The sequence below is a fragment of the Mesocricetus auratus genome, unplaced genomic scaffold (assembly GCF_017639785.1).
Source record: "Mesocricetus auratus isolate SY011 unplaced genomic scaffold, BCM_Maur_2.0 Super-Scaffold_100007, whole genome shotgun sequence".
Lineage (NCBI taxonomy): Eukaryota > Metazoa > Chordata > Mammalia > Rodentia > Cricetidae > Mesocricetus > Mesocricetus auratus.
In genome coordinates, this window is record NW_024429191.1 from 26,466,544 (window position 1) to 26,538,632 (window position 72,089).

At 40.7% G+C, this 72,089-nt stretch overlaps 3 protein-coding genes across 3 annotated transcripts in view; all 3 read right to left on the minus strand.

Moving 5' to 3' along the window:
- Window positions 1–623: 623 nt before the first annotated feature.
- On the minus strand, window positions 624–13,245 carry LOC106021283 (T-cell immunoglobulin and mucin domain-containing protein 2-like). The gene is made up of 6 exons (XM_040747973.1): window positions 13,190–13,245; window positions 10,114–10,171; window positions 5,405–5,647; window positions 3,453–3,502; window positions 2,405–2,516; window positions 624–856 (listed from the first exon to the last, which is right to left on the minus strand). The coding sequence occupies exons 2-6, from the start codon at window positions 10,160–10,162 to the stop codon at window positions 849–851; spliced, it is 462 nt and encodes a 153-aa protein (XP_040603907.1). The 5' UTR covers window positions 10,163–10,171; window positions 13,190–13,245; the 3' UTR covers window positions 624–848.
- Window positions 13,246–27,919: 14,674 nt separating this feature from the next.
- Window positions 27,920–39,190, minus strand: LOC110341206 (hepatitis A virus cellular receptor 1 homolog). The gene is made up of 5 exons (XM_040747974.1): window positions 39,098–39,190; window positions 33,788–34,048; window positions 32,684–32,733; window positions 31,621–31,732; window positions 27,920–28,271 (listed from the first exon to the last, which is right to left on the minus strand). The coding sequence occupies exons 2-5, from the start codon at window positions 33,870–33,872 to the stop codon at window positions 28,267–28,269; spliced, it is 252 nt and encodes an 83-aa protein (XP_040603908.1). The 5' UTR covers window positions 33,873–34,048; window positions 39,098–39,190; the 3' UTR covers window positions 27,920–28,266.
- Window positions 39,191–59,318: 20,128 nt separating this feature from the next.
- Window positions 59,319–72,089, minus strand: part of LOC106021282 (T-cell immunoglobulin and mucin domain-containing protein 2) — a 14,310-nt gene continuing 1,539 nt past the window's right edge. The window contains exons 3-6 of the mRNA XM_040747975.1: window positions 66,110–66,370; window positions 65,011–65,060; window positions 63,958–64,069; window positions 59,319–59,636 (exon numbers count right to left, since the gene is read on the minus strand). Coding sequence (XP_040603909.1) covers window positions 59,632–59,636; window positions 63,958–64,069; window positions 65,011–65,060; window positions 66,110–66,370 — 428 coding nt within the window. The 3' untranslated portion in view covers window positions 59,319–59,631. The remainder of the gene's footprint in view (window positions 59,637–63,957; window positions 64,070–65,010; window positions 65,061–66,109; window positions 66,371–72,089) is intronic.

The following is a 72,089-nucleotide window of genomic DNA, read 5'->3' on the forward strand; positions in this document are numbered from 1 at the left end:
TCCGTGTTGTAAAGAGACATTATTGGTTCTGAGGACAACCTTGCAACCATAGGAGTGAAGAGAATCACCACACAGAGTCCTTTCGAAGTTTGTTTTAGTTTCCCTTTTGCTACTTGCTTGACCTCGACACTATTTTCTTCCCCGAATGTAGGACTGTGCCATATTCACCATGGAAACCACTATTGATTGAAACGCCCATCCTTATTCTAAGATTAACCACATAATAGTGTGTCATATTTCCAGAGATCTGAGAAAGCATGGCCAATTCTTATAAGGACATTAGATGCCCTTCTATTTATCTATGAGGGAAATTTACACCTGCTTGTTTCCATGGTTGTACCACTTGTGGAGGGAAGGGATAGTGACATTTCAAATTACACAAAAATAGATAAACATGAAAAGTTTGAGAAATATTTCTAAATTCTGGTGCCCATCCCACCCACCCTCAGTCTTTTTTTTTAAATTTTTAGTCGTATTCTTCTCTTAATGGTTTCAATAACAAAGGCAGGAGTGTATTTACTGTATCAAAAATGTCTTTATTTACATAAAGGACACACAGAATTCTAAAACATTCATTTTGAGGGAATGCGCTGCAGTGAATGGAGAGAATGAGTCAGTGGTAATGCAAGAAATAGGATGATACTGGAGGTCACCCTTTCCACTAATGCTGGATGAGTAGACACAGAAAATAATTCTGGACTTGTAATGGTTGTTTGTGGTGTCCAATGCTGATGGTGTCTTTTCAGTCTCAGGCGGAATTTCCCTCAGAGGGCCACTGGTACTCATGATGCAGAGAAAGGACTACATTCAATTATGTAGACATTGTCTTCACCAAGGTTCTCCAACTGCTAACAACCTGCAGAAAGACAGGTGGGGGGAGATGTTGAATGAACAAATGGTCACCTTTATAGTAATTCACCCTTTTAGACACCATCTATATGTATTGAAACTAGCCACAGACTTGGAATGTTGTGACAATAGGCACGTGAAACTAGAGACAGCTTACATAATCTTTTCAGATACACAAGTTCTAAGTAGCCAGTAAGAAACATCCTGAAGTTACACAGGAATATTCTTGATTTTTTAAGTGTTTCAAGACAGGATTTCTTTGGTTAGCTTTGGCTAGCATAGAATTTCCAATGTAGGAAAGATTGACCTCAAACTCAGAGATCCTCCTGTTTCTGCTAGGACTAATGTCTTGTGTAATCAGAGACAAGAGACAGGCATATCATTATTCCCCAATTTATGCCCAGTCAAATGAAACAGGTCAGTAAAGGGCTCATGCCTAATGTTTTGTATGTCCATGACTGAAGTTCTTACTCAGGGAATGCACTACACACAGAAAAACCCTGTGTACAGTTGTACAATTCATGGGAAGGACCATGTAGGACTGCGCATCACCCACAAATAGTCTGTTCCAGCATTTTTCAGGTGGTTTCCCTCAAATGTCTTTTTGCATCTTCTACTAAATTCATCCCAGAATATTCCACAGTGTGATATTGGGGAACAAGTGAGACCCCAAGTGTAGGAGAGAACACATCAGAAATCTAAAGTGACCTAAAAATGTAAAGCCTATTCAAAAATCTCTTGTGTCATAGTATTTAATTTTTTATGGAAAATGGAATGTTTCCCCTTTAATGGAAAGAGCTAGAAGACAAAGGACAGGGTTAGGAAACCAGTATTGCCAAACACAGCAGCCTATTCATGTGAGCCCATCACTTGGATGCTGGAGGCAGGAGGATCCTGAGGAAGGTCATCCTCAGCTACCTAGTAATTGCAATGCCAGCCCAGACTACATGATCTCACAGCAAAAAAACTGAAACTCAAACTAAAAACGAAACAAAATTAAGGCACAAAAAATAAAACAGAAGACGGTAATAACCCACTGCATGTTATGCTGTCGTTAGTTGATATCCATAGGAAATCTGGCCTTCTGAACAGAAACAGAGGAAGTATATATTGGACTGAAAGGGAGATTGTAAGATGGGCAGCAGGGAGAGTGAATGGGCTAGATAAGGGAAGGGAAACTAGAGTCAGGGTCCGGATGTAAAATGAGTAAATAAATAAATTCATAAATATAAAAATAAATAAATAAATGGTTTCAGCTGAAAACTCCAGTAGTATTTAAGCTCCTTGAGTTTTACAGATTAGGAAGATTTGCAGACATAGTGGCAATGGTGTAAGATCACTGAGCACAACACTCATCAAATACTAGAAACCAGCCACAGAGTTGTGTGGGTGCTATCACATCCGGTGGGGAGCAGATGGCTTACCATGCATGTCTTGGATCTAGAGAAAGGGAAGGCATGTGAACTCAAAGCCCCCGTGGCATGTGCACTTGCTTAAAGTCAGTCAGAGAACACTGGGTCTCATTTTTGGGGGACAGTTATGAGAAATTACTTACCCATGACAGCCCGTGCACCAACAACCAGCACCAGAATCATGGCAGCAATGGGGATTCCAAGAGCCAAGTCCTTAGTCATTTTCTCTGATGGATTTAGTGAAGGGATCGATTCCTAGGGAAACAGTAAAACAGGAGAGGGAATAAACAAACAGCAGTAAACATAAGAGTCACCGAGTGAGAGAAACAGAGAGCACATGCTTGACATTAACCTAGACTCCAGGTCCTAGAGCTTCATCTTTACAGCCCTGTGCTAGTCTGAAATGTGCAGTAAGATGCAAGGATCTGAGGTGATAAAGGCAGTGTAACTCCAAGTCAATGTGAAACCAGTGTGTTTGACCATGGTGGAAACCTGTTCTGTGTTATTTGAGATGACTGCATGGGCAGCTACCTCCGTCAAAAATGTAACCACATTCTTAATATGGGCTCATACATCATGTATGTAATCTTTGTCTGCTTTAATCACCTTCTGTGGTGGTTTGTGTGTGTGAAAGAAAATATCACCAGTGTGCTCTACAGAGAATGGTCAGTGGGAAAGTTAATGAATATCTTAAATTCAAATACCTTTTGTAAACATCAAACACCTTTTTTTAAAAAAAGATTTAATTCATTCAGTACATATAGTGTTCTAACTGCATGTTTATCTGCATACCAGAAGAGTGTACCAGATCTTATTTTAGATGGTTGTGAACCACCAAGTGGTTTTTGGGGATCTAAGTCATGACCTCTGGAGGAGAATCCAGTGCTCTTAAACTCTGAGCCATCTCTCCAGCCCCAAACTCAAATTCTTAAATATTTACTAATTTACCTATCTACATTTTTTGAGACAGCGTGTAACTGTATAGTCCACATTGCCTAATGGTCCAGGCTGGCCTCACACTTCTGATATTTTGTATTAACTTCCTGAGTCCGGAGAATAAGGAAGATACTACTATATCTGACTTTTTTTAAGCAAATGCTTGTGAACTAATTTTACAGACATCTTTATGTACACATTGCTTCCTAGAAGATATACAAGTGAGCATGGATGATTGGGGAGGAATATACTTACAGTGTAATTATTCCAAGAGTCGTTCCAGGAAGTCACAGTGTTATTCCAATCTGCTCAACAAGAGGAAAAATTATAAACATACAAATTTAGATTCTTTTTCCACATCTATATTAGTCATCCACAGAGATGATGTGTCATACCATGTAAGGGTGGGATTTAATAAGGCAGGAGATTCACTAAACAGCAAGTTTTGAACATTTAGATATTCAAAGTATATTTGAAATGCCTATTATATATCAAGGAGTCTATTGTTTTCACTTTCTGTTGTCTATGTGTGAAAAAAGAATCCCCTTTCTGCTGATCAGACATATATAAGGGTTGTGACATCCTGACAAGGAGCCGTTCACTGCATTTTACAGGTGAAGCAGCAGACATCACATGACTCCATGTTTCCAAGTTTAGCAAATGAAAGACATTGCAGCTGGCAAAGTACACGAAGTGTCCATGCAATGAGGGCAAATACTACAGGTCCTCAGCCCATGAGCCCATTCCCTGAAGCATGCTGAAACTAAGGATTGAAAAATTCTGTTAATCCTGAGAGATCCTTGCATTTCTTCAGTATGTGCGGCTACCTGAAACAAAGCGTTTTTTTCTCCCAAATCCTATGCTTGACAACCCTAGTTATAACCTAGAGGCCTCTGCATACTTGGCGTGCAGCCCACTCCTTCAGAGCAGCCCAGTCCTCCTGCTTGAAATTACCAAAAGGCCATGGTGAGGCAAAAGAAATAAATATCACCCATCAGATTACCCTAACAACAACAATAAAAGTTATGAGTCTTCTGTCATCAGAATCAAGCCCTAACCAAGGGATACAAGTTTTAGGAAGCTTTGAGACACACTGTAATAGCTATCTTTTCATTCCTAGTTGTGAAAGGTTTGAATCTAAACTTGCCTTCGTGGTGACATGCTTCTCTTATCTGTAAGTCAAGGTACTACCCATTAATATTAACTTTACCTGTATACAATTTGATGTATGAACTACAAGGCATCACTCAAAAGCATGAACATGTTATATCACTTCCTAAAGCCTCTGTATTTCATGTGTGTGTGTGTGTGTGTGTGTGTGTGTGTATTTTATCCCTACAAAGTATATATATATATATATATATATATATATATATATATATATATATATTGCACTTTGCAGACTACCTGAATAAGGTAAAAGATCCTTAAAGTAAACCTTTATAAGCAGTCACTGTCTTTTTAAAGGGTGGTTTCATGATGCCTTTCCAGTGAGGATGTGGGAACAGTAGAAACCCTCTCCACATCATGCTCAGGGCAGATGTTCTGACCCTGAAGTCAGAAGAATCAGGTTCCTACTCAAGGTAATATGTGGCGTCTGCTTCTCGGCCTGTGTCTGAGAACGTGCGGAGGGTGTCGGGTATTGACAACACAGAGACTCGTTCAACGATGTAAAGAAAACTTTAAGCAGGCCCCAAGAAGTTTCAAGAAAACTTCCTAAGAAAGGCTCCCTCCAGAGAAGCTTCTGCTCTCTCCTCTACCCTGGCTGGTTCTGCCCTGACACCAAAAACTGATCTGGGCGTGTCAGAAGAGGCGGTTAGTCTTTGGACAAGGTCGAGGTCAGGGCGGTTTCTGTGGGCAGGCCTTTTCCAGGAACTTATTGCCCCCGGGCATTGTATTGTTTTTAGTAAACATGTTTTTAGTAAACATTGTCTTACAGCTGCCTACTCCCAGGCAGAAGGGGAAGTGGGTCTCTGCTCAAGGTCTGGTGTTCCCACAGTAATAGGGACAGAGACTTTGCCATTTTCTGTCTTCATAACTATACCGTGAACTTTCTGATTCTGTCAGTTCCTGTCCCTATAAAATAGGGACAGATCACAGCTATATAGGACATAATTGTCTGAGAATTGAACTCTGTATCATAAAGCATGAAGCATGCTGCCTAGTGATAAGAGGGACACCGGGTCCTGAAGTGAATTGGGATTTACCTGGTGTATAAGTTTTCATATGTACTGGTGTTGTAGGAGTCAAGGTGGAGACTCTGGGTGATGCTGGTTCATGAGTGGGTCTCATTGACACACTTGTGGAATTCACTGTAGTTGTGGACCTTTTTGTAGCTGTGAGTATTCTTGTTTTGAGTATTCTTGTTGTGTGTTTTCCTGTTGCTGGACTTCCTGTTGTTGTGGGTCTTCTTGTAGTTGTGGGACTTGTTGAAGGACTTGTTGGAATTTCTGTATGTGGTAATCAAGATAAAACAAGGATGAGTCTATAAGAAGGGAAAAGAACTTCAGTTGTAGCATCAGTGAGAATCTGTCCTCGGAGTGCTCCTCTCCTGAACTTCTCTCCTTTGTTACTGAGCAACTACTACGGGGCAGGGCAGGGCCGGGTCGTGGGGACAGCTCACCAATAGGAGGCAGCTGCACTGATGACGTGGAGAAGAGAACAGAGCCCATGTTCCTAAGGACAGTATAAATGACAGCTGTCAGGTCCTCAAATGTCTAAGCATCTGTGACACTGGGAGTGTGTGGGAACCTGTGAATGCTCTCACTGGCTACTGACTTAACCCACAGTTGTCAGTCCCTGCATTTGCACTACAGTCAGTCCGAAGTGAACACACCATATAGCCCTGCATCTTAGCATGCAGATCCCACACCAGTCCCTACATAAATCGGATTTGAACATTTGGTTAGAGAGTGGACATTGCATTTCTCTAAAAGACAAAGAAGGTGAATACCCCATATACAAAAATGTTTGGTATTAGAATTTAAATTCTTTTAACAATTCAAAATATTTACACATAGATTTTGTCTTATAAAAGATCCTCAACTACAAACATGGTTGATGTAGCATTCATATGCCTGCAATTTAAGTACATATGTTAATGGAAACATTATAAAGCTTTGATAATCCTGCACATGAAAATTTCATGGTGTTGAATTTTTCCAGGTGTTTTACCAAGTCCATGCTTAAAGGTTCTAGATTTTTATTCTCTGAAGAGTTAGGATTTTTGGTTCAGGCAGGTTCAATGTACAGTTCACAAATCAACAGCATCCAAAGGACTGTAATCATCCAAGCAGGTACCGATGGACTTAGTATGCTATGTTTCTAGACAGGTCTTAAGGCAAATTAGTGCCAGGATGCATACTCGCAGTGTCAGCAGACATTACCCATGTAAGTTATCTCACTCAATTTTACTTCTGCTAACTACAAAATAATAGCTCAACAATAAGGAAAAATTGCTTTGAAACCCCTTCTTTATGTGGGATACAGGGTAATCCCTTCATGCAGTGTGTGTTTACTTTGTTGTTAAGGAGGAATCAGAGTTGCTGGATCACATATCACTCTGTAAGCATTGACCTGTTAATGAATTTTTAGCCTCATAAAACCTTCAATTAATGAATTGAAATTGGTTATTTTATGCTATGATGCCATGCCTATCCCCATGCTGGTGATGGAAATCTAATCCCAGTGTTTTAGGAAGGAATGTGTGATAGACAAGTGCCTTCCCAAGCTACACCACAGGCTTTACTTGATTAGTGTGTTTGCAGTTCTAGGGACAGAAGCCAAGGCTTCAGGCATGCTAGAAAAATCACAACCCCTAAGAAGTATTTTTAGTGACCTCTCTCTCTTTCTCTCTAGTGAGTACCCTTGGAGTCCAGAGTTATTTAACTTCAGCCAGGTAAAAAAGGTGTGGTTGCATATTCCTGCAATCCCAAGATTAGGGGGTTAAGGCATGGGCAAGAAGTTCCAGGTCAGCCTGGCTTACAAAAGAAGGCCAAGTCTCAAAATCAATAAATCAGTCAATAAACTGGGAGACAGAATAATGGTTCAATAGGTAGAGCCACTTGACTTGGAAGACTGGACAGTTGACTAACATTCCTAGATCTCACTATATATATATATATATATATATATATATATATATATATATATATAAAGAGAGTACCAACCCCACAAGTTTGCCCTCTGAAGAATTTATCCTGGTATACATACCCACCACATACATACCATTCACACATAGCCACAGAATATTAATTTAGGTTTTAAAACCAATTTAAACATAAAAGTGAATGAATGAATAACCACGTCTAGAGGCTGAGAGATTACAAAAAAATGTTCTTAATTTAAAACTATACACAGATTAATTCCATTATTGATATCTGTTGTCCGTGTGTACCCTTTAGTAAAAGGATTAGAAGAAGCAGCAGAAGTCAGGAAATTTTCATGAGTCTACTTTTTTAGTCAATGCAAAGATAACCTTTTATCAATAAGGACAATGTAAAGCCTAGTGTTGGTGGAAAACTCCTTCAATCCCAGCACTCTGGAGACAGAGGTTGGTGGTTCTTTGTAAATTCAAGGCCAACCTTTTCTGTAGAGCAAGTTCCAGGACAGCCAAAGATACACAGAGAAACCCTGTGTAGAAAGAAAAAACAAAAGAGGAAAGAAGGAAGTAAGGAAGCAAGGAAGGAAGTAAAAAATGAAGAAAATGTAATATGTTGACATTTGATGTTTTCATTTTTCTCAGTGTCCACTGATTTTCCCTATTAATTTTTAAGTTCTAATGAGCTCTCAGGTCATTGTATCTCCTAGATTAAGAAAGTAGCAAGTCTCAAATATTTTGGATTGTTATGAAATATTGTATGACATTAAAATACATTGTTAGATTCTTACAACATACTATATATGTCATGCAGCTCTGCTTTAAAATATATTCTATAGCCTGGAGTTGGTGGCACATGTCTTTAACCCAAGCACTCAGGAGCCAGAGGCAGGCAGATATCAATGAGATTGAGAGCACTCTGGTCTACAAGAGCTATTCTCAGGACAACTTCCAAAGCCAAAGAAAAACTGTATGCCAATAAAATAAAATAAAATAAAATGTACTCCATATTGGTGCTAAAATTTTCAGGTTATAAAGATCTATTCAGGCCAGGTGGTGGTGGCACATGCCTTTAATCCCAGCACCTGGGAGGCACTTGCAGGTGGATCTCTGAGTTCGAGGCCTTCCTGGTGAGCTGAGTGACTCCCAGGATAGTCACTACTAGACAGAGAAACCCTGTCTCAAAAACAAAAAAAAAAAACACTATTCAGATTAACAAAGGCAACTTAGAGATTTATATCTAAGTATGTCTTAACCAAATGTTCAACAACAAGAATTTAAATAAGTGGCAACATATGTTTGTTAAATATGATATACTGAGTTGGGTATTGGGACAGAGGCCCACATGACCTGTCAAGGGCAGTGCTAGCCTCTGTGCTCCCTTAATCCCTGCTCATGGGACACAGCCCAACTCACAAGCCCCCTTTCTCCTGTTCCCATTTGTCACTGGTATCTTTCCCTTGTCACTTTTTCTTGCATTATCAGGTGACAGTCTCAGATTGTACAAGCTTGTGCTGGTACTTTCCCACAAATGGCTTAAATGCTGATGAAACATGTTCCCAGATATTTCTCTCTCATTATGCTATTGTTATATTAAGATTCTGAAATTCCATATCTTAATAGTCATGGAGGCATTAGAATAACTATTGACCCAGCTCTGGCAGAGTACTAAACACCATATTATCACTATATGATCATGGCTACAAGACCAGGATTTTAAATTCACTCTACCTATAGACTGGTGATCATGAGATCACACTGCAGAGTGACTATGGACAAACCACTGCTCATGTAACCACACTTCAGAGTGACGATGGACTAGCTGCTCATGTGACCACACTGCATAGTGACTGTGGACTCACTGCTCATGTCATTAAACAGCAGACTGACTATGGACTAACCACTGCTCATGTGATCATGATGCAGAGTGACAAGTGAACAGTAGTGGAGGGAAGTCAATTGTATCACGACATTTCCATTGTTCAAGCAACAAACTGTGTGACATGATGTGAGACCCATTCCAAAAGCACATGTCAGGGAAGACAAGGAGTGGAACTCTCCACCTATACTCAAACATATTTATAACAACCTTCAGTTTCCTTCTTAGAGGAATTCAGAAAATATTAGCAAACAGAGGACTCCGTTCACTTGCAAGAAATAACAAAGGAAAGAAAGAACGCTTACCTGGTTTAACTTCCAGCAAATAGGTCACATAACTGAAAGATCCAGGAATTTGAACTATACAACAATAGTGACCACTGTCACTCCGAACAACATTTTGTATTGTCAAGGACACATTTCCTTCTGAAATAGTCCCCTGTAGCTGGTATCTGCTCCTCCTCTGATAGGTGACTTGATATCTATTGGTTCTGATGAGTGTTCTTGCACAATAAAAAGATTGACATTTGCCAAGGCCCCAGAAAGTGTTACTGATTCCAAGATTTGTTGAGTAATTACATGGCAGTGTGAGAGGGTATCCCACCGCTGCCTTCACAACTACAGCAGACTCCACAACATCTGTTATATAAAAAGGGGGGTGGGAGAAGTGAGGAATTATGACTCAATATTTTCTAAAATATTGTTTTTATATCTTTTAAAAAATCTTGGGCGGTTTCTCTTCCCTGGCATGTTCTAGGAATCATGTTTATTTATCCATACATATTGAAATTCATATAGGAGCAAGAAAATTCTTTGGAGCTTCAATTTATTCTGATTCTTTGCTCAGTACATAATGTGTAACCAAAAAGTCTTATGGATTGTCATCAATTCTCCCTACTTTAGACTCTTGAGCATTCCCCAGTTCATTGAATCACTTACCGAGGAGTAGTAATATGAAGCCTGAAATGAATACTTGATCATGCACCATGGTGTTGACCTGAAGGACAATGAGAAGATACTCTGTTTGGCTGTGACTCTCATAACACTGTATGGGGAAAGTCTTCATTCTGACTAGGAATCACACAGGCCTCTCTGCCAGGGACTCATGTCCTCCCAAACACTGTCTTCTTTCCCGTTCCCTTATCTACATACAGTCATCAGTCTCACTTCTAGTCATGACATACATAAGGCAGCAAACAGAGAAAACTGAAGGCAGAGACATGAGCATATTCTCTTGGTAGACCTCTAAGCAAAGACCAGCCTCCTTCTAGTGGCAAAGACACACTTGTCTCCCAGGGGACACCGAGCTGTTTCTGCTCAGATCCACACTGGTTAGGTACTGAAAACAACCAAAACAAGAACACTAACAAGATGGAATCAGAGAGAATACAAAGAATCTCTCATACTTCCACACACAGTGACTGAGATCACATCTTCCTGGGAGTTATCTAGAGACAAATAGAAATGCACGGGTACAAATCAAAATCTTCCATTCCCGGAGCCCCTCCATGCATAGATTTCCTCCTAGGTAATATTGCATTAATGTTAGTTCAGATGTTGAAGAATCTCCTGTGAAGGAGGCAATCAATTGGTTAATTACTCACAGGCACCTAATCCTTTTAGAATCCCTAGCACCTATTCTTTTCAGTCATTTATGCCTGATGTTACCTGTCTTCAGATTCCAATATCTGGATTTTGACATTTGTTTCTTAATTGGTAAACCATAAAACATGAGTAAGTCTGCTTAGTAAGTCATTATTTTCACTTCTGGTCAGAGGAATCCATGATTTCCTCTCAGAGAGGAGAGTCAGACCAGTTACCAGTCTTAAAGATAGTAATGGCTTTCATGAAGCCCCCATGAGCTCCGCATCTTCAGGCCTGGGATTCTGCACTATTAAACTAACAGTCCCTGTACTTAGAGATCAACAAACTAATGCCGCAAAATAGTGCCTAGAAAGTGATTTGAATGAACAGCTTAAACATCGTATTTATTAAACTTGACAATGGTGGCACAAATCTTTAATCCCAGCACTTGGGAAGCAAAGGCAAGTTGATCACTGTGACATCAAGGTAAGCCTGGTCTGCAGAGTGAATTCCAGGACAGCCAAGCTTGTTTCATTGAGAAACCCCGTCTCGAAAACCAAAACCAAACAAACCAAAACAAACAAACAAAAAACCACATCTCATTTGAAAACAACTTCAAAGCATATAAAACCAAATAAGACACAACTATTACTTTTTTAACATGATACCAAACATTCAGACCCTTTAGAGATCTAATGAGGAAGCACAAATTCTAATTGGTTTTAATAATAAAAACCCGAAGTTGGATATAGGAGTTAATACTGAAAAATCAGAGAAACAGAGCAGCCAACCATTAGTTCTTACCTCTACTGAATCCTCAGACAAAAGGTGTGATCCTGTCCCTACAAATCCTCAGACTGAATGCCATGAGCTCTTGTCTCCTCCTTATATTTCTCTCTCCATCCACCCAAATCCCCTGTCTCCACTCCCTAGTGCTGGGATTAAAGGCGTGTGACTCCCAAATACTAGGATTTAAGGTGTGAGCAACTGACACTTGGCTGTTTCTCCTTTAGACCGAATCAATCAAGTATATTTCTGGGTGATCTTGGACTCAGAGAGATCTTTCTATCTCTTAATCCTGAGCCTTAGGATTAAAGGTGTGTGCCACCACTGCCTCACCTCTATGGCTCAGCACTTGTACTTCAGGCAAGCTGTAATTGTTAAGGCACAAGAAACAGGGACCCAATTCCTTACCTACAGTTTTTTAGATGCCCAAGTTATCTGGACCCTGCCTAGGCTCAGATTTGCTTTGGAGACCTCTTGTATCTGCTTTGGCAGTAGTGGTACACATCTTTAATTCCAGTACTTGGAAGGTAGAGGCAGGCAGATCTCTGAGTTCAAGGTCTATATCCAGCAAAGCTTCCAATTACTATAGATGGAGAAAACAAAATATTCCATGACAAAGCCAGATTTAAGCAATACATATCCATGAATCCAGCTCTACAGAAAGTGCTGGAAGAAAAACTAGACCCAACGAAGATAACTACACTCAAAAAGACACAGGCAATAGATCATCCCACTTTACCAAACACCAAAAGAGAAAGGGAGGAGAACCTACACACAATAACTCCACTACCAATAAATCAAGCACAAACAAGAATCATCAATCAATGGTCATTGATATCCTCAGTGTCAACAGTATCAACTTGCCTATAAAGACACAGACTAGCAGAATGGAAATGAAGACAGAACCCATCCTTCTGCTGCATACAAGAAACACATCTCAATGTCAAAGACAGATGTTACCTCAGAGTGAAGAGTTGGGAAAAGATTTTCCAATCAAACCGACCCAAGAAACAAGCAGGTGTAGCAATCCTAATATCTAACAAACTAGACTTCATATTAAAATCAATCAAAAGAGATGAAGAAGGACATTTCATATTCATCAGAGGAAAAGTCCATCAAGATGAAGTCTCAATTTTGAACTTCTATGCCCCAAATACAAAGGCATCCACATTCATGAAAGAAACATTACTAAAGCTCAAATTGCATATAAAATCTCACACTAGAAGTAGGAGACTTCACCACTCTGCTCTCACCTCTAGACAGGACCTCCGTACTGAAACTTAACAAAGAAACAAAAGAACTAATAGAAGTTATGACCCAACTGGGTTTAACAGACATCTATAGAACATTCCACCCAAACACAAAGGGATATACCATTGGCACCACATGGAACCTTCTTTAAAATTGACCACATAATAGGAAACATAGCAAACCTCCACAGATATAAAAATTTGGAATAACCCTCTGTGTCTTATCAGACCACCATGCATTAAAATTAGAATTCAACAATAACACAAATTGCAGAAACCCTACAAACTCATGGAAATTGAACAACGCACAATTGCACCATCCCTGGGTAAAGGAAGAAATAAAAAAACAAATTAAAGACTTCCTGGAATTCAATGAGAATGAAGACACAACATACCCAAACTTATGCGACACTCTGAAAGCAGTACTGAGAGGAAAGTTCATAGCACTAAGTGCCCATATGAAGAAAGTAGAGAACATTAGAGAATTAATATCACAGCTGAATACTCTAGAACAAAAAGAAGCATACACACCCAGGAGGATCAGACACCAGGAAATAATCAAATTGAGGGCTGAAATCAATCAAGTAGAAACCAGGAAAACACTGAGAAGAATCAATGAAACAAAGAGTTGGTTCTTTGAGAAAATCAACAAAATAGACAAACCTCTTTCCAAAATAACAAAAAAAACAGAGAGAGCATGCTAATTAACAAAATCAGAAATGAAAAGGGCGACATAACAATGGACACTGAGGAAATGCAGAGAATTATCAGGGCATACTTGGAAAAATGTACTCCATAAAATTTGAAAATTAAAAGTAAATGGACAATTTCCTGGATAAATATCACTTGCCAAAACTAAATAAAGAACAGATATAAACAATCTAAACAGACCTATAACCCTTAATGAAATAGAAGCCGTCATCAAAAGTCTCCCAACCAAAAAAAGCCCAGGCCCAGATGGCTTCGGTGCAGAATTCTACCAGAAATTCAAAGAAGAGCTAATTCCAATACTCCTCAAAGTAGTCCACACAATAGAAGCAGGAGGTTCACGACCAAACTCTTTTTGTGAGGCTAAAATTACCTTGGTACCCAAGCCACACAAAGACACAACTAAGAAAGAGAACTATAGACCAATTTCCCTCATGATCATCGATGCAAAATACTCAATAAAATACTAGCAAATCAGATTCAAGAACACATCAGAAAAATTATCCACCATTATCAAGTAGGTTTCACCCCAGGAATGCTGGGATGTTTCAATATTAGAAAATCTCTCAATGTAAACAGATTCAATGCAAACCCTATCAAAATTCCGGCACAATTCTTCACACACATTGAAAGAACGATAATCAACTTTATATGGAAAAACAAAAGGCCTAGGACAGCCAAAACAACCGTATACAATAAAGGAACTTCAGGAGACATCACCATACCTGACTTCAAGCTCTATTATAGGCCTATAGTCCTGAAAACAGCTTGATATTGGCATAAAAATAGACAGGTAGACCAATGGAACCGGATTGAAAACCCTGATTTTAACCCACACACCTATGGACACTTGATTTTATACAATGGATAAAAGAAAGCATCTTCAACAAATGGTGCTGGCATTACTGGGTACTGGCATGCAGAAACCTGCTGATAGATCCATGCCTATCACCTTGCACAAAACGTAAGTCCAAATGGATCAAAGACCTCAACATAAATCCAACCACACTGAAACTCTTAGAATAGAAAGTGGGAGATACTCTTCAAAGAGTTGGTATAGGAGACCGCTTCCTGAACATAACACCAGTATCACAGACACTGATATCGACAATTAACAAATGGGACCTCCAGAAACTAAGAAGCTTCTGTAAGGCAAAAGACACAGTCAACAAGACAAAAAGGTAGTCCACAGAATGGGAAAAGATATTTACTAACACCACTTCTGACAGTGGACTGATCTCCAAAATTTACAAAGAACTCAAGAAGCAAGACTCCAAAACTCCAAAGGATTCAATTAAAAGGTGGGGTACAGAACTAAATAGAGAATTCTCAATAGAGGAGGCTAAAATGGCCAAGAGACACTTACGAAAGTTCTCAACATCCTTAGCGATCACGGAAATGCAAATCAAAACAACTTTGTGATACCTCTCAGAATGGCTAAAATCAAAATCATCGAAGACAATTTATGCTGGAGAGGATGTGGAGAGAGGGGAACACTCCTCCACTGCTGGTGGGAGTGCCAACTCCTACACCCACATTGGAAATCAGTATGGAGATTCCTCAGGAAAATGGGAATCAATCTACCACAAGACCCAGCAATTCCACACTTAGGCATATATCCAAAAATTCAAATTCATACAACAAGGACTTCTGCTCCACTATGTTCATAGCAGCATTATTTGTAATAGCCAGAACCTGGAAGTCACCTAGATACCCCTCAACTGAAGAGTGGATAGAGAAAATGTGGTACATTTACACAATGGAGTACTACTCAGCAGAAAAAAAAAACAATGGAATCTTGAAATTCGCAGGTAAATGGATGGCACTAGAAGAAACCATCGTGAGTGAAGTAACCCAGTTACAAAAAGACAAACATGGTATGTACTCACTCATATATGGATTTTAGACACGGATCAGGATAGTGCAAGTCTGCACTTCCACTGACAGAGGGTATGGGAAACAGGAAAGAACCTAAGAGAGATATGCATGGTACACCAGAGAAGAGGAATGAGGCAAGATCTTCTGAACAGATTGGGAACATGTTGAGGGGTGGGGGGGGGGAGTGGGAGCTGGGAAGAAGAGAGGGGAAGAAGAGGAAGAGAGAGTAGGTTATGGGGGAACAGGAAGGTTGAGTGGGGGGTAGGATAGCGTGAAGAGGGAGTAATAGGTTAGAAGACAGATCTGGCACCAGTGAGACCTCTAGTGATCTAAAGGGATGACACCAACTGGCAAGCTAAGCAATAGTGGAGAGACCAGCTTAGATGCCCATTCCTGATAATGAACTTGATGTCTATAGCCATCCTAGAACCTTCATCCAGTGACTGATGTAAGCAGAGGCAAACACCCACAGTTAAACTCTAACCTGAACCCATGGAACCCCGTGTCAGAGACAGAGGAGCGATGAGCAGATTGGCAAAGAATGGACTGGAAAAAACAGCTGATAGCTGATCTGAACAGGGGGGAAGCTCTTGGACCCCAGACCGACAGCTGGGAGGCCAGCATGGGACTGATCCAGACCCCCTGAGTGTGAGAGTCAGTGAGGAGGCCTGGGCAACCTATGGGGCCCTGGGCAGTAGTTCAATGTTTATCCCTGGCATACAAAAGGACTTCGTGTGTCCATAAGACAAAGAGGGATGCTCTCTCAACCTGGACTCTTAGGGGAGTGCCTGGACCCTGCCCTGAGTGAAAGGACAGACTCTAGATATCCCCTATGTAGAAGGAAGTGGGGATAGGATGTGAGTCTGGGGGCACTTATGGGGGCGGTGCGGGGAGGGGGGGAGGGAGAGGGAACTGGGATTGACATGTGAAGCAAGCTGTTTAAAATTAAACTAATAAAAAATAAAATAAATGATCTTTGCTATTAAAAAAAAAGAATTGTACTTAAGGCTGGGCCAGGATGGCATATGCATGTAAGCCCATAACTTGAGAGGCAGATGTAGGAGGATCTCAGTGACTTTGAGGCCAGCCTGGTCACAAAGCAAGTTCCTAGATGACCTGGACTGTTGTAGAGAAACCCTATCTTGAAAAACAAAAAGAAATAAAGGAAGAAAGAAAGAAAGATTGTATTCTAATACATCCTTTGCAAGGCAGTGGAAAAACATGCCAAGGGACCCACATGGTCATAAGACAATCCTGGGTAGTTGTTTCTGTCCTATAATGCCAGTTCTGAGGGTTGAACTCAGGATTGATGGCTAGCGCCTCTATCTGCCAAAGCATCCACTGGTCTTGTTCAGGTCTGCAATATGTCCTGTCAAAACCTTGGAGAAAAAAATGCTAAAGTGGCTCACACAGAATTAAAACTTTCTTCCCTCATTTGAAAAGCAAAATATTTTAATACTATTTTCATGTGACCTCCAACCAGGCCAAATCTCAATGAACATAGGAAGGATTTTGAAAAGATGTTTATTTCAATGTGGTTATCATTAATAAACTAAGGATGGGGGAGTATGATTCAGTATAATAGGGATGTAAAAAACCCAGAGTTGTGCCAGCTATGTAAAAGGGAAAGTGATCAACCAATAAATAAACTCAGACAATGAGACAGATGGTAAATGTGTAATTTACCGAGTTATTTCTCCCTGATAACCCTAAATTGAAGCTCAAATTCTAATTGGTTTTAATAATAAATACCCAAAGTCGAATATAGGAGTTAATACTGAAAGATCAGAAAAACAGAGCAGCCAACCATTAGTTCTTACCTCTACTGAATCCTCAGACCAAAGGTGCAATTCTGTCCCTAGGAATGGTCAGACTGAATGCCATGAGCTCTTGTCTACTCCTTATATTCCCCTCTCTACCCACCCAAATCCCCCGTCTCCACCTCCCTAGTGCTGGGATGAAAAGCGTGTGACTCCCAAATACTGGGACTTAAGGAGTGAGCAACTGCCACCTGGATGCTTCTCTTTTAGAGTGAATCAATCTTGTGTATCCCTGGCTAAACTTGGACTCACAGAGATCTGTCTATCTCTTAATCCTGAGTGCTAGGATTAAAGGTGTGTGCCACTAATGCTTGGCTTCTATGGCTAACTAGTGGCTAGCTCAGCACTTGAACATTAGGCAAGCTTCATTTGTTAAAGCACAAGAGACAGGAACCCGGATTCTGTAACTAGAGTTTTTTTCAGATGCCAAGTTATCTGGACCCTGTCTAGGCCCTTTGGAGACCTCCTGTTCCTGCTTGGGTAGTGGTGGTGAGCACCTTAAATTCCAGCACTTGGGAGGTAGAGGCAGGCCAGTCTCTAAGTTCAAGGTCTATAGTGCAAGGTCAGACAAGGCTGTCTCAAAAACAAAACAAAACAAAACAAAACAAAACAGAAAAAGACCACCTGTCCCACAGACACTTGGCTTTCTTCCCAATTGATCTCCTAAGTCCCTTGTCCAGATGGTCTTCTGCCTTTGTTCTTCTTCCTTAACCTCACAGTTTTCACTTTTTCTCCGTTCTTGCAGATATGCTTCAGAGTCTGGGACATTTTTCCCATGGATCACCTATAGCCTTTAGCACCCATCCTGCTCCTGCCCCAGATCTCATTTCTCATGACTATCATGCCCTTGTTTCCCTGAACATCCACCAGTGTGGTATGATGGCCTGGTCCCTGCATCTCTTCTCATGACCATTGTTATCCATCAAAGCTAACATGAGTTTTAAAAAGAAAAGTGAAAAACAGCTCCTAAGAGTGGAGGCGCCCCGACTGAAGGCACCTGGAATATTCTAGAAACGTTTGATTCCTCTTTCTGTCTCTCTTTCTTTCTTCCTGTGTACATGGATGGGAACACCCACCTCTTTCTCTCTTTATCCTCCTCCCTCTCTCTTTCTCTCTCTCGCAAACACACACACACACACACACACAGACACACACGTGCACACACCACACTATCTATCTATCTATCTATCTATCTATCTATCTATCTATCTATCTATCTAACTGTCTGTCTATATGTAAGTACACCTCTGGAGTGCTTACATTACATTCTTGGCCCCCATGTTCAGTCATCAATAGAACTATCTCTGATGAAGGTGTCATTATGGATGATCTCTGTGTAGTACTGTAATCACCAGCGACTGAATTAGCCCTTGAAATTTGACTGTACAAGTGAGCAAAACATAAACAAAACAAAAGACCTCTTTTTGAGACAGGGTACATATGTAGCCCTGACTGTCCTGGAACTTACTCTGTTGACCAAGTTGGCTGGCCTAAAACTCACAGAGATGTGTTTCTTCTGTCTCCCAAGTACTGGGTTAAAGGTATGCACACCACACCCAGGTATATTGAGTAAATTTTTAAACATTTGCTTTTATCATTTCTTAAATTATATATTTCTATGTGTGGCTATGTGTGCAGGTACCTGCTCAGCCCATGGATATCAGAACTGGCTTTACAGGAAGTTCTGAGATACCTGCGGTGGATGCTGGGATCTGAACACACACATATCCTCTTAACTGCTGAGTCATCACTCCAGCCTTTTTTGTTTTTCCAAATAACTTGATATTATTTAACATGTTACACAAGACTACAGAGATGGATGGCTCCAACTATAGCTTATATATTCCTTTGAGGCAATTTAAGTGTAGATTTAGACATGACCAAATAGAAATTTAAGGATATGAGGAGAGATGACTCCCTCATTCAGGGTTAGCAAGGTCGGAAGATATAATGCAATCTCTTTTAAAAATTGATATATGAGCGTCAGGAGTGATGGCTCTTATCTGTGATCCCATTACTCATTAGGCTGAGGTAGGAGGATTGCAATGAGTTTAGGGCAGCCTACTCTACAAAAAGTGGCTCACACCTTTAATCCCAGCACTTGGTAGGCAGAGGCAGGCAGATCTCTGTGATTCCAAGCCAGCCTGGTCTCCAGATTGAGTTACAGGAAAAGCAGGGCAATTACACACAGAAGCCCTGACACAGAAAACACACAAGGAAAAAAAACCAAAACCAAACAAAAAGTGAAAAAAATTTATTTATCTAGACAAAGCTATAGATTAAGACCCAATCAATAAAAGAAAAAGCAACACATAAGCCAAGTCTGGTGTCATAGTTCTGTAATCTCGGCTTGGAGAGGCAGAGACAGGAGGTCTGGTGATGATGGCCTAGCCTGGGCTACAAAAGAGGAAAAATATAAAGAAGCAAAACCAAAACAAGTGAGAGGAGAGGCTAAGATCTTAAGGAAGACAAGTGAAGGGCAGAGGGTGCCAGAATTAAGGAAATGATGAAGATGGGAGCTGAGGAACTGAGGCATTAAATAACCACAAATCCTTTGGGTTCAATTTCTCCATCCTATCCGACAGGCTTCAAAAGACATGCACTGTACCCTAACATTTGAAGAGAAAGTAACCCAGTAGAGTTTATTACTATTTTATATCTCTCTTGTATTAAAGTAACTACTGCTGTCTGTGAATGTGGGCATTTTCATGGAACTCATGGGGAGGGGATCTAACTATCAGAAGTTGTTTCTCTCCTTCCATCAGTCCTATGATTCCAGGATCAAACTCAGGTGTCAGGTTGGCCAAGCACTTTGAACACCTGAGCCTTCTCAGGGATGATGGCATTTTGCTTTGACAACTTGAGCTTTGCAGTATTCCTGAGTCACTGCATTTTAGGGTCAACTTTGGCATCCTATGAAGGTTACTCATCTCTTGTAGGGGGTTCTGTGTGATGCCAGGAATCAGGTGTGAGACCTGAATTCCCAGTTCCTTACTAAAGAGTTCATTTGTGGAAAAATGGGGATAACACACTGCCCAAAGCCACCTCAGCTGAGCCTCTGTTCTTTCTTGCTTCCGCCTTCTCTGAGATAGTTCAACTGCTTCAATTCAAGTTATTTCCATCAAAGCCAGATCCCACTCCTACTACTGGGTACTTGCTTAATCTCTCCATTACTCCCCAACACCATCACTTTATTTTAGGATTCTATCCATAACCAGAATCCTGAAATCCCCTCCAAATGGCCCGCTTGTGTGTAAGACCCCTGTGTCAACCCTGCTTTCTCTGTAAACCATGCGTTTCCCTTCACTTACATCTCACACTAAAATGCTAATCCTGGGACTGGGGAGATGGCCCACAGTAAAGAGGGCCTTCTTCTCCTGCAGAGGACCTGAGTATGGCCACAGTACCCAGCTCATGTGGCTCACAACCACCCTTAACTCCTGCTTTAGAGAATCTGACAGTTGAAAAGGTTTCTATATCCACACACACCTAACCATACTGTCACAGCATATACACATACTTTGAAGCAGTAATTGTGAAATCACAAATGTAGATTCATAAAACTACAAAACATTCATGTTTATTATAGAAAACACTAACACAATATTAAATTTTAACTGATTTCTCATTTATTACATAGCTATGATATATTTTACATGATTCTTGAATTTTTTAATATGTGAGTAAATCAAAGATCCCTGGTTTCATACAGGGCAATGGCACTGTCAATGATCCCAAATCAGAGCTGCAGACATCGGGACTGGGGCTAAGGTTGGTCCAGAGAACCTTGCAACTGCAGGGCCAGTGACTTCCCATGTTGGAGACATCAGCGAACATGGGTATAAGAAAGAAGAAAACAAAACGATATCAGGAAACCCAGAACTAAGGTTTTGTGAACTGAAGCTCTCTGTGCAGCTGGTGTCTAATTGGCTGGATATTGGCTCATGATCCCTAAGACTGTTTGACTTTGACAGAGTAGAAGTGCATCCTGATGGTAGAGGGATAGAAAGCTGATGGGCAGAGTCAAAGTTTTCTCAAGGTATCTTACATCTTGGAACAGCCATTAGCTACTAATCCCAGCTTTTAACAATCTACTATTAGGTAAAAGTTGAAGTGCAGGCTGGGGTGGCTTCAGTTAGCTTCACCTACTCTGAGGCTGGGAAGGCAATAAATGCAACATCTTATAGCCACAAATCTGTTTGCCTTGCTGTAGCCCCTGCCTCCTGAACCTCCAGTGTGGTTTTTTGTTTGTTATTTTTTTCCTTTATTTAGTTATTTTAGGGGGTCTTATTTCCACAAATGTCTGGGATCCAGAGGCAGAAATACTTTGCTACTCCTAGAAACTCTTGTATCTGTCTCCTAGTGTTTGGAGTGAGGATCTGAAGGATGCCAGCAGTCCTATTCTGAGACAAGCTCCTTTTGCCTCCCTTCAGCTGGTAGCCAAGGGAGATAAGTAGCTTTCTGCATAGGTGAACTTTCTTAGTGCACATTTTTATAGCTCCAGGTGTGTAACTCATGCAGCAGCCTCCCTGTGGCTCTTTTATAATCTGTTTTCCCAGAAACACCAAAGGAAGGGCAGGAAGTCTGCATTTCGTGTCTTTAAATCCTGGAGTAACCTGTTTCATTGGTCCAAGGTGTGTTGCCCATTGTAACCCTCTGGGTCTGTTCATTTAAAAGCAAAGATGGATTAACTCACCTCTGACAATGGGAGACTGAAGAACACATCTTACAGTTCCAAGATAGTGTACACTTGTTTCTCTAGAAGAATGAGACACGACAGAATCAGAGGTCCCAGGTTTCTTCACAGGCAGGAGAGGTGTATTCTAGGGTGACTGGCATGGCAACAGGATGCCTGTGTCTTCAAGCCAGACAAAATGGACTGCAATTTCCCACTTTTGTTTCCATTGGGTACTGTTTAATCTAGACAGAGGTAGCTAAACTGGCTAGTTGAACAATTATAAGTGTTTGGCATTGGTCCAGTCCTAGTAGTTTGGTTTCTTCTGATGGGGTGAGACACCAAAATGTTCCAGTCCTAGTAGTTTGGTTTCTTCTGATGGGGTGAGACACCAAAATGTATCTATAAGTATCTAAGTCTATAAATCTAACTGTCTCATCATCAGAGAAGGTGGCAATGGCTTTTAGTTTATAGAAAAAAGTCTCCAATCAGTTTTCCGTTGATAAGCAACTGGGACCTACTTATATCTTTGTTTTAACCTTTGAAACTGTTTTGTTTTAATATCTGGGACTGACTGGGTAACAAAGGAAATCTTCTTAGCAGCTGTCCTTACTCCTTTAAACAGGACCCAGCAAAGGTTGTTTAAAGCCTCCTTGGTCAGTGTGAGAGAGAAGGGAAAAACTGTTCTGCCCAGGCTGCAGTGTCTGGCGTCTGTCCCTTGTCTATCGAGCAGTGGTTTTGTTTGTTTACTTTTTTTTCAGAGAATGGCATGTGTTATGGATCACTGATTGAAACAGAGACATAAACAAAAAGAGAAGGGAATGGAACTTTCTCTTTTCCTTTGGACTCAGTCAAGGAGAACTTTCTCCCTTTCCTGAGGCTGTTTAGAGCAAGCCCAGGGCAGAGGAGATGGAATGCTCTTCTGGGAAAACTATTTCCCATTCTGTGGGCTTCCTTTTTGTCTTGTTGACTTTGTCCTTTGCCTTACAGAAGCTTCTCAGTTTCAGGAGGTCCCATGCATTAATTGTTGACCTCCCTATCTGTGCTACTGGTGTTATATTCAGGAAACTGTCTCCTATACCAATTCGTTCAAGGGTACCACTCAATTTTCTTCTAAAAGGTTCAGTGTGGCTGGGTTTTTGTTGAGGTCTTTGACCCATTTGGACTTAAGTTTTGCACATGGCAATAGACATGGATCTATCCACATTCTTTTACTTGCCAGCATCCAGTTATGCCAGCACCATTTGTTGAAGATGCTTTGTTTTTTCCACTGTATATTTTTAGCTTCTTTGTTGAAGATCAGATGTTCATACAAGTATGGGTTAATATCAGGTTGTTCAATTCAATTCCATTGGGCTAACTGTCTATTTTTGTGCCAATTCCAAGCTGTTTTCAGGACTATAGCTCTATTATAGAGCTGGAAGTCAGGGATGGTGATGCCTCCAGATGTTGCTTTGTTGAGTAAGGTTGTTTTGGGTATGCTGGGTCTTTTGTTTTTACATATAAAATTGAGTATTGTTCTTCCAAGATCTGTGAAGAATTGTACTGGTATTTTAATGGGGATTGCATTGAATCTGTAGATTGCTTTTGGCATGTTTGTCATTTTTACTACATTGATGCTTCCTATCCAAGAGCATGGGAGATCTTTCCATTTTCTGATGTCTTCTTTAATTTCTTTCTTTAAAGATTCAAAGTTCTTGAGAAGTTGTAGGTCTTTCACTCATTTAGTTAGTGTTACCCTAAGGTATTTTATGTTGTTTGTGGCAATTGTAAAGGGTAATGTTTCTCTGATTTCTTTCTCAGCCCTTTTTTCGTCTGTATATAATAGGGCTAATGATTTTATGACTTAATCTTGTATCCTGCCACTTTGCTAAAAGTATTTATCGGCTGTAGGAGTTCCCTGGTAGAGTTCTTTGGGTCACTTATGTAAACTATCATATCATCTGTAAATATTGATAGATTGACCTCTTCCTTTCCAATTTGTATCTCCTTGATCTCCTTTTGTTGTTGTATGGCTTTAACTAGAACTTCAAGTACAATATTGAAAAGGTATGGACAGTGTGGACATCCTTGCCTTGTTCCTGATTTTAGTGGAATCGGGTTGAGTTTCTGTCCATTTAGTTTGATGTTGGCTGTTGTTTTGCTGTATATACCTTTTATTATATTTAGGTATGTCCCTGATATCCCAGATCTCTCCAAGACCTTTATCATGAATGGGTGTTGGATTTTGTCAAGGGCTTTTTCTGCATCTAGTGAGATGATCATGTGATTTTTGTTTTTCAGCTTGTTTATATGGTGGATTACACTGATGGATTTTCATATGTTGAACCATCCCTGCATCCCTTGATCGTGGTGAATGATTGATTTGATTTGTTCTTGTATCTGATTTACCAGTATTTTATTGAGTAGTTTTGCATCAATGTTCATGAGGGATAGTGGTCTGAAGTTCTCTTTCTTAGTTGTGTCTTTGTGTGGCTTGGGGATCAAGGTTATTGGAGCCTCAAAGAAAGAGTTTGGCAAAGCCCCTCTGCTTCTGTTGCATGGAATATTTTGAGAAGAATTGGTATAAGCTGCTCTTTGGATTTCTGGTAGAATTGTGCACTGAGGCCATCTGGACCTGGGATTTTTTTTTTGCTTAGGAGACTTTTGATGACTGTTTTATTTCTATAGGAGTTATAGGTCTATTTAAATTGCTTATCTGTTCTTGATTTAATTTTGGCAAGTGATAGCTATCCAAAAGAGCGTCCATTTCCTTTAAATTTTTGAATTTTGTTGAGTACAGATTTTCAAAGTATGACCCGATGATTCTCTGAATTTCCTCAGTGTCTGTTGTTATTTCCCTCTATTTGTTTTGGATTTTGTTAATTTGCGTGTTCACTCTCTGCTGTTTTGTAAGTTTGGACAAAGGTTTGCCTATCTTGTTGATTTTCTTAAAGAACCAACTCTTTGTTGCATTGATAATTTGTATTGTTTTCCTAGTGTCTACTTTATTGATTTCAGGCGTCAGTTTGATTTTTTTCCTGGCGTCTACTCCTCCTGGGTGTTTTTGCTTTTTTGTGTTCTAGGGCTTTCAACTGTGCTGTTAATTCTCTAATGTAACTATTGTCCAGTTTAGTTTAGAATCAATTTTTAATCCTGAGAGTGAATGGTCCAGACCCTCACCTAAACCCTGCTTTGGCAGCTATGACGGGCTGCAGAAAAGACCCAGCAAGATATAGGCCCCTGACACAGTAGCATGACCTTGTCTGAGCTTGCCCTAATCAGTAGGAACGAACCTGCAGATAACCTCCATGTGGTAAGGAACTAATAAGAAATTAGTTGGAGAACTGGCATTGGTGGTACACGCCTTTAATCCCAGTACTCTGGAGGCAGAGGCAGGTGGATCTCGGTGAGTTTGAGGCCAGTCTGGTCTATAGAACAGTTTCCAGGATAGGCTCCAAAGCAATACAGAGAAACCCTGTCTCGAAAAACCAAAAAGTAATAAAAGAAGATAGCAGGCGGGCTCTGGATGTGCTTTACTGATAATAGTGGAATGCGGGGCATAGAAACTGCCCTGGGATTGCCTCTAGGCATATCAATGTTTCTGCAGCTGCAGCAGACCAATCAATTTAGGACAGGTTTCCCAAGACCTGAGGTGCACCAAGCATGAGACATTTGTAATGTAAATAATGGACCCTAAGACATTCCCCTTGCTCTATCCCAAATTATAGCTGCCCCACTGCTACTCAGGCTTCTACTCATCCTGTTACTCCATAAGCTGTCCAAAGACTCAATAATTTAAAATTGCCAAAATCGGCATGTTGCCGCATAATTTTAATGCCAGGACTCAGAATTTGAAGTTAAAAGAATCTTTGAGACATTGAGACCAGCTTGGCCTACATTGGGAGTTCTAGCTAAGCTTAGGCATTACATTGAGACTCTATCTCAAAAAGAAAAGAATAATCGCTAAGTATTGTAATGAAGCAGTCCACAGTAGGTTATATGTAACAGAATCAATGGTGTCTGAAAGCTTAAGACTGAAAGTAAATGTAATAAAATCCACAAGACTGATACATTGATGGCATTATTAACAATATCCATCTTGTATTTTTCTATCAGTTTTTTCAATTGAATATCCATCTTGTATTTTTCTATCAGTTTTTTCAATTGATTTTTCTATAATATAGGAAAAACACAGATAGTAACTATGTCACAGAGAAACATGATTATTTTAAAGATTTGGCAGACAACATACAAAATAGATTCCTGGTTGTACTAATATGGAAATCATTGACTTGGCTGTAACTCAACATCTGCTATTACTGCAATATCTGCTAGGGTGGGGACAAGCACTCTGGAATGCTTTCACTGCTCCAAGTTTCTCACTGGTCACCACTCATTGTAAGGGCTACTGTCCACCAAGGTAAGTGTGGACATGATAACAGCAAACAGATGGGGTAAACAGAGAGGTTACCTTATTGTTATTATTGACACTTAGTATTGGAGTCACAAGTATGACCTGTTTTGCACTGAGTTCTACATACTTTCACAGAATGTCACTAGTAACCGTGTTCTTGAATTCTAACATGATGTTGAAATGCAGACACACAGGTTTCCAGACCCCTTCTGGTCTTCCGTGCCTCTCTAGGAAGACTGAATAACAGAGCAGGCATCACAATCTCTGAATCTTGCAGCCACCAGACAGGAATCAGGAAGGAGGTAAGACAGGGCACACATGGATGGCCCATTCTAGTGGCCTTATCACACTAGAACACATGCTGATCTTCACAAATCTTTCTAGCAAAGCTACAATCACTGTAATCATTGGTAAACCCAAGCTTTGATGTGCAATAGCTGCTAATGTAAGAAACAGAAAGCACTGTAGCTTAGATACAATCATTTTTAGAGCATAAAAGGGAAGCCCCATTTGGCAAACCCCCAATGAGACACATACTTATATCCTTGAACTCTGTCAAACAGTAATGGAATGTAGACTAGGATCCAGCATTCCATTCGGCTATGGGGCGCTAACTGTAGTCAGGGTATACTCAAACTGAAATAGAAATTATTACCCTCTTGCAACTCTGCTCTCCTCAACAACTGGGCTGACAATGAAGATACCAGCAGAACAGTGAAGCAGAAGACCAATGCAATATGGGATATAATATATTTATTTACATATAAGCTGCGGGACAGAAAACGTGGCAGGCTAACATAGGTAAAGAGAGCTTCCTTTTTTTCACTTCCTTTTATCCCCACCTGTACTAAATTTCCTTATGTCCGCCCTTATGGGTGTAAAGAGTTTTGTGGGCTCACCCCTACAGAACAGACTTTCATAAATCTTAGCGAAACCAATATTTCATTGATTGGGACACACTCATCCACTATGAAAAAAATGCTTTGTCTTCTGAAATAAATTTAAATATAAATATGATATGAAGACAATACATTTAAAAACTGAATGAACCAGTGATATTTCCAAACTCTGTCACACCTGGACTAGGGCTTCTCTCAGGCAGAGCCTGTGTCCTGCTCCCTCCTTTCCCCTTCATTTCTGCATTGTCTCCTTCTAGCACCTAGTTCAGAGCCCAGCAGGTGAGTCCAGGAACACAGAGCCTCAAGTCAGACTGCAGGGAAATAGCAGGCACTAAGGACCTCAATCCCTTGGTTTACTATTTTCTTCCCCTAATGTAGGCCTGTGTTATACTCAACATGGAAACAACTCCTGATTGAAACACCCATCCTTATTCTGAGATTAACCACATAATAATGTATTATATTTCCAGAGCTATGAGAAAGCATGACCAATTCTGTTAGTAACATTAGAATCCTTTCTATTTATCTATGAGGGAAATTAATACCTGCTTGTTTCCATGATTGTACCCCTTGGGGAGGGGAGGGATAGTGACATTTCATATTACACTAAAACAGATAAAACATGAAATGATTGAGAAATATTTCTAAATTCAGGATGCCTCTCACACCACTCTCACTCTTTTTTTTTTAACCTTTCAATCCTGTTCTTCGCTTAATGGTTTGAATAACCAAGGCAGGAGTATATTTCCTGTATTAACAATGACTTTATTGACATAAAGGACACACAGCATTCTAAACAGCATTCTAAAATGTTCATGTTTGAGCAAATGTGCTGCAGTGAGTGGAGAGCCTGAGTCAATGCTGAGGTAAGAAATAGGATGATACTGGATGTCACCCTCTCCACCACTGCTGGAGAAATAGACACAGAAAATAATCCTGGAGCTATAAAGGTTGATTGTGCTGTCAAAACTTGTTGTCTTTCCAATCTCAGGCAGAAGTTCCCTCAGAGGACCACTGGTACTCATGGTGTAGGGAAAGGACGGTATTGAATTGTCTTCACCAAGACATTGTCTTCACCAAGGTTCCACAGGTGCTACTAACCTGCAGAGAGAGAGAGAGAGAGAGAGAGAGAGAGAGAGAGAGAGAGAGAGAGAGAGAGAGAGAGAGAGAGAGAGAGAGAGAGAGAGAGAGAGGAAATGTTGAATGAACAAGAGATCACCTTTCAGATCTGGGCAGAACACTGACTCATGATTTGTGCCTGGGACTCCTGGAGCTTGATTCAGCACAACACAGACTCCGAGCATTTCACAAAGCATCTTGGTTAAGTCATGGAAAAGCTATTTTATCGCTGTTTTTGCTATTATAAAAAGCATCAGACTAAATGAGGATTATTATTTTTTTAAAAAAAGCAGTTCATATTGGAGTCCTTCGAGATACTAATATAAAACCCAGAAGAAGGAGATCTAGAGACAGAAATCTGAGATAACTTATCAGGGAGTGCATTTTGGACTAGGCAAGGAACTGGATGATTCATGTATATATTTTTCACTGTGCCACTTTAGAAAGACTTAGGATTGCCTGGTGACCTGCGTGAGACCCCTATTATTACATAGGGAAGTCTAGAGATGGCAGCCTGAAGGACGTTGATTTTGATAGAAAATATTGGCTCAGTGTGCAGCCAATCTTTAGACAAATTAAGGAGACTAGATAGTTGTAAAAGCTTGGCACAGAGCAGGTATAGGTGATTTGCATGGGGGAGACTAACAGAGCTCCCCAAGTACAGTAAACTGAGGAGCCTGCAGTGGAGACACCAGTGTAGTGAGGGAAGTGGCCTGGTGTGGAGTGTGGAGACACTGGTTATACCACAGTTCTGTGACAGTCCTGGCACCTTAGAAGTCATCTTCCTCTAAGTCTTCTGCTCCCTTGAGGCTCCCTGAAACAGCCCACCACCTAACCGTGTCATCTCCAGCATACTTCCCTAAAAGTTCCTCAAAGGAACTTTCTTCTTGCTTATATGCTTCATAAGTACTTCAGTTTTTAATTGAATGAGTACTCAGTGAAAAAAAATGCTGGATGAAACAATAGGGGGTCAGGGAAAATCCTTCAATAAATACCAGCTCCAGGAAGCAAACTTACTACTCAGTGTCTATCTGAAAGAGATTAGCATAAAGGAGCTTCTGTTCCTGTCCAACCCTGAATGCAGAGAAATGCAGAATGCGAATGTATCTCTGAGAAATGAGGGTAACAAGAAATGAACACATTAAACTTTATGTTGTACAGAACGGGGCCAAGCATTGTGGAACATAGCTGTTATCCCAGAGTGAAAGAGTCTGATGCAGGAGGATTGTGAGTTCAGCCTGGCAAAAGCTGCAAAAGCTCAGGTTCCAGGCCAGTCTGTACCACACAAAGAACCCTGTTTCAAATCAACCAACCAATCAATGAATCAATTAATAAAGAATGGTTTATAAGACCCTGTTTCAAATCAACCAACCAACTGATGAATAAATTAGTAAAAAATGATTTATAAGAAAAAGAGCATAGAGAGATACTCTCAAAACAGTTAGTTTGAAAAGAATCAACAAAATCCATGCCAGTTTACCTCAGAAACGCCTACTTCTTTTAGATAAGGATGCACCCTAAAGGGGGGTGGGAAAAGGTGGAAGAAATTGAAGGGAAATATGAACATGTCATCACAATCACTCATGTTCTCCTAATCAAGGATAGAGTTTCTGTTTATGATGGAAGCATCACCTGTAACTTTGGGTAATCCCTTCCTGTACCTTGCAGGAAGGTTCTTCTTTCCACACATTATCAGCTATATCCATCCATATGGCCTAATTTGCTAGAGTGGCATTGGTTAATTATTGTTCACTGAGACAAACAAAAGACTAGAACTTATTAATGGACTGCCAGAGAACAAGTCCTTGAGAATGAACAACTTTAGACTAAAGAACAGAACACAATAGTCGTATTTAGTAATTCTACCTTATAGACACCATCTGATATGTACCAAAGTTAACCACACACTTGGAATGCTGGGATAATAGGCACATGAACCTAGAGGCAGCTTAAATAATCTTTTCAGATACTCAAGTTCTAAATAGCCAGAAAGAAACATCCTGAAGTTTCATAGGGATATTCTTTATTTTTTTAAGCTTCAAGATAGGAATTCTTTGGTTAGCATTTGGTAGCCTAGAATTTCCAATGTAGGAAGATTGTCCTGTTGTTTCTGTCTCCCAAGTGCTGGGACTAAAGCCTTGTGTAATTAGAGACAAGAGACAGGCATATCATTATTCCCCATTTTCTGCCCAGTCAAATGAAACAGGTCTGTAAGGGGCTCATGCCTAATGTTTTGTAAAGTCCATGATTGAAGTTCCTACACAGGGAATGAATTAGATACAGAAAAACCCCTGTGTACAGTTGTACAAATCATGGGAAGGACCATGTAGGATTGGGCATCACCCACAAATAGTCTGTTCTAGCATCTGTAAGGTGGTTTTCCCATCAATGTCTAGTTTGCATCTTCTACTAAATACATCCCAGAATATTCCACATTCTGATTGTGGGGAACAAGTGAGACCCAAGTTTAGGAGAGAACTCATCAGAGGTCTTAAAGTGACCTAAAAGTGTCAAGCCTATTCAAAAATCTCTTGTGTCATAGTATTTAATTTTTTAAGGAAAATGGAATGTTTCCCCTTTAATGGAAACAGCTGAAAGACAAAGTACAGGGTTAGGAAACCAATGTTGCCAAGCACTGCAGCTTATTCCTGTGAGTCCAGAACTTGGATGTTGGAGGCAGGAGGATGCTGAAGAAGGTCAACCTAAGCTACCTAGTAAGTGCAATGCCAGCCCAGACTACATGATCACACAGCAAAAAACAAAAACCCAAAGTTAAAAAATGAAGGCACCAAAATTAAAACAGAAAATGGTATTAACCCACTGCATGGTATGCATTGCTTTGTTGATATCCATAGGAAAGCTGGCCTTCTGAACAGAAACAGAGGAAGCATAGATAGGATTGAAAGGGGAGTTGGAAGATGGGCAGCATGGAAAGGGAATGGAGGAGATGAGGGAAGGGAAACTAGAGTCACGTTGAGGATGCAAAATGAATAAATGAATACATAAATACATAAATAAATGAATGGTTTCAGCTGAAAACTTCAGTAGTATTTATGTTCCTTGAGTTTTACAGATGAAGAATATTTGCAGACTTAGTAGCAATGGTGTAAGATCACTGAGCAGAACACTCATCAAATACTAGAAACCAGCCACAGAGTGGTGTGGGTCCTAACACATCCTGTGGGGAGTAGGTGGCTTACCATGTGTGTCTTGAATCTGGAGATAGGGAAGGCATGGGAACTAAAAGCCCATGTGGCATGTGCACTTGCTTAAAGGCAGTCATAGAACCCTGGGTCTCATTTTTTGGGGAAATTCATAAGAAATTACTTACGCATGAGAGCCAGGGCACCCACATACAGCATCACCATGAAGGCAGCAATGACGTAGCCAAGAGGCATGTCCTTAGTCATTTTCACTGGTGGATTCAGTGAAGGGATTGATTCCTAAGGAAACAATAAAACAGGAGTGGCAATAAATAAACAGCAGTAAACACAATAGTCATGGAGTGAGAGAAAGAGAAAGCACATGCTTGACATTAACCTAGACTCTAGGACTAGAGCTTCATCGTTACCAGCCTGTGGCTAGTCTGGAATATTCAGGAAGATTAAAGGATCTGAGGTGGTAAAGGCAGTGGAACTCCAAGACAATGTGAAATCAGTGTCTTTGACCATGTTGGAAACCTGTTCTGTGTTAGTTGAGGTGACTGCATGGGCGTTACTTCAGTCAAAAATGTAACCACATACTTAATATGGGCTCATACATTATGAATGTGATTTTTGTCTGCTTAATCACCTTCTGTGGTGATTTGTTTGTGTGAAACAAAATATCACCAGTGTGCTCTACAGAGAATAGTCAGTGGGAATGTTAATGAATATCTTGAATTTAAATATATTTTGTAAACATCAAACACCTTTTTTAAAAAAATATTTAATTTATTCAGTATATATAGTATTCTACCTGCATGTTTACCTGCACACCAGAAGAGGGTACATGATTTTACTTTAGATGGTTGTGAACACCATGTGGTTGTTGTTGATCGAACTCATGACCTCTGGAGGAGCCTCCAGTGCTGTTACTCTGAGCCATCTCTACAGTCCCAAACTCAATTTTGTAACTCTTTATTTTTATTATTATATATTTAATAATTTACTCATCTACATTTTTTGAGACAGGGTGTTACTGTATAGTCCACTTTGCCTAATGGTCCATGCTGGCCTCAAACTTCTGAAATTTTCTATTAAATTCCTGAGCCCTGAGAATAAGGAAGATAGCACTATATCTGACTCTTTTTTAAGCAAATACCTATGAACTAATTTTATAGACATCTTTATCTACAAATTGTTTCCTAGACAATATACAAGAGAGCATGGCTGGTTGGGGAGGAATATACTTACAGTGTAATTATTCCAAGAGTCATTCGAGGATATCACAGAGTTATTCCAATCTGCTCAACAAGAGGAGAAATTGTAACCATACAAATTTAGATATTTTTCTACATCTGTAATAGTCACCCACAGAGTTGATGTGTCATAACATGTTAGGGTGGGTTAGGAGATTCACTAAACTGCAACTTTTGAACATTTAGATGTATGAACTACAAGGCATCACTCAAAAGTATGAACATGATATATGAGTTCCTAAAGCCTTTGAATTGGATGTGTGTGCGTGTGCGTGTGTGTGTGTGTGTGTTTTATCCTAACAAAGTATACATATTCCACTTTTCAGACTACCGGAATAAGCTAAAAGGTCCTTAAAGTAAATCTTTATAAGCATTCACTGTCTTTTTATAGGGTGGTGTCATGATGCCTTTCCAGTTAAGGTGTGGGAACAGTAGAAACCCTCTCCACATCATGCTCAGGGCAGGTGTTCTGACCCTGGAGATAGAATAACCAGCTGCCAACTGAAGGGAACAGGGACAGAGACTAAGCCACATTCTGTCTTAATAACCCTACCATGAACTTTCTGAGTCTGTCAGTTCCTGTCCCTATAAAATAGGGACAGATCACAGCTATATAGGACATAATTGTCTGAGAATTGAACTCTGTATCACAAAGCATGAAACATGCAGCCTAGTGTTCAGGAAATGCTAAGTGTTAGCTTCACTGAACTATGGCCTCAGCTGCATGGACCAATTTCACAATAATGCAAAGGTACAAGGGTCTCAGTCAATCCTTAATTTCTCACCAAAATCTCATACCAACCTAAATCAGATGCCCACCCTCCATGCTCAAGTATCTTAGTCAATGATCCACCTAAATCTGGTCAGTAGTGAATCCCCTGGTAGTCTGATATAGAGAGATGGTGTCTCTATCTCTACAAGTTCTTGCACAGCAGAAGGTGAATGTATTTCCAGAGTAGAAAATTATAGTCTCTGTGAAGCTGTTGTTGGGAACCAGCTATGAACACTTCACCCATGTATACTCTGACTTGACTTGGTGACTGTGTACTATAGCCACTAGTAAGAGAGCCTCTTGGGCCTGAGCTACACTGGGAATTACCTGGTTTGTAAGTTTCCATATGTACTGGTGTTGTAGGAGTCAAGGTGGAGACTCTGGGTGATGCTGGTTCATGAGTGGGTCTCATTGACACATTTGTGGAATTCACTGTAGTTGTGGACCTTTTTGTAGCTGTGAGTATACTTGTTGTGAGTATTCCTGTTGTGGGTTTTCCTGTTGCTGCTCTTCCTGTAGTTGTGGGTCTTCCTGTTGTTATGGGTCTTGTTGTAGTTGTGGGACTTGTTGAATGACTTGTTGTACTTTCTGGATTTGGAAATAAAAATGAAACAAGGATGAGTCAGCAAGAAGGGGCAAGAGCTTCTGTTGTAGCACCAGTGAGAGGCTGTCCCCAGAGAGGTACCTCGCTTGAACTTCTCTCCTTGTCACTGAACAACTACTACAGGGCAGGGCAGGGCTGTGGGGACAGCTCACCAATAGGAGGCAGCTGCACTGATGACATGGAGATGAGAACAGAGCCCATGTTTCTAAGGACAGTTTAAATGACAACTGTCAGGTACTCAGATGTCTAAGCATCTGTGACGGGGGAGCATGTGGGAATCTGTAACTGTTCGCACTGGCTTCTGTCTTAATCCAGTTTCCAAGCCCTGCATCTTTACTACAGTCAGTCCCAAGAGGATACAACATATAACCCAACATCTTAGACAGCAGATTCCAAACCAGCCCAAACACAAATGGGATTTATACATTTGGGTAGAGAGTAGACATTGTCTTTCTCTCTAAGACAGACAGGGTGAATACCCTGTATCCAAAAATGTTTGATATCAGAATTTAAATCTTTTTAACAATTCTGAATATTTGTATATAGATATTGTCTTATAAATGATCCTAAAGTATAAACATGGTTGATGTAGCATTCATTTGCATGCAATTTATATGTGTATATTAATGGAAAGTTTTAAACTTTTGATAATCCTGCACATGATCATTTTATGGTGTTGAATTTTAGGAGTTTTACCAAGTCCATGCTTAAAAGGTTCTAGATTTTGAATCTCTGAAGAGTTAGAATGTTTGGTTCAGGCAGGTTCAACCTACAGTTCATAAATCAACAGCATCCTAAGGACTCCAATCATCCAAATGGGTACCCATGGTCTTAGTATGCTATGTTCCTAGTCAGGACCTAAGGCAAATTAGTACCAGGACTCATACTCTCAGTGTCAATAGACATAACTCCTGTAAGTTATCTCACTCAATTTTACTTCTGCTAACTACAAAATAATAGCTCAGCATTCAAGAAAAATTGCTTTGAAAACCCTTCTTTATGTGGGATACAGTGTAATCCCTTCATGCTGTGTATGTTTACCTTGAAATAAAGAAAAAAACTGTAGTGTTCCTATAATGTGTAGGGAAGTAGCAGATATAGAATTTCCCCCTTAAATTCTATGCATGTATTTATTCCTTTATTAGTGTGATGTCCCAAATGTAGATATCAGGTGTCTGGTCTCTGTTTCCTCCATGTGGACCCAGAAACTGAACTCGGGTCATCACGCTTAGCAGTAGGTACCTTTCCCCACTGAGTCTTCTTAATGGCCCTCAAGCCCCTTTCCTATAGAGGGTCAGATAGTTAAGTGTCTTGGGCTCAGGAACCAAAACTCACCATGTTCATGAGCAAGCATCCATTTCTTTTTGAAAATCACTGATGACAACATAGCAAGGGTGGGTGTGGTTCTGATACAATAAAAGTATTCACAACAGTGAGTGGTTATATTTATAACCTGGCCTGGTTAATTTTCTGACCAATCTAATGTATGGACAGAGGCCTGAACACAGTACAAAACCTCCTTGCAGACCAGAAATCTCTGAGGTAAAAGAAAAGCAAGCATGGGAACAATCTAGTCAGAAGATCACTAAGACAACAAATCCAGGAAAGAATCAACAGCTCAGGAGCTTTGCTTATCTTGCTCTGGGGCCTTATTCTCTACAGGTAGATTGGAAAGTCCAAAGAACTGATGAGGGGCCTAGGACCACAGGAGAGGAAGCTCTGTGTGTTTAAACCAGGGGAAAATGTAGTCCTGTTGTTAAGGAGGAATCAGAGTGCTGGGTCACTTATGGAATCGCTCTGTAAGCATTGACACGTTAACGATTTTTGAGCCTCCTAAAACCTTCAATTAATGAATTGAAATTGGTTATTTTATGCTATGATGCCATATGATGCCTATCCCTATGCTGGTGCTGGAAATCTAATCTCAGTGTTTTAGGCAGGAATGTGAGCTAGACAAGTGCCTTCCCAAGCTACACCACAGCCTTTACTTGATTAGTGTGTTTGCAGTTCTAGGGACAGAAGCCAAGGCTTCAGGCACGCTAGAAAAATCACATCCCATAAGAGGTTTTTTTTTTAATTGATCTCCCTCTCCCTCCCTCTCCCTCCCTCTCCCTCTCCCTCCCTCTCCCTCCCTCCCTCTCCCTCCCTCTCCCTCCCTCTCCCTCCCTCTCCCTCCCTCTCTCTCCCTCTCTCTCCCTCTCTCTCCCTCTCTCTCCCTCTCTCTCCCTCTCTCTCCCTCTCTCTCCCTCTCTCTCCCTCTCTCTCCCTCTCGTGCGTGTGCATACGGTTTATTCTATTGTGAGTGAGTACCCTTGAAGTTCAGAGTTATTTAACTTCAGCCAGGTAAAAAATACCATTTTAGGCCAGGCGTTGGTGGCGCACGCCTTTAATCCCAGCACTCGGGAGGCAGAGGCAGGCGGATCTCTGTGAGTTCGAGGCTAGCCTGGTCTACAGAGTGAGTTCCAGGACAACCTCCAAAGCAATACAGAGAAACCCTGTCTCGAAAAACCAAAAAAAAATACTATTTTACACCTGTGGAAGGCACTGGAAACCTTATGTCTCTTCCTGAAAGCTGTCTACATACATACATATATAAAAAGGTGGGGCTGCATATTCCTGCAATCCCAAATTTAGGGAGTTAAGGTATGGGCAAGAATTTCCAGGTCAGCCTGGTTTACAAAGGAAGGCTGAGTCTCAAAATCAATAAATCAGTCAAGAATTGGGAGCCACAATAGTGGTTCACTGGGTAGAGGCACTTGACTTGGACGACTGGACAGCTGACTTACATTCCTAGAACTCACATAAATATATGTAAAGAGTGTACCAACCCAACAAGTTTGCCCTATGACAAATTCATCTAGTATGAATACCCATCACATACTCATCATTCACACATAGTCACAGAAAAATAATACAGTTCTTAAAACCAATTGAATCATAAAAGTGAATGACTGGATGAATTAATAACCAAGAATAAAAGTTGAGAGATTAGAGAAAAATGTTCTTAATTTAAAAGTATAGATAGATTATTTTCATTGTGGATCTCTGCTTTCCATGTATACCCTTTAGGGAAAGGTTACGAACAGTAGCAGAAGTCAGGAAATTCTCATGTGTCTACTCTTTTAGTCAATGCAAAGATATCCTTATATCAATAGGGAGAATGTAAAGCCTAGTGATGTTGAAACACTCCTATCCCAGCACTCTCCAGGCAGAGGTAGGTGGTTCTCTGTAAATTCAAGGCCAGCCTTTCTACAGAGCAAGTTCCAGGACAGCCAAGACTACACAGAGAAACCCTGTCTAGAAAGAAAAAAAAAAACAAAACAGGAAGGAAGGAAAAAGGAAGGATAGATGGAGGGATGGAGGGAAGGAAGGAAAGAAGGAAGTAAAGAAGGAAGAAAATGTAATATTGTAGATTTGTGGTTTTCATTTTGCACAGGGTCCACTGGTTTTCCCTTTGAATTTTTAAGATCTAATGAGCTGGTCATTATGTGTCCTAGATTAAGAAAGTAGCAAGTCTCTAGACAGGTGTTGGTGGCACACGCCTTTAATCCCAGCACTCGGGAGGCAGAGGCAGGCAGATCTCTGTGAGTTTGAGACCAGCCTGTTCTACAAGAGCTAGTCCCAGGACAGCCTCCAAAGCCTCAGAAAAACCCTGTATCAAAACAAAAACAACAACAACAACAACAAAATAAAATGTACTCTATATGGTGCTAAAATTTAAGGTTAAAAAATCTATTTAAGCCAGGTGGTGGTGGCACATGCCTTTAATCCCAGCACTTGGGAGGCAGATGCTGGTGGATCTCTGAATTGGAGGCCAGCCTGGTGAGCCGAATGACTCCTAGGATACTCATTACTACACAGAGAAACCCTGTCTCAACGAACCAAAAAAAAAATCTATTCAGATTAACAAAGGCAATTTAGAGATTTACATCTAAGTATTTATGTCTTTTCCAATTGCTCAACACCAAAAATTTAAGTAAGTGGCAACATATATTGGATAAATAAGCTACATTGTGTTGGGTATTTGGGCAGAGGCCCACATTACCTGTCAAGGGCAGTGCTTGCCTCTGCTTAGTCCCTGCTCATGGGCCACACCCCACCTCACAAGCCCCCTTTCTCCTGTTCCCATTAGGCCACGGGATATTTCTGTCATCACATTTCCTTGCCTTCTCAGGTACAAACTTGTTTTGTTACTTGTACAAACTTGTAAAAACTTCTTTTGTTACTATCCCACAAATGGTTGTGTTTTGGTTCTTATTTTATTACTAAAAGATCTTCAATTCAAAAATCATTACTTTTAGGGCTAAACCTGTAAAGTCCTAGTCTTATAGAAGCTGCTGACCTAGTGTAGACTGCTGAGGAATATTAGAGGCATCTTATAAATTATCAAGGTATTTAATTCTAGTTATGCTGGATACTGATGTAATTAACTACAAGTTTAAGCCTTACCTAGTTCCCTGTAAGTTTTCAGAGTCAAGCTTCAAGCAAATAACTAGAAATGAAATGTCCCCTGAGATATACCTAATAGACAGACAGTCCTCAAATGCCCAGAGATCTGCAAAATATGGCATTTAAAATGTCTACTTAAAAAGCTTTTTGTAATAGAGACAAGTGCCAGGTCCTGGAAGCACTCCTATTTCCTCAAAGAAGATGGATGGGCACAGAAGAACCTCCACCTGGAACTGGCTTCAAAATTGGGAGCACCAGACACTGAGAAAACCTGCCTTTCACCTCAATTGCTGCAAAGACCTTCTTCAGACCCTGAACAAAACAAGACACTGGGATATTCACAGTTGCCTAAACAAAGTGACCATGGAGGCCCCCGGGGTAGGCAGCCAGTAAATGTCTGTCATTTTTAATCAATAACTCAGGTAAAGTTTGTCCTTCTCAGAAGTCTGATGCTGTTTGACTGACTAGTAGTTTGGCCAGTGTAACAAAAACAAATAAAAGACCGAGACACTGATACTGGGGTTCAAATTTCAAGCTGAGTATCAGACAATCAAAACAGTTGGCCACTGGCTTTTTACCACTACCTCAGACCGAATGGCTGAGCCATGCAGCTGCTCTTCATCAAGCTTCACACGACTGCCTCTCCTCAGGGTGGCTGGAGACTGACTGACTCATACTGACTACGAAGACCTTGCTTCCATCTTTTATACCCCAGTAGTGCTGGGATTCATGGTCTGTGACCTGTTACTCTTTTAGACTGATTCAATCTCACGTATCTCTAGGTGGCCTTGGACTCAAAGAGATGCCTATATCTCTTAATCCCGAGTCCCAAATTTAAGTTGTGTACTACCATCTCCTAGCTTCAGGCAGCTCCAGTTAATGGTGTGTATCAACACTGCCTGATCTCATAGCTTTAAACTCCTCTTAGTGTTCTGAATCCTCAGGCAAGCTTTTAATATATCATAAATATCACTACAGGCTAACTTAACAGCAACAACCAAGGAATCAGCTGCCTTCTCAGTTCCCTGTAAAATTCAGGTCACAGGCCTCACTCTCCTAGAGCCAATACCAAGTCTAGAAACAGTTCATCTTGCTACCACACTCAAAAAACTCACAAAACATTTAATGTAACTGTTACCATTTCCTTGTTTAAAGGACCTTGCTTTGCAGTGACTGCTCTCAGTGGTCAGCCACCTGTACCTCCTGGTATTTTAAATAAAAGGTGTTTTAAGCTGTGAAACTTAAAGGGTGAGGATCTAAGAATGTTTCAGGGTCTAAGAAAGTGACTTAAGGTGGGTAAATGCAAATTTTCATGTCTGAGGATTAAAAAAAATTGTAAATGTGGATGAAACATGTTCCCAGATCTTTCTCACTCATTATGCTACTGTTATATTAAGACTCTGAAAGTCCATATTCTTAATAGTCATGAATGAAACTCTGATAACTATTGACCCAGCTCAGTCAGAGTACTAACACTATATCATCAATATATAACCAGGATTTTAAATTCCCTCTAACTATAGGCTGAAGGGTACTTTTCATTGTGATAAAAACATCTCTCAGTTTTCCAGATGGAAAAATAAATGTCAATGCTCTCAACTAGAATCATTTCTGGCATGAGCATACTGTGGTTTCTACAGTGTGAATTTCAGTACAGGTTACAAACGATGGGCATACTAGGATGTCTAAAACCATCTCTAAACCTTAACTTTTCACATACTTAAGGAATTCTTGTAAGTTCCAGGAAGTCAACTTGGATTACCCTCAAACAGGTGAGAGGCAAGTCTCCCTCTGTTACCAGGACCCAAGCAACTAAAGCCTACCCACCTTTCCCCTGATCTTGAAACCTCCCTCACTCACCAGGACTACCTCCCTAAACTTAAGGTTGTCATCTGCTGGGCTGACACATCACCAGGCTTAAGAGACACTGGACAGTTCTATAGAGCCTGGACACTGTTGAGGATACCAGCTAATCCAGGATGTGGCCCACTCCCAAGTTCTCAGGTTCCCAAGATTCCAATATCCCGAGATCAGCTGGAAGTAGTCTGGACACCAAGACACCTTCATTGCCCTAACTTGCCATGCCTAACTCCTCACCTTTTATAAATAACCAAAAACAGGAAGAATGATAGCATCCACACACATGCCCGCCCAGCCACACAGGCAGTACCCTGTCTTCCTGTGGTCTGTGTTTATGAACTGTGCCGCCTATTTTAAAGGTGGAGGACCCCACCTGCTCTCCCTGTTCTCCCTCTTCTTCTCTCCTTTCCAAGTCTCTCTCTCTGCCTTTCTCTCCCCCTCTTTCTCTCTCTCCTGTCTCTTCCCACAAGGCTACCCTGCACTCCATTTTCCCCTCACCTTTTTCCTTATCGTCACTTCTTTCCCATGACCATACCCCAATATAACTCTCCAACCAGCAGTGTTTGCATGGCTCATCCATCTCTCTCCCATCATTGTTTGGACCCAACCAGTTAAGGTCTCTCTCATGTAGAATCATAACAATGCTGAGAAGATTATTTTGTAGGCTGTCCACTGTCTGCCCTGCCATTCCTATAATGGCAGCTCTCTCTACCCCTCCACCATTCCTGCTCTTAATGAATCTCCTGTCCAGATTGTAAGGAATAGACCCCACCCTTCTCTGGAATCCTTTCCATACCCCATCATAGATCGTATTGTTTCTTTCTAATGCTCTCCCTCCTGCCTGGAGGTCTGATCTTAGCCTTCTCATTCTAAAAAATTCATTGTAGGGAATTGTGTGTCGGCATCATTCATGGACAAACTCCTGGTGATCATGAGATCACACTGTAGCTTGACTATGGACTAACCACTGCTCTTGTAACGACACTTCAGAGTGACTATGGACTAACTACTCTCATGTGATCACACTGCAGAGTGACTGTGGACTAACCACTGCTTATGTGATCACACTGCAGAGTGACAAATGAACAGGTGGTGGAGGGAACCTAATTCTATCAGGACATTTCCATTGTTCAAGCAACAAACTGCGTGACATGATGTGAGCCCTATTCCAAAAGCCCAAGTCAGAGCAGACAGGGAGTGGAACTCTCCACATACACACAAACATATTTACAACAACCTTCAGTTTCCTTCTTAGAGGAAAACAGAAAATATTGGCAAACAGAGGACTCAGTTCACTTGCAAGAAGTAACAAAGGAAAGAAAGAACGCTTACCTGGTTCAACTTCCAGCAAATAGGTCACATAACTGAAAGATCCAGAAATTTTAACTATACAACAATAGGGACCACTGTCCCTCTGAACAGCATTCTGTATTGTCAAGGACACGTTTCCTTCTGAAATAGGTCCCTGTAGCTGGTATCTGCTGCTCCTCTGATAGGTGACTCGATATCCATTGGTCATAATAAGTCTTCTTGCGCAATAAAAAGATTGACATTCGCCAAGGCCCCAGCAAGTGTTATTGACTCCGAGATTTGTTGAGTAATTACATGCCAGTGTGACAGGGTCTCCCACCACCGCCTTCACTACTACAGCAGAATCCACGAAACCTGTGATATAAAATGGGGGGAGGTGGAGAAGTGGAGAATTAATACTCTAAATTTTTCTAATATATTGTTTTTATTTCTTTAAAAATAACTTGGTGGGGTACTCTTCCCTGACATTGTCTAGGAATCATGTTTATTTATCCATACATTATGAAATTCATACAGGTTAAGGAATTTCTTTGGAGCTACAATTTATCCTGATTCTCTGCTCACTACATGAACCATAACCCAAAAGTCTCAAGGATGCTCATCACTTCTCCCTACTTTAGACTCCTCAGCATTCCCCAGTTTATTGAATAACTTACCTGGGAGAAGTAATATGAGGCCTGAAATGAAGACTTGAGCATGCATCATGGTGCTGACCTGAAGGACAATGAGAAGACACTCTGGTTGGCTGTGGCTCTCAACACACTGTATGGGGCAAGTCTTCATTCTGACTATGAATCACACAGGCCTCTCTGTCAGGGAGCCATGTCTTCCCAAACACTATCCTCTTTCCCAGGCCCTTTCCCACATACAGGCATCAATCTTACTTCTGGTCATGACATAAATAAGGCAGCAAACAGAGAAAACTGAAGGCAGAGATAAGAGTATGTTCTGTTGATAGACCTCTAAGCAAAGACCAGCATCCTTCTAATGACAAAGATGTGCTTATCTCCCATGGAATACCGAGCTGTTTCTGCTCAGAGCCACATTTGTTTCTCCCTGAATCTCAATCAACAGAAAACCACCAAAAAGATGGACTGAGAAGAGAATATGAAGCATTGCTCATACTTCCACACACAGTGACTGAGATCACATCTTCCTTAGAGTTATCTAGAGACAACCAGAAAAGCACAGGGTACAAAACAAAACCTTCCATTCCCAGAGCGCCTCCATGCCTAGATTTCCTCCTAGGTAAAATAGCTTTAATGTTAGTTCAGATTTTGGAGAATCTGCTGTGAAGGAGGCAATCAATTGGCTATTTACTCACAGGCACCTAATCCTTTCAGAAGCCCTAGGGCCTATAGTTTTCAGCACTTTATGGCTGATGTTACCTGTCTTCAGATTCCAATATCTGGATTTTTGACATTTGTTTTTTAATAGGTAAGCCATGAAAACATGAGTAAGTCTGCCTAGTAAGTCATTAATTCCACTTCTGGTCAGAGAAATTCATGATTTCCTCTCAGAGAGGAGAGTCAGCCCTGTTAACATTCTTAAACATAGTAATGGCTTTCATGAAGCCCCCATGAGCTCAGTATTTTCTGGACTCGGGTTCTGCAATATTACATAAACAGTCCCTGTACTAAGAGATCAGCAAACTAATGTGGCAAAATGGTGGTCAGAAAATGATTTGAATAGGCATCATAAACATCGTATTTATTAAAGTTGACAGTGGTGGCCCAAGTCTTTAATCACAGCACTTGAGAAGCAGAGGCAGGTTGATCTCGGTGAGATCAAGGTCAGCCTGGTCTGCAGAGTGAGTTCCTAGACAGCCAAGACTCTTCCATTGAGAAACCCTGTCTCAAAAAACCAAACCCAACCCAACCAAACCAAAACAAACAAAAACAAAAAAACCCCATCCCATTTAATATAAATCAACTTCAAAGCATATAAAACCAACATAAGACACAACTATTACTTTTTATTATGATATAAATCATTCTGTCCCTTTAGAGTTCTACTGAGGAAAGATCTGGTGCTTAGACATTTACTGCCTCACAGTTGGCTACTTTCTTGACATATTCTCAGCATCACTGAGCTATCTCACAGGGAGTCTTGTGGCCTACCCACTCATAAAACTAAGACAACAGACAGTGGTGGTTAATAGCTTTCCAGGTTCCCAAAGGAAGCTTTCTCCACATTCTGGAATTCACTGAGGAGCTAGGTGAAATCTACCATGGAGTAAACTTCTTGCTGATGACTGAAAATGCATTTATTGCCTGTCTTTAAATGCATGAGAATAACACATTAGAGTCCTTCTCAGACACCAAATTATGAGTTTTAGTTCCCTTTAGAATCTAGTACAGCAAAGATCCTTCAGGGAGACTGTGGAAGGATGGGAAGCTGGAGTTCAAGAGTTACAGATAGTATAAATTGTCTCCAGTCCCTACATAGTCACTTACTATGAACTTCTGCATTCAACTAACATCCTTGTGATGATCAGGAACAAATTCTGGAATATATTATTACACTTTCCCACAGACAGCTTCCACCAACCCTAAAGCTCAGAGTTTTAGAACATCTGAAATGTATGGAAGATTTCTGGCCAGGCTGTTAGAGCTCACACCTTTAATAGAGAACCTGCAGAGACAAGCTGATCTCTGTGAGTTTGAGTTACAGAACAACCAGGGCTACACAGTGACACTACCTTAGGTACTAAAAGAGAAACAGTTCTGTGTTCTGCTGTGTCCCATCTGCCTGATATTCCCATGAGTATACTTGGTAAGTACATTGATCTTTGACTTCTTTTTGTTCTGATACTATAAAAATTCAACTAATCTTTCCTCCTTGGTATATGGTATTCATGATAAAGTAAGCTATGTATACAGGAAAAAATAACTTATACATGATAAAGTAATGATGTTCTAATTCTTGGTCTCCCAATTTGGATCACAATAGCCTCCTATTTCCTTTGGAATAACAGCAGAATTTTTCTACTTTTTAATTATACTTAAGGCTGGGCACGGATGGCACATGCATGTAATCCCATCACTTGGGAGGCAGATGCAAGAGGATCTCAGTGACACTGAGGACAGCCTGGTAACAAAGCAAGTTCCTAAACAGCCTGGAATTTTGTAGAGAAACCCTGCCTCGATTAACCAAGAAAAAGAAAGAAAGGAAGGAAGGAAGGAAGGAAGGAAGGAAGGAAGAAGGAAAGAAAGAAAGAAAGAAAAAAAGGAAAATTGCATTCAAATATATCATGTGATAGGCAGTGGAAAAACATGCCATGGACCTACATGGTCAGAGGACAATCATGTGTAGTTGGTTCTGTCCTTCTATAATGCCAGTTCTGAGGGTTGAACTCAGGATTGGTGGCTAGCATCTTTATCTGCCAAAGCATCTAGTGGGCTTGCTTGAGGTCTGCAATATGCCGTGTCAAAAGCTTGGAGAACTAATGCTAAAGTGGCTCACACAAAATTAAAACTTTCCTCCCTCATTTGAAAAGCAAAATATTTTAATACTATTTTCATGTGACCTCCAACCAGGCCAAATCATAATGAACATAGGAAGGATTTTGAAAAGATGTTTATTTCAATGTGGTTATCATTAATAAACTAAGGATGGGGGAGTATGATTCAGTATAATAGGAATGTAAAAAAACGCAGAGTTGTATAGGCAATGTACAAGGGAAAGTGATCAACCAATAAATAAACTCAGGCAATGAGACAGATGGTAAATGTGTAATCTGACTGTGTTATTTCCCCCTGACAACCTTACCTTGAAGCACAAATTCTAATTGGTTTTAATAATAAATACCCGAAGTCGAATATAGGAGTTAATACTGAAAGTTCAGAGAAACAGAGCAGCCAACCATTAGTTCTTACCTCTACTGAATCCTCAGACCAAAGGTGCGATTCTGTCCCTAGGAATCCTCAGACTGAATGCCATGAGCTCTTGTCTCCTCCTTATATTCCTCTCTCCACCCACCATAATCTCCCCTGTCTCCACCTCCCTAGTGCTGGGATTAAAGGTGTGTGACTACCAAATAATGGGATTTAAGGTGTGAGCAAATGCCACCTGGCTGTTTCTCTTTTAGAGTGAATCTATCTTGTGTATCCCTGGGTGAACTTGGACCCACAGAGATCTGTCTGTAACTTAATCTTGAGTGCTAGGATTAAAGGTGTGTGTCACTACTGCCTGGCTTCTATGGCTAACTAGTGGCTAGCTCAGCACTTGAACATCAGACAAGCTTCATTTGTTAAAGCACAAGAGACAGGAACCCAATTCCTTACCTAGAATTTTTTCAGATGCCAAGTTATCTGGACCCTGCCTAGGCTCACATTTACTTTGGAGACCTCCTTACTGGCTTGGGCAGTGGTGGTACACACCTTAAATTCCAGCACTTGGGAGGTAGAGGCAGGCCGATCTCTGAGTTCAAGGTCTATAGTGCAAGGTCACAAAGGCTACTTAAAAAATCCAGGTCAGACAAGGCTACTTAAAAAATCCTGTCTCAAAAAAACAAAAACAAAAACAAAAAACAAAAAAACACAGAAAAAGACCTCCTGTCCCACAGACACTTGGCTTTCTTTCCAATTGATCTACTAAGACTCTTGTCCAGATGGTCTTCTATGTTGTTTCTTCTTCCTTAACCCCACAGTTTTCACGTTTTCTCCTTTCTTACTGATCTGCCCGGCTCTGAGTAAATTTTTAAAGATTTGCTTTTATCATTTGTTAAATTATATATTTCTATGTGTGGCTATGTGTGCAGGTACCTGCTCATCCCATGGATATCAAAACCCCTAGAACTGGCATTACAGGAAGTTCTGAGATACCTGCGGTAGATGTTGGGATCTGAACACACACATATATCCTCTTAACTGCTGAGTCATCACTCCAGCCTTTTTTGTTTTTCCAAATAACTTGATATTATTTAACATGTTACATAGGACTACAGAGCTGGATGGCTCCAACTATAGCTTATATATTCCTTTGAGGCAATTTAAGTGTAGATTTAGACATGAACAAATAGAAATTTAAGGATATGAGGAGAGATGACTCCCTCATTCAGGGCTAACAAGGTAAGAAGATAGGATGAAATCTCTTTTAAAAAAATTGATATATCAGACTCAGGAGTGATGGCTTTTATCTGTGACCCCATCATTCATTAGGCTGAGGCAGGAGGATTGCAATGTGTTTAAGGCAGCCTAGTCTCCATAAATTGGCTCACACCTTTAATCCCAGCACTTGGTAGGCAGAGGAAACACATCTTTGTGAGATTTAGGCCAGCCTGGTCACCAGATTGAGTTCCAGGATAGTCAGGTCTCTATATTGAATTCCAGGAAAGCCAGGGCTGTTACACATAGAAGCCCTGTCACAGAAAACAAACAAGGAAACAAACAAAACCAAACAAAATATTAAAAAATTTTATTTATCTAGACAAAGCTATAGATTAAGACCCAATCAATAAAAGAAAAAGCAACACATAAGCCAAGCCTGGTGTCATAGTTCTGTAATCTCGGCTTGGAGAGGCAGAGACAGGAGGTCAGGTGATAATGGCCTAGCCTGGGCTACAAAAGAGGAAAAATATAAAGAAGCAAAACCGAAGTATGTGAAAGGAGAGGCTAAGATCTTAAGGAAGACAGGTGAAGGGCAGAAGATGCCAGAATTAAGGAAATGATGGAGATGAGAGCTGAGGAACTGAGGCATTGAATAACCACAAATCCTTTGGGCTTAATTTCTCCACACTATTCTACGGGTTTCAAAAGACAAGCTCTGTACCCTAACATTTGAAGAGAAAGTAACCCAGTAGAGTTTATTACTATTTTATTTATGTTTTGTAGTAAACTAACTACTATTGTCTGTGAATGTGGGCATGCCATGGAACTAATGGGAAGGGGAGATAACTATCATATATTACATAGCTATAATATATTATACAAGATTCTTGAATTTTTTAATAGATCAGTAAATCAAAGATCCCTTGTCTCATGCAGGGCAATGGCACTGTCAATGATCCCAAATCAGAGCTGCAGACATCAGGGCTGGGGCTAAGGTTGGTCCAGAGAACCTTGCAACTGCAGGGCCAGTGACTTCCCATGTTGGAGACATCAGCGAACATGGGTATAAGAAAGAAAAAAACAAAGCGATATCAGGAAACCCAGAACTAAGGTTTTGTGAACTGAAGCTCTCTGTGCAGCTGGTGTGTAATTGGCTGAATATGGGCTCAAGATCCCTAAGACTGTTTGACTTTGACAGAGTAGAAGTACATCCTGATGGTAGAGGGATAGAAAGCTGATGGGCAGAGTCAAAGTTATCTCAAGGTATATGTCATCTTGGAACGGCCATTAGCTACTAATCTCACCTTTTAACAATCTACTATTAGGTAAAAGTTGAAGTGCAGGCTGGGGTGGCTTCAGTTAGCTTCACTTTCTCTGAGGCTGGGAAGGCAATAAATGCAACATCTTATGGCCACAAATCTGTTTGCCTTGCTGTAGCCCCTGCCTCCTGACGCTCCAGTGTGGTTGCTTGTTTGTTATTTTTTCCTTTATTTAGTTATTTTTGGGGTCTTACTGTACCTGGAGCTTGTTCTCTCTCAGGGTGGTCTGTCACTTACAGAGACCCTCCTCCTGAGAATGCTAGGAACACAGCATGACCCAAACCACCCATCCCTCCTCTGTGCTTTGTGTAAACACTGACACTTGACTTTGACACTGTCAAAGTCCATATTCTGACTGGAAGTACAGGGATGAATCTCAGCTTCTAGGAGGCTAGGGCCAGAAGATCATGAACTTTAGGCTCCCTGAGTAACTTCGTAAGATCCTGTCTCAAAATAAAAAGTGGGAAGATGAGTTTGGGAGTCTGAAGTTTGAGGTCAATGGCAGAGACATCCTGGTTTTCATATCTGGCACCCAGAAAATAGTCACAACAACAACAAAAGAGCCAGGTATGGTGGTACATGCCTTGTCTCCTACAACCTGGATCAGCGGCACACAGATCTCTGTATGTTCCAGGCCAGCCTGATCGGCATATTGCTATGTACCAGCTAGAGGTACCTAATGTGACCCTATGAAAACCAATAAATAAATAGATAAATCGGCAAGAGGGAAGGAAGTTTATACAGAATTTACCATTGTGGAGTATCACTCAGGATGAATTGATGTCCCAAAGCCTTTGCCACTCAATTTTGGGTCATAATCCACTATTTTATATTTTATCAGTTTTATTATATTTTATCAGTATTTATTATTTATTTTTCTATGTTCCAGTCCATGATTTTATTGCTTTCTTAGATAAGAGCCCACACTTTTATATAGCCAGAGTTTCATAATACACACACACACACACACACACACACACACACACACACACACACACAACATGGATACAGGGAAACATGCATGCACATACACACAAAAAGATTGATAGGATAGCAGGTCATCAGGAATTTTTTTCTTTTCTTTCATTTTTTTCACTTTTTTTTTTAGAGACAGGGTTTCTCTGTCATGGAACTAGCTCTGTAGAGCAAGCTGGCCTTGAACTCACAGAGACTGGCCTGCCTCTGCCTATCTACTGCTATGATTAAAGGTACTATCAATGCTCAGAGGGTTTTTTGGGGGGAGGGGTATACAAATTCTGCAGTAGAACAGTTGGTTTTGAACTTCACCTCCTTCCTCTGTCTCCCAGGAACTGGGATTTGCCAGAATGTGGCAATTGGGTTTTTTTAATGATAAAATGAAAATTATAGTAGCTGGAAGAATAGTTTAGCTGATAGAGGACTTCCTTAGCAAGCAGGAAACCCAGAGTTAAATCTTCTTCATCAGATGAACTAGGTGTGGAGGTGTAGGCCTGTGATCAACACCTGGGAAAGGAAGCTCAGAAACTCAAGGTCATACTCAACAAGGCTTCCATTGTGAGGAAACCTGGGATTATGAGAGGCCCTATCTCCCTGGGTGTTGGTGGCCCACAACTATAATCCCTCTATAAATTCAGTGTCAGCCTGTTCCACAAGCACTCCACAGTACCTAGAAAGTGAGGGGAAATACCATGTCAGACAGACAGGCAGGCAGGGGCTACAGCAAGGCAAACAGATTTGTGGCCATAAGATGTTTGTATTCTCCAAATACAAAAAGCTGCATTTCTGGGGAAGGAGCATACCAATTTTCAGCACCAGTAAATACATTTTTGCTGCACAGTGGTGGTGCAAGCATTTAATCCCAGCACTTGGGAGGCAGTTGGATCTCAGTGGGTTTGAAACAAGCACATAAATAAATAAATAAATAAATAAATAAATAAATAAATAAATAATACATTTTTAGGATATTCTCAGCTTTTTCTCTAAACATCTCCCTAACACTTTAATCCTAGAGGTCAGGAGGCAGAGGCAGGTGTGTCATTGTGAGTTTAAAGACACCCTGGTCTACAGAGTGAGTTCCAAGGCAGCCAAGGCTATACAGAGAAACACTGTCTTGAAAAATTAAAAAAACAAAACAAATACGAGAAAGTACTTTTATCCTCCCTAAACAGGCCAAGTCTTGGTGAAGTCAGCTTTCCCAAAGTCCACTGGGGTATTATTCTTTCATTCCCACCCCTTCCTGGGTAAGGGCCTGTTTTGGGTTCACTTGAGCACAAACCTAGCATCTGACTGAGATTTCCTGCACTAGGCTGTCCAACATACCTCTGTCTGAGCAACATTTAAATTTTTGTGGGACGCCCATCCCCCCAGCTAAATGTGTAACCTGATGAAGGTTAGTTCCAATAGTCTTGCTGTTGTTTCTGGGAGAATAATGTCTCCTTCTGGTGTCTTCCATCAACCTGTGTGTTGGAACTGACCAGTTTTTCTTTAGCACAGAGTCTCAGGCAGCACAGTCATAATATATCATCTAAATAACAATAATGCCCACTGGTCTTAGGCCTTTTTTGTCAAGCAGCCTGTTCAGAATCCCCTCAGAGAAAGACAGTAATTTGTAGGGGAAACCAAAGAACACGTAGGAGGGCCAAGATCTTTAAAATTCTTTTTCCCAGCAGTGAGAAGCCCCTTTTCTCTATAGATCATAACATGGACATACCCAGTAGTAAGCACATGTCAACTGACTGTCCATGTATATGGTTATGGACTTTCCTTTTGCCCATCTGAGAGCCTGGGTCAGATCAATCAGTTCTGATTTCTGGGCTGAGGTACCTGGCTTGAGTTCAAATAATTTTGGTTAAAGTAACAACTACAACCTCCACATACCTGTTCCATCTTTCATCTCCTGACATCCATGGATGAGTATCTGTGCCATCAGACAAAAGGATAGCTAGATAGGTGGTGGTGGGTTTCCTCAAACTGGACTGGAGGATGAGCCAGGAGTAGAACCTGGCCCTGGGTCACACAGGCATTAGACAGTAGCATTCTGGTACCCCTCAGAGGATGGTGTTAACCATATTGTGTCATGCTGTGATTTTAAGAGCTTGACCCAGACTTTCTTTTCATTGAACTAGCAGTAGCTTCCATATCTCTTGGACAGGAGGGTCATCCTGTGGCTATAGGGCCCAACTGTTTGGATAGGTATTTCTAAAATTTGAATTAAAACAAATTTTTTCTTTTGCTTAGTCTCAGTCCAAATTCAGGGTTTAGTGCCCTCTTTGTGCTGGTGTATAGAGACCCTTCTATTTCCACAAAAGTCTGGTATCCAGAGGCTAAATACTTAGCTGCCCCTAGAAACTCTTGTACCTGTCTCCTAGTGTTTGGAGTGAGGGTCTGAAGGATGCCAGCAGTCCTATTCTGAGACAAGCTCCTTTTGCCTCCCTTCAGCTGGTAGCCAAGGGAGATAAGTAGTTTTCTGCAAAGCTGGACTTCCTTAGCCCACATTTTTGCAGCTCCAGGTGTGTAACTCATGCAGCAGTCTCCCAGTGGCTCTTTTATAATCTAATTTCCAAGAAACCCCAATGGAAGGGCAGGAAGTCTGCATTTCGTGTCTTTAAATCCTGGAGTAGCCTGTTTCATTGGTCCAAGGTGTGTTGCCCATTGTAACCTCCCTCTGGGTCTGTCCATTTAAAAGGGAAGATGGGTTAACTCACCTCTGACAATGGGAGACTGAAGAACACATCTTACAGTTTCAAGACAGTGTACACTTGTTTCTCTAGAAGAATGAGACACGACAGAATCAGAGGTCCCAGGTTTCTTCACAGGCAGGAGAGGTGTATTCCAGGGTGACTGGTAGGGCAACAGGATGCCTGTCTCTTCAAGCCAGACAAGATGGACTGCAATTTCCCACTTTTGTTTCCATTGGGTACTGTTTAATCTAGACAGAGGTAGCTAAACTGGATAGCTGAATAATTAATTATAGGAGTTTGGCATTGGTCCAGCCCTAGTGGTTTGGTTTCTTCTGACGGGGTTAGACAACAAAATGTTGCTGCGTATCTATAAGTCTAAGTGTCTCATCATCAGAGAAGGTGGAAGTGGCTTTCAGTTTATGGACAAGAACTCATCCCAATCAGTTTTCCATTAATAAACATCCTTTAAGCGACCTCCAGCAACTGGGACATACTTGTATCTTTGTCTTAAACTTTGAAACTGTTTTGTTTTGCCGGGCGTTGGTGGCGCACGCCTTTAATCCCAGCACTGGGGAGGCAGAGGCAGGCGGATCTCTGTGAGTTCGAGACCAGCCTGGACTACCAAGCGAGTTCCAGGACAGCCTCCAAAGCCACAGAGAAACCCTGTCTCGAAAAACCAAAAAAAAAAAAAAAAAAAGAAAGAAAGAAAGAAAGAAAGAAAGAAAGAAACTGTTTTGCTTTAATATCTAGGACTGACTGGGTAACAAAGGAAATCTTCTTAGTAGCTGTCCTTAGTCCTTTAAAAAGGACCTTGCAAAGGTTGTTTAAAGCCTCCTTGGTTAGTGTGGGACAGAAGGGGAAATCTGCTCTGCCGGGCTGCTGTGTCTGGCATCTGTCCCCTGCCCATTCAGCAGTGGTTTTGTTGTTTTGCTTCTTTACTTTTTTTCAGAGAATGGTGTGTGTTATGGATCATTGATTGAAACAAAGACATAAACTACAAAAGGAGAAGGGAATGGAACTTACTCTTTTCCTTTGGGCTCAGTCAAGGGGAACTTTCTCCCTTTCCTGAGGCTGTTTAGAGCAAGCCCAGGGCAGAGCAGAGGGAATACTCTTCTGGTACCATCTCTGTGTGCATCCACACAGATAGCAGGGGGGCTTGAATTAGAGGCCCAAACCCTGCATCTCCCCACCTTCACAAAGGAACCAACCCTGACCTTAAGCAAGAATCAAACAAACAAACAAACAAAAACAACAACAAAAACAAACCAAATCAAGCCAAGACAAACAAAACAAGCAAGCACCCCTGTTCCCAGAGTTGGACAGGTGGAGGGTGTCTCTGTGTGATTTGGGAGACCCAAAAGGATTTGGGTCCCCATCAGGTGGGGGCACAGGTCTTAAGCTGCATGGGGTAGGTTCTCACACCAGAAAAAGCACCTGTTCAATACTGGAAAACAAAACTGACAGGAACACATAGTAAGACACAGACACAGGCAAACACGGCGTAAAAACAACCAGAGGAGGCCAGCATGCATTGCTACACCTGAACAAACAGAAGGATCCAGTGGTGTCTCATATGCATCTTGGACCCTGGATCAGCACTTATGTCTGGTCTCTGCTGTGTATCAAAACAGAAGACACAATGATCAGACTTAATCTGAAGGTGACAGACCAGGTGACTTTCAAATTTGTTTTCTTTTGGGGTGGAGTTGTTTAAACACCTATAAAACATTAGGCAGTAATTGACCAGAGGTAGCTCTGGTGGCCTGTGATATCTCAGATTGTATACTCCCTAGGATTCACCTGACCACCAAACTCTTCCTCCCTTCAAGGGGGTCCTACGCCCTCATACCTAGGTGAAATGGATTCTTCAGCCAAAGTTCAAAAGTAAAAGCCAAACTAAGGGCCTATGCTTGAATAAAATCCAGTATTCTTGGACTTGCAGATGTAGCCTGGACAAAGGCTTGGGTGTGATTGGTTCACAGTGGGGAAGCTGTTTCTGCTAAGATCTCTGTTCATCTGTCATGCCAGTTTCCTAGTTTCAAATGTCAAGTTTGGGAAGCCAAGCACTATCACCACCTCCTCTCCAAGGAATGAATCAGCAGATTAATGGACTAGGTTTGGTGTCCTTTGACATCTAGTGCCTCCTACAGTGCAGCATCTCAGGAAGTAGACTTGAAAAATCGTCCCTGTTCTATCTCCAACCCTGAGAAGAGTACCTAGCACTTGATTAAATCATGAAAAATTGTAACACAATATGCCCATGTCCTGAGAGCCTACTTGTAGTAACATGAAGATATCTGGCCCAAATGAACTGGAGAGCATGAAAAACTAAACATGAAGTTAGATTTCAATGTGAAGAAACAATTTTTTTCTTTTAATCTGCTTGCTTTTTATTTTAATTTTAAATTTAAATTTAAATTAGAAACAAGGTTGCTTCACATGTCGATCCCAGGTCCCTCTCTCTTTCCTTCCCCTCCTCTGGTGCCCTCCCACCAACCCCCCAGTATCCCCTCATTTCCCCAGGGAGAGTGAGGCCCTCCATGGGGGTGTCCATAGTCTGTCATTTCATCCAGTGCAGGGCCTAGACCCTCCCCCAAGAGTTGAGGGTGAGAGTGCATCTCTCAATGTTGGATGGGTGCCCAAAGTCCATTTGTATACCCGGGATAAATACTGATCTACTATCCAAGGCTCAATAGATTTCCTAGGCCTCCTCACTGACGCCCACATTCAGGGGGTCTTGATCAGTCCCATGCTGGATTCCCAGGCATCAGTCTGAGATTCAAGAGGTAACCCGTGTCAGGTCAGCTGTTTCTGGGAGTAAAACCAGCCCAATCTTAACCCCTTTACTCATCAGTCCTCCTTCTATGTCACTGGATTCCTTGAGTTCAGCTCGGTGTTTAGCAGTCGGGGCATGCCTCTGCTTCCATCAGGCATTGAATGAAGGCTCTGTTTCCCAGACTCTTTGGCCATGGGATTGTAGGCTAGCACTCCCCAGATCTATGTCTAAAATCCATATATGAGAGAGTATATACCGTGTTTGTCTTTTTGTGACTGCGTTACCTCACTCAGGATGGTTTCTTCTAGTGTCATCCATTTGCCTGCAAATTTCAGTATTTCATTGGTTTTTTTCTGCTGACTAGTACTCCATTGTGTAAATGTACCACATTTTCTCTATCCCCTCTTCACTTGAGGGGCATCTAGGTTGCTTCCAGGTTCTGGCTATTACAAATAATGCTGCTATGAACACAGTGGAACAGATGTCCTTATTGTATGAATGTGCATCTTTTGGATATATACCTAAGAGTGGAGTTGCTGGGTCTTGTGGTAGGCTTATTCCCATTTTTCTGAGGAATCTCCATACTGATTTCCAAAGTGGCTGCAAGAGTTGGCACTCCCACTACCAGTGGAGGAGTGTTCCCCTTTCTCCACAACCTCTTTAGCATAAACTGTCATTGGTGTTTTCAATTTTAGACATTCTGACAGGAGAAAGATGGTATCTCAGAGTTGTTTTGATTTGCACTCCCCGATGGCTAAGGATGTTGAGCACTTTCTCAAGAGCCTCTCAGCCATTTTGGACTCCTCTATTGAGAATTCTATGGTGTTCTGTAGCCCACTTTTTAATTGGATCCTTTGGTGTTTTTTGAGTCTTGCTTCTTGAGTTCTTTGTAACTTTTGGATATCAGTTCTCTGTCTGACATGGGTTAGTGAATATCTTTTCCCATTCTGTGGGCTGCCTATTTGTCTTGTTGACTGTGTCCTGAAGCTTCTCAGTTTCAGGAGATCCCATGAATTAATTGTTGATCTTAGTGTTTGTGCCACTGGTTTTATGTTCAGGAAGCTGTCTCCTGTACCAATTTGTTCAAGGGTACCACCCACTTTTTCTTCTAAGAGGTTCAGTGTGGCTGGATTTATGTTGAGGTCTTTGATATATTTGGACTTAAGTTTTGTGCATGGTGATAGACATGGATCTATCCACATTCTTTTACATACAAATATCCAGTTATACCAGCACCATTTGTTGAAGATGCTTTGTTTTTTCCATTGTTAATTTTTATCTTCTTTGTGGAAGATCAGATGTTCATACAAGTATGGGTTAATAACAGGATGTTCAATTCAATTCCATTGGTTTACCTGTCTATTTTTGTGCCAATACTAATATCAAGCTTTTTCATGACTACAGCTTTATAACAGAGCTTGAAACAAGGGATGGTGATGCCTCCAGATGCTGCTTTGTTGAGTAAGGTTGTTTTGGCTTTCCTGGATCTTTTGTTTTTCCATACAAAATTGATTATTTTTCTTTCAAGGCCTGTGAAGAATTGTGCTGGAATTTTAATGGGGATTGCATTGAATCTGTAGATTGCTTTTGGCAGGATTGCCATTTTTACTACATTGATCCTACCTATCCAAGAGCATGGGAAATCTTTCCATTTTCTGAGGCCTTCTTTAATTTCTTTCTTTAAAGACTCAACCTGTAGGTCTTTCACTTGTTTGGTTAGCATTACCCCCAAGGAATTTTATGTTGTTTGTGGCAATTGTAAAGGGTGATGTTTCTCTGATTTCTTTCTCAGCCCTTGTATCCTCTGTATATACTAGGACTACCGATTTTCTTGAGGTGATCTTGTATCCTGCCACTTTGCTAAAAGTTTTTATCAGCTGTAGTAATTCCCTGGTATAGTTTTTTGGATTGCTTATGTAAACTATCATATCATCTGCAAATAGTGAAAGTTTGACCTCTTCCTTTTCAATTTTTATCCCCTTGAACTCGTTTTGTTGTTGTATGGCTCTAACTAAAACTTCAAGTACAATATTGAAAAGGTATGGACAGAGTGGACATCCTTGTCGTGTTCCTGATTTTAGTGGAATCTCCTTTAGTTTCTGTCCATTTAGTTTGATGTTGGCTGTTGGTTTGCTGTATATAGCTTTTACTATATTTAGTTATGTTCTTGTTATCCCAGATCTCTCCAAGACCTTTATCATGAAGGTGTGTTGGATTTTGTCAAAGGCCTTTTCTGCATCTAGTGAGATAATCATGTGATTTTTGTTTCTCAGCTTGTTTATATGGTGGATTACATTGATGGGTTTTGTATGTTGAACCATCCCTTCATCCCTGGGATGAATCCTACTTGATTGTGGTGAATGATTGTTTTGATTTTTTTCTTGGATCTGATTTGGCATTATTTTATTTAATATTTTTGCATCAATGTCCATGAGGGATATTGGTCTGTAGTTCTCTTTCTTAGTTGTGTCTTTGTGTGGCTTGGGGATCAAAGTTATTGAAGCCTTGTGGAAAGAGTTTGGCAAAGACCCTTCTGCTTCTGTTGCATGGAATACTTTGATAAGAATTGATATAATTCTGCACTGAGGCCATCTGGATCTGGGCTTTTTTTTTTTTGCTTGGGATACTTTTGATGATGGCTTCTATTTCCATATGGGTTGTAGGTCTATTTAAATTGTTTATCTGTTCTTGATTTAATTTTGACAAGTGATAACTATCCAGAATATTTTCCATTTCCCTTAAATTTTCAAATTTTGTGGAGTTCAGGTTTTCAAAGTATGACCTGATGCTTCTCTGAATTTCCTCAGTGTCTGGGTTTTCATGTCCCCCTTTTTGTTTCTGATTTTGTTAATTTAGGTGTTCACACTCTGCAGTTCGGTAAGTTTGAACAAATGTTTGACTATCTCAAAGAACCAACTCTTTGTTGCATTGATTCTTTATATTGTTTTCCTAGTGTCTACTTTATTGATTTCAGCCCTTAGTTTGTTTTTTTCCTGGCATCTTCTCCTCCTGGGTGAGTTTGCTTCTTTGTGTTCTAGGGCTTTCAGTTGTGGTGTTAATTTTCTAATGTAACTATTTTCCAGTTTTGTGAAGAACCAATTTTCAATCCTGAAAGTGAATGGCCCAGACCGTCCACCAAGTGTGGACATGATAACAGCAAACAGATGGGGTAAACAGAGAGGTTACCTTATTGTTATTATTGACACCTAGTATTGGAGCCACATGTATGACCTTTTTTTGCACTGAGTTCCACATACTTTCACAGAATGTCACTAGTAACCGTGTTCTTGAATTCTAACATGATGTTGAAATGCAGACACACAGGTTTCCAGACCCCTTCTGGTCTTCCGTGCCTCTCTAGGAAGACTGAATAACAAGCAGGCATCACAATCTCTGAATTTTACAGTCACCAGACAGGAATCAGGAAGGAGGCAGGACAGTGTATGCATGGATGGCCCATTCTAGTGGCCTTATCACTCAGAACTCATGCTGATCTTGATAAATCTTTCTAATAAAGCTACAATCACTGTAATTATTGCTAAACCCAAGCTTTGATGTGTAATTGCTGCTCATTTAAGATACAGAAAACACTGTAGCTTAGATACAATCATTTTTAGAGCATAAAAGGGAAGCCCCATTTGGCAAACCCAGAATGCAACTTCCTAGTATATGACTTCCCAAGAAACCCCCAATATGACACATACTTATTTCCTTGAACTCTGTCGAACAGTAGTGGGATGTAGAGTGGGATCCAGCATTCCTTTCTGCTACAGGCTGAGAGCACTACCTGGAGTCAGGGTTTACTCAAAATGAAATAGAAATTATTACCCTCTTGCAACTCTGTTCTCCTCAACAACTGGGCTGACAATGAAGATACCAGCAGAACAGTGAAGCAGAAGACCAATGCAAGATGGGATATAATATATTTATTTACATACAAGCTGCGGGACCGAAAGCATGGCAGGCTAACACAGGTAAAGAGAGCTTCCTTTTTTCTTTCACTTGCTTTGATCCTCACCTGTACTAAATTTCCTCATATCTGCCATTATGGGCATGTGGAGTTTTGTGGGCTCAACCCAACAGAACAACTTTTCAAAAGCTTAGAAAAACCAATATTTCGTTGATTGTGACACACTGATCCACTATGAAAATGCTTGGTCCTTGTGAAATAAATTTAAATATAAATATGATATGGAAACAATAATACATTTAAACTATGAATGAACCAGTGATATTTCCAAACTCTGTCACACCTGGACTAGGACTTCTCTCAGGCAGAGCCTGTGTCCTGCTCCCTCCTTTCCCCTTCATTTCTGCATGGTCTCCTTCTAGCACCTAGTTCAGAGCCCAGGAAAGGAAGACTAGCGTCAAGTCAGACTTAGGGGAAATAGCACAAATGACCTCAATCCCTTGGTTTACTATTTTCTTCCCCTAATATAGGCCTGTGCTATACTCAACATGGAAACCACTCCTGATTGAAACGACCATTCTTATTCTCAGATAACCACATGATAATGTACTATACTTTCAGAGCTGTGAGAAAGCCAGACCAATTCTATTAGTAACATTAGACTCCCTTCTATTTATCTATGAGGGAAATTAACACCTGCTTGTTTCCATGATTGTACCTCTTGGGGAGTGGAGAGATAGTGACATTTCATATTACACTAAAATAGATAAAACATGAAATGATTGATAAATACTTCAAAATTCAGGATGCCCCTCCAACCCACTCTCACTCTATTTTTTTAACATTTCAATCCTACTCTTCTCTTAATGGTTAGAATAACCAAGGCAGGAGTCTATTTCCTTTATTAACAACGACTTTATTGACATAAAGGACATACAGCATTCTAAGATGTTCATATTTGAGAGAATGCACTGCACTGAGTGGAGAGACTGAGTCAGTGGTGAGGTAAGAAATAGGATGGTACTGGGGGTCACCCTCTCCACCACTGCTGGATGAGTAGACACAGAAAATAATCCTGGAGCTGTAAAGGTTGTTTGCGCTGTCCAAACTTGTTGTTGTCTTTTCAATCTCAGGCAGATGTTCCCTCAGAGAGCCGTTGGTATTCATGCTGTAGGGAAAGCACTGTATTCAATTATGTAGACATTGTCTTCACCAAGGTTCCATAGCTGCTGCTAACCTGCAAAGAGAGAGATGTTGAATGAACAATTGATCACCTTTCAGATCTGAGCAGAACTCTGATTCATGATTTGTGCCTGGGACTCTTTGAGCTCCATTCAGCACCACACAGACTTCTAGAATTCCATAAAGCATCTTGGTTGAGTCGTGGAACACTCTGTTTTTTGCTCTTATAGAAAACAGACTAAATGAGGATTATTAACTTTTTAAAATAGCTGTTCTTATTGGAGTCCTTCAAGATAATAATTTAAAACCAAGAAGTAGGAGACCTAGAGACAGAAATCTGAAAAACCCAATCAGGGTGTCCATTTTAGACTGGGCTAGAAACTGGATGATTCATGTATTTAATTTATTTTTCACTGTGCCACTTTAGAAAGACTTAGGAGTGCCTGGTGACCTGAGTGAGACCCCCATTATTGCATAGGTAAGTCTAGAGATGACAGCCTGAACGACGTTGATTTTGATAGAAAATATTGGCTCAGTGTGCAGCCAATCTTTAGACAAATTAAGGAGACTAGATAGTTGTAAAAGCTTGGCACAGAGCAGGTATAGGTGATTTGCATGGGGGAGACTAACAGAGCTCCCCAAGTACAGTAAACTGAGGAGCCTGCAGTGGAGACACCAGTGTAGTGAGGGAAGTGGCCTGGTGTGGAGTGTGGAGACACTGGTTATACCACAGTTCTGTGACAGTCCTGGCACCTTATAAGTCATCTTCCTCTAAGCCTTCTGCTCCCTTGAGGCTCCCTGAAACAGCCCACCACCTAACCATGTCATCTCCAGCATACTTCCCTAAAAGTTCCTCAAAGGAACTTTCTTCTTGCTTATATGCTTCATAAGTACTTCAGTTTTTAATTGAATGAGTACTCAGTGAAAAAAATGCTGGATGAAACAATAGGGGGTCAGGGAAAATCCTTCAATAAATACCAGCTCCAGGAAGCAAACTTACTACTCAGTGCCTGTCTGAAAGAGATTAGCATAAAGGAGCTTCTGTTCCTGTCCAACCCTGAATGCATCTCTGAGAAATGAGGGTAACAAAAAAATGAACACATTAAACTTTATGTTGAACAGAACGGGGCCGAGCATTGTGGAACACAGCTGTTATCCCAGAGTGAAAGAGTCTGATGCAGGAGAATTGTGAGTTCAGCCTGGCAAAAGCTACAAAAGCTCAGGTTCCAGGCCAGTCTGTACCACACAAAGAACCCTGTTTCAAATCAACCAACCCATCTCATTCCTGTCAGAATGGCTAAAATAAAAAACACCAATGACAATTTATGCTGGAGAGGATGTGGTGAAAGGGGGACACTCCTCCATTGCTGGTGGAAGTGCCAACTGGTTCAGCCACTTTGGAAATCAGTATGGAGATTCCTCAGAAAAATGGGAATAAACCTACCACAAGACCCAGCAACTCCACTCTTAGGCATATATCCAAAAGATGCCCATTCATATAACAAAGATGTCTGTTCCACTATGTTCATAGCAGCTTTATTTGTAATAGCCAGAACTTGGAAGCAACCTAGATCTCCCTCACCCGAAGAGTGGATAGAGAAATTGTGGTACATCTACACAATGGAGTACTATTCAGCAGAAAAAAATAATGGAATCATGGGATTCGCAGGCAAATGGATGACACTAGAAGAAACCATCTTGAGTGAGGTAACCCAGTCACAAAAAGAGAAACATGGCATGTACTCTCTCATATATGGATTTTAGACATAGATCTGGGGAGTGCCAGCCTACAATCCTATGGCCAGAGAGTCTGGGAAACAGAAACTTCATTTAGTGGCTGATCGAAGAAGAGGCAGACTCCCTTGATTAAGTACTGAGCTGAACTCAAGAAAGCCAGTAACAGAGAGGGAGGGCTGATGATCAAAGGGATTAAGACTGGGCTGGTTTAACCCCCAGAAACAGCTGACCAGACAAAGGTTAACTCTTGAATCCCAGGCATCAGCCTGGGAATCCAGCATGGGACTGATCAAGACCCCCTGAATCTGGGTGTCAGTGAGGAGGCCTAGGGAATCTATTGAGCCTTGGGCAGCAGATCAGTACCCATCCCAAGTATACACAGGGACTTTGGACTCCCATCCAACAATGTGAGGTGCACTCTCACCCTGAACTCTTGGGGAAGGGTCTAGGCCCTGCCCTATATGAAATGACAGACTATGGACACCTCCATGGAGGGCCTCACCCTCCCTGGGGGAATGAGTGGATAACTGGGGTTGAGGGGAGGGCATGGGAGGAGGGGAGGGAATGGGAGAGGGACCTGGAACTGACTTGTGAAGCAACCTTGATTCTTATCTAAATTTAAACTGGAAAATAAAATATAAAAAAAAACAATGAATCAATTAGTAAAGAAAGGTTTATAAGACCCTGTTTTAAATCAATCAACCAACTGATGAATAAATTAGTAAAAAGTGATGTATAAGAAAAAGAGCATAGAGAGATAATCTCAGAACAGTTAGTTTGAAAAGAATCAACAAAATCCATGCCAGTTTACTTCAGAAACCCCTACTTCTTTTAGATAAGGATGCACCCTAAAGGGGGGTGGGAAGAGGTGGAAGAAATTGAAGGGAAATTTGAACATGTCATCACAATCACTCATTTTCTCCTAATCAAGGATAGAGTTTCTGTTTATGATGGAAGCATCACCAGTAACTTTGGGTAATCCCTTCCTGAATCTTGCAGGAAGGTTCTTCTTTCCACTCATTATCCGCTATATCCATCCATATGGCCTAACTTGCTAGAGTGGCATTGGTTAATTATTGTTCACTAAGACAAACAAAAGACTAGAAATTAATGGACTGCCAGAGAAGAAGTATTTGAGAATGAACAACTTTAGACTAAAGAACAGAACACAATAATCGTATTTAGTAATTCTACCTTTTAGACACTATCTGATATGTAACAAAGCTAACCACACACTTGGAATGCTGGGATAATAGGCACATGAACCTAGAGGCAGCTTAAATAATCTTTTCAGATACTCAAGTTCTAAATAGCCAGAAAGAAGCATTATGAAGTTTCATAGGAATATTCTTTATTTTCTTAAGCTTCAAGATAGGAATTCTTTGGTTAGCTTTTGCTAGCCTAGAATTTCCCATGTAGGAAGATTGTCCTGTTGTTTCTGTCTCCCAAGTGCTGGGACTAAAGCCTTGTGTAATTAGAGACAAGAGACAGGCATATCATTATTCCCCATTTTCTGCCCAGTCAAATGAAACAGGTCCGTAAGGGGCTCATGCCTAATGTTTTGTAAAGTCCATGATTGAAGTTCCTACACAGGGAATGAACTAGATACAGAAAAACCCTGTGTACAGTTGTACAATTCATGGGAAGGACCATATAGGATTGGGCATCACCCACAAATAGTCTGTTCTAGCATCTGTAAGGTGGTTTTCCCACCAATGTCTAGTTTGCATCTTCTACTAAATACATCCCAGAATATTCCACATTCTGATTGTGGGTAACAAGTGAGATCCAAGTTTAGGAGAGAACTCATCAGAGGTCTTAAAGTGACCTAAAAATGTCAAGCCTACTCAAAAATGTCTTGTGTCATACTATTAAATTTCTTATGTTTCCCCTTTAATGGAAACAGCTGAAGGACAAAGTACAGGGTTAGGAAACCAATGTTGCCAAGCACTGCACCTTATTCCTGTGAGTCCAGAACTTGGATGTTGGAGGCAGGAGGATCCTGAGGAAGGTCAACCTAAGCTACCTAGTAAGTGCAGTACCAGCCCAGACTACATGATCACACAGCAAAAAAACAAAAACCCAAAGTTAAAAAATGAAGGCACCAAAATTAAAACAGAAAATGGTATTAACCCACTGCATGGTATGCATTGCTTTGTTGATATCCATAGGAAATCTGGCCTTCTGAACAGAAACAGAGGAAGCATAGATAGGATTGAAAGGGGAGTTGGAAGATGGGCAGCATGGAAAGGGAATGGAGGAGATGAGGGAAGGGAAACTAGAGTCACGTTGAGGATGCAAAATGAATAAATGAATACATAAATAAATGAATGGTTTCAGCTGAAAACTTCAGTAGTATTTATGTTCCTTGAGTTTTACATATTAGGAATATTTGCAGACTTAGTAGCAATGGTGTAAGATCACTGAGCAGAACACTCATCAAATACTAGAAACCAGCCACAGAGTTTTGTGGGTCCTAACACATCCCGTGGGGATTAGATGGCTTACCATGTGTGTCTTGGATCTGGAGATAGGGAAGGCATGGGAACTAAAAGCCCATGTGGCATGTTCACTTGCTTAAAGGCAGTCATAGAACCCTGGGTCTCATTGTTTGGGGAAATTTATAAGAAATTACTTACGCATAAGAGCCAGGGCACCCACATACAGCATCACCATGAAGGCAGCAATGACGTAGCCAAGAGGCATGTCCTTAGTCATTTTCACTGGTGGATTCAGTGAAGGGATTGATTCCTAAGGAAACAATAAAACAGGAGTGGCAATAAATAAACAGCAGTAAACACAATAGTCACGGAGTGAGAGAAAGAGAAAGCACATGCTTGATATTAACCTAGACTGTAGGACTAGAGATTCATCGCTACCGGTCTGCGGCTAGTCAGGAATATACAGGAATATGCAAGGATCTGAGGTGGTAAAGGCAGTGGAACTCCAAGACAATGGATATCAGTGTGTTTGACCATGGTGGAAACCTGTTCTGTGTTAGTTGAGGTGACTGCATGGGCAGCTACCTCAGTCAAAAATGTAACCACATACTTAATATGGGCTCATAAATCATGTATGTGATTTTTGTCTGCTTAATCACCTTCTGTGGTGGTCTGTGTGGGTGAAACAAAATATCACCAGTGTGCTCTACAGAGAATGGTCAGTGGGAATGTTAATGAATATCTTGAATTTAAATATATTTTGTAAACATCAAACACCTTTTTAAAAAAAGATTTAATTTATTCAGTACATATGGTGTTCTACCTGCATGTTTACCTGCACACCAGAAGAGGGTACGTGATCTTACTTTAGATGGTTGTGAATACCATGTGGTTGTTGTTGATCGAACTCATGACCTCTGGAGCAGCTTCCAGTGCTGTTACTCTGAGCCATCTCTACAGTCCCAAACTCAAATTTAACTCTTTATTTTTATATATTTAATAATTTACTTATCTATATTTTTGAGACAGGGTGTTACTGTATAGTCCACATTGCCTAATTGTCCAGGCTGGCCTCAAACTTCTGAAATTTTCTATTAAATTTCTGAGTCTTGAAAATAAGGAAGATAGCACTATACCTGACTCTTTTTTAAGCAAATACCTGTGAACTAATTTTACAGACATCTTTAGCTACAAATTGTTTCCTAGAAGATGTACAAGAGAGCATGTCTGATTGGGCAGGAATATACTTACAGGGTAATTATTCCAAGAGTCATTCGAGGATATCACAGAGTTATTCCGATCTGCTCAACAAGAGGAGAAATTGTAACCATACAAATTTAGATATTTTTCTACATCTGTAATAGTCACCCACAGAGTTGAAGTGTCATACTATGTTAGGGTGTGTTAGGAGATTCACTAAACTGCAACTTTTGAACATTTAGATGTATGAACTACAAGACATCACTCAAAAGCATGAACATGTTATATCAGTTCCTAAAGACTCTGAATTGGATGTGTGTGTGTTCTATCCCAACAAAGTATATATGCATATATATATATATATATATTGCACTTTTCATACTGCATGAATAAGCTAAAGGATCCTTCAAGTAAATCTTTATAATATTCACTGTCTTTTTATAAGGTGGTGTCATGATGCCTTTCCAGTTAAGGTGTGGGAACAGTAGAAACCCTCTCCACATCATGCTCAGGGCAGGTGTTCTGACTCTGGAGTTAGAATAACCAGCTGCCAACTCAAAGGAACAGGGATAGAGTCTAAGCCACTTCCGGTCTTCTTAACTCTACCATGAATTTTCTGACTCAGTTCCTGTCCCTATAAAATAGGGACAGATCACAGCTATATAGGACATAATTGTCTGAGAATTGAACTCTGTATCATAAAGCATGAAGCATGCAGCCTAGTGTTCAGGAAATGCTAAATGTTAGCGTCACTGAACTATGGCCTCAGCTGCATGGACCAATTTCACAATGATGCAAAGGGATAAGGGTCTCAGTCAATCCTTAATTTCTCACCAAAATCTCATACCAACCTAAATCAGATGCCCACCCCCCATGCTCAATTACCCTAGTCAATGATCCACCTAAATCTGGTTAGTAGTGAATCCCCTGGGAATCTGATATAGAGAGATGGTGTCTCTATTTCTTCAAGTTCTTGTACAGCAGAAGGTGAATGTATCTCCAGAGTGGAAAGTTACAGTCTCTGTGAAGCTGTTGTTGGGAACTAGCTAAGAACTCTTCACCCATGTATACTCTGAATTGACTTGGTGTCTGGGTGTTCTACAGCCACTAGTAAGAGAGCCTCTGGACCCTGAACTACACTGGGAATTACCTGGTGTGTAAGTTTCCATATGTACTGGTGTTGTAGGAGTCAAGGTAGAAACTCTGGGAGATGCTGGTTCATGAGTGGGTCTCATTGTCACATTCATGGGATTCACTGTAGTTGTAGGCCTTTTTGTAGCTGTGAGTATACTTTTTGTGAGTATTCCTGTTGTAGGTTTTCCTGTTGCTGCTCTTCCTGTAGTTGTGGGTCTTCCTGTTGTTGTGGGTCTTGTTGTAGTTGTAGGACTTGTTGAAGGACTTGTTGGAATTTCTGGATTTGGAAATAAAAATGAAACAAGGATGAGTCAGCAAGAAGCGACAAGAGCTTCTGTTGTAGCACCAGTGAGAGACTGTCCCCAGAGAGGCTCATTGCTTGAACTTCTCTCCTTGTCACTGAGCAACTACTACAGGGCAGGGCAGGGCTGTGGGGACAGCTCACCAATAGGAGGCAGCTGCACTGATGACATGGAGATGAGAACAGAGCCCATGTTTCTAAGGACAGTTTAAATGACAACTGTCAGGTCCTCAGATCTCTAAGCATCTATGATACTGAGAGTGTGTGGGAACATGTGACTGCATTCACTGGCTGCTGATTTAATCCTCAGTTCCAGACCCTGCATCTTTATTCTTTATTACAGTCAGTCCCAAAAGGATACAACATATAGCCTTGCATCTTAGCATGCAGATTCCACACCAGCGCAACACAAATGGGAATTGTACATTTGAGTAGAGAGTGGATATTGTAGTTCTCTCTAAGACAGACAGGGTGAATACCCTGTATCCAAAAATGTTTGATATCAGAATTTAAATCTTTTTAACAATTCTGAATGTTTGCATATAGATATTATCTTATAAATGATCCTCAAGTATAAACATGGTTGATGTAGCATTGATATGCATGCGATTTATATGTTTATGTTAATGGAAAGTTTATAAACTTTTGATAATCCTACACATGATAATTTCATGGCGTTGAATTTTAGGTGTTTTACCAAGTCCATGCTTAAAAGGTTCTAGATTTTTAATCTCTGAAGAGTTTGGATGTTTGTTTCAGGCAGGTTCAACCTACAGTTCACAAATCAATAGCATCCAAAAGAGTACCAATGGTCTTAGTATGCTATGTTTCTAGTCAGGACATATGGCAAATTAGTGCAAGGACTCACTCTCAGTGTCAGCAGACATTACCCATGTAAGTGATTTCCTTCAATTTTACTTCTGCCAACTACAAAATAATAGCTCAACAATTAGGAAAATAGCTTTAACCATTCCTTATGTGGGGTACAGTGTAAGACTTCATGCAGTGTGTGTTTACCTTGTTGTTAAGGAGGAATCAGAGTGCTGGATCACTTATGGCATCTGTAAGCATTGAGCTGTTAATGAATTTTTGAGCCTCATAAAACCTTCAATTACTGAATTGAAATTGGTTATTTTATGTTATGATGCCATGCCTATCCTTATGCTAGTTCTGGAAATCCAACCCCAGTGTTTTAGGCAAGAATATGTGCTAGACAAGTGCCTTCCCAAGGTACACCACAGGCTTTACTTGATTAGTGTGTTTGCAGTTCTAGGGACAGAAGCCAAGGCTTCAGACATGCTAGAAAAATCACAACCCCTAGGAGAGGTTATTTTAAGTGATACCTCTCTCTCTCTGTCTCTCTCTGTCTCTCTCTCTGTCTCTCTCTGTCTCTTTGTCTCTCTCTCTCTCTCTCTCTCTCTCTCTCTCTCTCTCTCTCTCTCTCTCTGGTGTGTGTGTGTGTAGGTTTATTCTCTTATGAGTGAGTACCCTTGGAGTCAAGACATATTTAACATCAGCCAGGTAAAAAAGGTGTGGTTGCACATTCCTGCAATCCCAAGCTTAGGGGGTTAAGGCATGGGAAAGAAGTTCCAGATCAGCCTGGTTTACAAAGGAAAGCCAAGTCTCAAAATCAATAAATCAGTCAATAAACTGGGATCCAGAATAATTGTTCAATGGGTAGAGCCACTTGATTTGAAAAAATGGACAGTTGACTAACATTCCTAGAACTCATGTAAATATCTGTAAAGAGAGTACCAACCCCAGAAGTTTGCCATCTGAAAAATTCATCAGGGTATGCATAAAACATAAAAGTGAATGAGTGAATGAATGAATAACCAAGTCTAGAAGCTGAGAGATTACAGAAAAATGTTTTAATTTAAAAATATATACAGATTTATTCCATTATTGATCTCTGTTGTCCATGTATACCCGTTAGTGAAAGGATTAGGAGGAACAGCAGATGTCAGGAAATTTCCATGAGTCTACTCTTTTAGTCAATGCAAAGATACCCTTATATCAATAAGGAGAATGTAAAGCCTAGTGGTTATGGAACACTCCTTTAATACCAGCACTCTAGAGACAGAGGTAAGTAGTTTTATGTAAATTCAAGGCCAGCCTTTTCTACAGAGCAAGTTCCAGGACAGCCAAGACTACACAGAGAAACCCTGTCTAGATAGAAAAAAAACAAAACAGAAAGGAAGAAGGAAGGAAGGAAGGAAGGCAGGATGGATAGATGCAAAGAAGGAGGGAGAGAAGGAAGCAAGGAAGGAAAGAAGGAAGAAAATGTAATATGTCTATATTTGGGGTTTTCAATTTGCTCAGTGTCCACTGGTTTTCCCTTTTAATTTTTAAGTTCTAATGAGCTCGTTGGTCATTGTGTCTCCTAGATTAAGAAAGTAGCAAATCTAAAATATTTTGGATTGGTATGAAATATTGTATGACAGTAAAATACATGGTTAGATTTCTTACAACATACTATATATGTGATTCAGCTCTGCTTTAAAATATATTCTATAGCCTGGAGGTGGTGGCACATGTCTTTAACCCAAGCACTCAGGAGCCAGAGGCAGGCAGTTTGAGACCAGTTGGGTCTACAAGAGCTAGGCCCAGGGCAGCCTCCAGAGCCACAGAAAACCCTATGTCAAAAAAAAAGTAAAATAAAATAAAATGTACTATATATGGTGCTAAAAATTTAAGGTTATAAATATCTATTCAGGCCAGGTGTGGTGGCACATGCCATTAATACCAGCACTTAGGAGGCAGATGCAGGTGGATCTCTGAGTTGAAGGCCTGCCTGGTGAGCCGAGTGACTCCCAGGATAGTCATTACTACACAGATAAACCCTGTCTCAAAAAACCAAAAATAAAAAAAACTATTCAGATTAACAAAGGCAACTTAGAGATTTAAATCTGAGTATTTATGTTTTTGCCAAATGTTCAACACCAAGAATTTAAATAAGTGGCAATGTATGTTTGATAAATAAGTTATACTGAGTTGGGTATTTGGGCAGAGGTCCAAATGACCTGTCAAGGGCAGTGCTGGCCTCTGTGCTCCCTTAGTCCCTGCTCATAGGCCACATCCCAGTTTACAAGCTCCCTTTCTCCCATTTGTCGCTGGTATCTTTTTCTTATCACTTTTCCTTGCCTTCTCAGGTGACAGTCACAGTTTGTACAAGCTTGTTCTGTCACTACCCTCAGAATGGCTATCTTTTGGTTCTTATTTTAATACAAAAGATCTTCAATTAAAAATCATTATTTTTAGAGCTAAACCTGACAGAAATGTAAAGTCCTAGTCCTATGGAAGCTGCTAACCTATTGTAGACTGTTTAGGAATACCAGTGTCATCTTATAAATGATCAAGCTCTTTAAATATGGTCATGCTGGATACTGATGTAATTAACTCCAGGTATAAGCCTTACCTAATCCCATATAACTTTTCAGAGTCAAGCTTAAAGCAAATAGCTAGAAGTGAAATGTCTACTGAGATACACCTAATAGACAGACATTCCTCAAGTGCTCAGAGATCTGCAAAATGTGGCATTTAAAATGTTTACTTAAAAAGCTTTTTGTAATAGAGACAAGTGTCAGGTCCTGGAAGCACTCCTATTTCCTCAAAGAAGATGGACGGGCACAGAAGAACCTCCACCTGGAACTGGCTTCAAAAGTGGGAGCACCAGACACGGAGCAAACCTGCCTTTCACCTCAACTCCTGCAAAGACCCTCTTCAGACCCTGCACAAAACAGGACATTAGGATATTAACAGCCTCAAGTTGCCTAATCACAGTGACAGTGGAGGCCCCCGGGGGTAAGCAGCCAGCACGTGTCTGTAATTTTTAATCGTTAACTCAGGTAAATTTTATCCTTCTCAGAACTCTGATGCTGTTGACTGACTAGTAGTTTGGCAAGTGTAACAAAAATATATAAAAGACTCAGACACTGATTTTGCTTCCAACTTCAAGCTGAAGATCAGAAAATCAAAACAGTTGGCCACTGGATTTTTACCTCTACTTCAGCCTGAATGGCTAAGCCATGCACCTGCTCTTCACCAAGCTTCACACTACTGTCTCTCCTCAGGATGGCTGGAGACTGAATGCTTCATACTCACTATTGAAGACCCTGCTTCCATCTTTTATACCCTACTAGGGCTGGGATTAAAGGCGTGTGATCTGTTACTCTTTTAGACTAATTCAATCTTGTGTATCTCTATGTGGCCTTGGACTCAAAGAGATGAGTCTATATCTTAATCCCAAGTCCATCTCCTAGCTTCAGGCTGCTGGGATTAAAGGTGTGTATCACCACTGCCTAATCTCATAGCTTTAAAATGATCTTGCTGTTCTGAATCCTCAGGCAAGCTTTTAATAAATCACAAATATAACTACAGGCCAGCTTAACAGTAACAACCAAGGCATCAGCTGCTTCTCAGTTCCCTGTAAAATTCAGATCACAGGCCTCAATCTCCTAGAGCCAATACCAAGTCTAGACACAGTTCACCTTGCTACCACACTCAAAAGAAAACTCACAAACATTTAATGTAACTGTTACCATTTCTTTGTTTAAAGACCTTGCTTTGCAGTGACTGCTCTCAGTGGTCAAGCCCCTGTACCTCCTAGTAAATTAGATAACCTGTGTTTTAATCTATGAAACTTAAAGGATGAGGATCTGAGAAAGTGACTTAAGGTGAGTAAATGCAAATTTTGATGTCAGAGGATTAAAAAAAGCTTAAATGCTGATGAAACATGTCCCCAGATCTTTCTCTCTCGTTATGCTACTCTTATATTAAGATTCTGAAAGTTCATAGTCTTAACAGTCATGGATGAAATTTGGATATCTATTGACCCAGCTCTGGCAGAGTACTAAACACCATAATATCACTATATGATGTTGACTATAAAACCAGGATTTTAAATTCCATCTAACTAAAGACTTAAAGGGTACTTTTCATTGTGATAAAAACATCTCTCACTTTTCCAGACACAAGACAGAATGTCAATGCTCTCAACCAGAATCATTTCTGGCATGAACATATTGCCACTTCTTCAGTGTGAATCTCATTACAGGTTACAAATGATGGGAGCACTAGGATGTCAAACACCATCTCTAAACCTTAACTTTTCACAAACTCAAGAAATTCTTGTAAGTTCCATGAGGTCAACTTGGATTCACCTCAAACAAATGAGGTGCACCTCTCCCTCAGTTACCAGGACCCAAGAAGCTAAAGCCTCCCAACAGTTCCGCTGGTCTTGACACACCCTTCCCTCACTCACCAGGACTAACTCCTTAAACTTAACCTTGTCATCTGCTGGGCTGGCACATCACCAGGCCTAAGAGACAATGGACAGTTCTATAGAGCCTGGACAATGTTGACACAACCAGCTACTCCAGAATGTGGCCCTCTCCCCAGTTCTCAGGTTCCCAAGATTCCAATATCCCCAGATCAGCAGGAAGTAGTCTGGACTTCCTAACCTGCCATGCCTAACTCCTCACCTTTTTTTAATAACCAAAAATAGGAGGAAAGTTAGAATCCACACACATGCCCGCCCAGCACACAGGCAGTACCCTGTCTTGTTGTGTGATCTGTGTACATGCACTGTGCCCCCTGATTTAAAAGTGGAGGACCCCACTCTGCCTGTCTCCCCCTTGTTCTCTCCCTTTGAAGTCTCTCTCCCCCCTCTTTCTCTCTCTCCTGCCTCTTCCCA

Excerpts from the sequence above, each read along its gene's own strand:
- LOC110341206 (XM_040747974.1), bottom strand. The coding sequence starts at position 33,872 with ATGAGACCCACTCATGAACCAGCATCACCCAGAGTCTCCACCTTGACT. Across the intron at positions 32,734-33,787 it reads TATGGAAACTTACAAACCAG|ATTGGAATAACTCTGTGATA; the intron begins GTAATTCCCAGT and ends CTTGTTGAGCAG. Across the intron at positions 31,733-32,683 it reads ACTCTTGGAATAATTACACT|GAATCAATCCCTTCACTGAA; the intron begins GTAAGTATATTC and ends TTGTTTCCTTAG.
- LOC106021283 (XM_040747973.1), bottom strand. The coding sequence starts at position 10,162 with ATGGTGCATGATCAAGTATTCATTTCAGGCTTCATATTACTACTCCTC. Across the intron at positions 5,648-10,113 it reads CTTCATATTACTACTCCTCG|AAATTCCAACAAGTCCTTCA; the intron begins GTAAGTGATTCA and ends TACCACATACAG. Across the intron at positions 3,503-5,404 it reads TATGAAAACTTATACACCAG|ATTGGAATAACACTGTGACT; the intron begins GTAAATCCCAAT and ends CTTGTTGAGCAG.